The sequence below is a fragment of the Tenrec ecaudatus genome, chromosome 2, assembly GCF_050624435.1.
Source record: "Tenrec ecaudatus isolate mTenEca1 chromosome 2, mTenEca1.hap1, whole genome shotgun sequence".
Taxonomy (NCBI): Eukaryota; Metazoa; Chordata; class Mammalia; order Afrosoricida; family Tenrecidae; genus Tenrec; species Tenrec ecaudatus.
In genome coordinates this window covers 226,134,823-226,206,911 of record NC_134531.1, presented here as the reverse complement: position 1 = coordinate 226,206,911, position 72,089 = coordinate 226,134,823, and the positions used below count along the sequence as shown (strand labels likewise).

General features: G+C 38.7%; 2 protein-coding genes and 1 non-coding gene across 3 annotated transcripts; 1 reads left to right on the top strand and 2 right to left on the bottom strand.

The window, feature by feature from the left end:
* Positions 1 to 14,874: 14,874 nt before the first annotated feature.
* Positions 14,875 to 15,621, bottom strand: KRTAP24-1 (keratin associated protein 24-1). Its single transcript, XM_075542930.1, has one exon. It carries the CDS (start codon positions 15,619 to 15,621, stop codon positions 14,875 to 14,877), a length of 747 nt encoding a protein of 248 aa, XP_075399045.1.
* Positions 15,622 to 38,073: 22,452 nt separating this feature from the next.
* On the top strand, positions 38,074 to 38,180 carry LOC142441961 (U6 spliceosomal RNA). Its single transcript, XR_012783237.1, has one exon. It is a non-coding gene; the product is annotated as a U6 spliceosomal RNA (small nuclear RNA).
* Positions 38,181 to 63,741: 25,561 nt separating this feature from the next.
* Positions 63,742 to 64,404, bottom strand: KRTAP26-1 (keratin associated protein 26-1). The gene has a single exon (XM_075542929.1). It carries the CDS (start codon positions 64,402 to 64,404, stop codon positions 63,742 to 63,744), a length of 663 nt encoding a protein of 220 aa, XP_075399044.1.
* Positions 64,405 to 72,089: the final 7,685 nt, after the last annotated feature.

The window sequence follows — 72,089 nt, the reverse complement described above, 5'->3', positions numbered from 1 at the left end:
AGAGCTCCTCCAGCTCCAGGGCTCTAGCTGCCATCAGTGTGGTTCCCTGTTGCTTATAAAGAGGAATGTAAAGCAGAAAGAGAATGTGGCCTTCCTCCAGGGAGAAAGAGAATCCTCATGGTCTCGCCCACAAGGAGGCATCAGTCTGTGACGTGATTGGCAGGTTAGACACCACCCCTTCACTTGTAATATCCTCAAGGTAAAATGAGATTATATAATTGCCCCATTGGTTGATAGACTGGTGGAACCATTGAAACTCTTCAAGATTGTAACTAAACACAGCCTTCTGAGGAAAAAGAAAAAGGAAAAAAAAATCTATAAGGGAACACTAATGAGTTATGCAGTGCTTAGAATAATCAACCATTTGAGGTAAAAAAAAGGGCAGCATTTTCCGAGAGTTGGGTTTCAGAAATGAGGAAGAGGAAGGAAGAATTGGGAGCAAGAAACACAAGTGTGGTAGTTATATAATCTGTTGTCAATTTGAGAAGATTATGAATGGAGGGGTGGAGTTTAGCCTATCAATCAGGTGGCAACTTGATAACCCCAACTGGAGGATCTAAGGAGAGAAATTACTCCTTAGAGGCTCACTCCCTGCAAGACATACCTGTGGAGAAGACATGTGAAATTACACTAGTGCCTTGACCTGGAGAAGCCATGTGGAGACTTCTGCTAACTCTGAGAAGCATACAACACCACTGAATGCACAAGACTTCCCACCCACTAGCCTGTGATCTTCCTGAATTCAGAATCATTGAATGTGTTTCCTGAGTCTGAAGATGAATGTATAGATTGGTATCAGACATATGAGCTAATATCGTAATTATGGACTTGATCTGGACTGAGCTGGGAGGTTTCTCAATATTCAATTGTTCTTGTATATAAACCTCTTTTCTTATACACATATAGGTGTCTATGAATTTGTTTCTCTAGCCTACCCAGACTAACACAACAAGTGTGAGATAGGATGTGCTGTTGGGTTATGGGGAGTGCAGTCTGTGAAGTGAGCCAGGGTGTGTGAGAGTGTTTTCGTGCAGGATTGGTTTGTTCTGTAGACTTTCACCCAATTCACAGTGAAGGGTTGGAAAGAGAGAAAGAATAGTAGTTTAGATTTAAAATATTTCACGTAATTATATTTTATGTTGTTTTATTAGGTGTTGACCAGTTGATTCCAAGTCATAGTGTCTCCAAGTGACAGAGCAGAACTACCCTGTATGGTTTCCAAGGCTGTGATCTTTATGGAAGCAGATTGTCAGAGATTTCTCTCTCAGAGGCAGGGGGGAAATTCCAAATGCTCATCTTTTAGTTAGCAGTCAAGTGCCTAACCGTTGTGTCACAAGGACTCCTTTTTATGTTAGATAGTAGAATTTTAAATGAAACTTCACACTTCATATGGTTCCAATTTGTAAAATAAAAGTAAGATAACCCTTTTCAGGTTTTGAATAATAATTCTCTTTAAATACATGATTCCGTCTGAGAGAGAAGTCAATAGGAGCATCACTAGTTTTCTGCCCTCCAGACTGCGAGGCACAGAAAACGACGGCAAGTACTGGGCTTCTGTTCTCTTTTGTTCAGTCAGTGACATCACAGCAAACACACAGCCCAGCGATTTCTGAGTGCCTAATGTTAATGAGATTAAAATAATAGACATCAAGAACAAGCACAGGGAGTAGTTGACGGCAGTTCTGAGGAAAGGTTCAGGCAGATTGGATTAAAAAAATATTACTTCACTTCAGATTCACTTGATCCTTAAAAGTAAATCCCATTGCTACTGCGTTGCCTCTGAGACACGGTAACCCATGTGCATTAGTGTTCCCTAGGGTTTTCTATGTCTGGCTTTTTTTGTTGTTTTTTTTTTTCAGAAATAGACTACCAGGTTACCCCTTTCTCCCACCACCCCCAAGGTGTTTCTAGCTGGACACAAAGCATCACAATTTTAGTAAACATATTAACTATTTGTTTTACTTTGCAATTAGGAAGCATGTTTTCTGTAGATGCTAGAATTGGTGGTTATGAATAAATGTAGACCAACACCATTTAATATTTGCTCACAATATTGGAAGTAACAATATGGCTAATTACTAGCTGAATTATCAGGTAAGATCACTGCTCTCATGGTAGGTGGGATGCATTTTCCTCTTTTGATTTATGTATTAGGGAACTAATGTGAAGTTGAGAAATTTGATAGACCTCAAAATACATGATACAATTAAGAAACTGGATATGACAAAAAGTTTAAAAGGTGATTAAAATTTAAACTGGGTTTATATATTCTGTAGATTTAATATCTCAAAAACCAAACTCACTGCCATTGAGTCAACTGTGTCTCATAGCAACCCTATAGGTAGGGTAGATCTGCTCCTATGGGCTTCCAAGATAATAAGTCTTTACAAAAGTAGAACACCTCTTCTTTCTTCCAAGGAGTACATGGAGGTTTGTAACCACTGATCTTGCTGCCAGCAGCCACACATGTAAGCCATTATACCACACAGGATTCTAGATTTCATATAGCAATTGGAGAATACAATTAATAGTAAAGTTTCATGATACCACACAGAAACAAACATGAAAATTGTGCAGTATATTAAGGCCTTTGATAACATGCCAAATTTAGTGGCCTTGTCAACTCTTTGAATTTTACTGTTAAGTAAATTTTCAGTCACCTACATATACACTATCAAGTAGTAAGTTAAAAGACTTTAATTTCTCTTAAATAGAAAGAGAACTATAAACATTCCAGAGTAGAGTTCTGCTCTATTTATAGCATTTAGGACAGTAGATGTGTATATGGATTCATTGTTCTGTTTCTGTCTGCTGTATATATAAAAAAGGAGAGCAAAACATATGAAAGCCTTGGATTTTTTCTTTAGATTTTTTTTACAGCTATAGAACATATATTGCCAACTACATGTCTGGCAATTCATAACCATCAGCATCTTCTTGGAAAAAAATATGTGGGTGCCTACTCCCATTACGATTTATGGTCTCAATAAACTAAGGCAACTCAGCACACCCAATGGGGGGAACCACTGTCCATCCTTGGTGACCCTACACACGACTGGGGAAATCCTGCCCTCCCTTTACTGTGCTTTTTTGCCTGGGGGATCCCTTGCATCTCTTTCACAGCCCTGCACATGACTGAGAGAACGTCTTCCCACCTGCTGCAGTGCTGCCTAAGGCACAAGGCAGGTACACCAGGCATCTCCAGTGCTCCACACTTCTGCAAGAACCTCTGTCTGACCTTTGTTGTAATCTTGCCTATGAGGATAGTTCTGCCCAGGATTCGTGGGACTCTACACCAAAAGGGCACACCCACCCACCACATTGGGAGAGGGTTTAAACCCTTCCAGTCCCATGGTCAGGAGATCAGGACTCAGCTGTCGCCTTACTTTTATTTTTCTCTCTCCCTTCTCTACCACCACATTCAGTCTCAGGGAACCCAGGTGTATTTTCTTGTTTTTCTTTTTCTTTCTTTCTTTCTTTCATGCCACTGATGACTTACAGGCCACTATCCTCCACCTAGGGCACCTCTGCCCACCCAGTGGGAGGAGCTCCAGCCTTCCCTCTGTGGCAGTGTTGCACATGGCACAAGGCAGCTATGCCAGCCCTCTCCAATGCTCCACACTGCTGCAGAAACCTCCGCCTGGCCTCTCCATTGATCTTGCTGCCTAGTGAAATTCCAACCAGTATCCACGGGCTCATTACCAAAGTAGGCACACCCACCCTGACACCTGTAAGCAGGATTTAAACCCCTCCAAACCCACAGTCAGTCGACTGGGGTTCTTATTTCTTTTAAAAATTTTATCTTCTTTTTTTGATTTTCTTCTTTTTAAAATTCTATCTCTTCCCTCTCTCCTGCCACAGTATCAGTGGGCTCAGAGTTTCTTTCTTTTTGTGATTTTTTGTCATTGTATTTTGCTTGCTTGTTTGTGCCTTTTACACCCTTTCTCTCTTTCTCTTCTCTTCCCCCTCTCCTTCCTTTCACATGCCACTGATGGCCACCGGACGACTCTCCTCCATCCAGGGCAACTCTGCCTAGACAGTTGGGGGAGCTCCCATCCATACTCAGTGGCCTTACAAATGCCTTGGAAAATCCTGCCTCCACGACACCCCAAACTTCTGGGGAATCTCCCCTTTTAACAGCTGGGAGAACTCCCACCTACTCCCCAAGACCCTACAAGAAGCTGGGGGAAGTCCTGCCAGCCCTATGTGGTATGCCATGGGGCTACGGGAACATCCACCAAATCTTTGCAGTGATATCCCTTACTAGGGTAATTCTGTCTTCCATCCACAGTGTCCTTCACCAAGGCAGGTATACCCACCAGCCCTACACGGCACTCACATTTCAGCAGACACCACCACATACCAGCCGAGGTGCTCCAAGCATCTGTGGGCTACACCACCATGGCTTCCTGGGAAATCAACCAGTGAAGTGACATCCTCGCTGTCACTCAAAAACCCACCCAGCGTTGGATGGAGAGGTCCATCCAACTCACCCTCCAAATAATGAAATATTGGTTGGCTAGGGTAAAGTGAAACCATGGGAAGAAAAAGGGTAGCTCGACACCCCCAGTGCAGTTAGCTGCAGGTAGTTCATAGAAGCCCTTCTATAAGACACCCAGAGAGAAGTCCAGTGCTCTTTGACTCTCTGGACTATGGCACCAGGCTCCTCTAAAACAACACGTAAATAGCAACCAGCCCCAACAGCTTCAACTAAAAAGCAGGAGAAACAAAAGACAATGCCAGAAGAAGTCATGAACCTAACAACATTCATAGAAGCAGACATTGACCTGCCACAGAGAGAAATCATCAGAGTATTGTTTGAGTCATACAGGATATGAAGGATGCAATACAGAAAAAAGTATAAAATGATAGAGGAATTAAAGGCCACTCACCAAAGAGAAATACAAGACCTAAGGGATGACATAACAAAATCCGGGAGCAAATTAACAGATTTCACCAACAGACTTGAGGAGGCAGAGAATTTCACTAGTGACCTAGAGGATAACCAGGCAGACTTCAACAAATGAGAAAAGCAGGGAAATTAAATAATCAGAGAACCTGAAGGAAACCTGAGCCATATCTGATGCTGTGAAAAGAAACAATATTAATATAATTGGATTGCCAGAACAAGACACAACGAAGAAGTCAATGGCAAAAAGTAGTGAGAGAATTGTTAGATGGAAAACTTCCCCAGCTGTATAAATGAAAATCAGGCAACCTTTAAGGAGTTTTAAAGAATGCTAGTTAGACTAAATCCCAAGAAGAAGTCACCAAGACCCATAATAGTTAAATTATCCAACTTTCAGGAAAAGCAGAAACTCATAGGAGCAGCTAGGCGAAAGTAAGCCGTCACTTATAAAGGTACCCAAATAAGACTATGTTCACACTCCTCAGTGAACACAGTGATGAAGAGAAGGGAGTGGAGTAAGCTAGTCCAAAAACTGAAGGAAAATAACTCAAACCCAAGAATACTGTAACCAACAAAATTATCCATTAAGATTAATGGAGAAATAAGAGTCTTCCCAGACAATAAAAAACCTCAAAGAATACATAAAAAGAATCCCAGTCCTTCAAAAGATCCTTGAGAGCCTAGTATGGGCAGAAAACTAACACTTACTGAGCACAAATACGAGACTATCACATAGAACTACTCCACCAAGAAGGCAACAAAGAGAAAATGGCCTCCAAGATATCATTAGTTCAATGGTGGAAAGAAGGTAAGAATGAACCACACATGAAAACATAGCTCATCGATCTGCTGCCCACAGGAAAATCATCTCACGATTACAGAAAAATACACACAAACAAAAAACAGGCTGAGAATTATAGGCTTGAGAAAAATATACCAAGCAAATGGCAATTCACAAAAAGCAGGTGTTGTAGTCCTAAACTTGAACAAAACTGATCTCAAGGTGCAAGCCATAAGAGACAAGGGGGTGCACTATATAACGCTCAATGGAACAGTAGACCCAGAACCAGTCAGCATTATAAATATATATGCACCCAATAAGAGACCCACGAAATTCATAAATCTAACACCCTAAAAGGTGACAAAAAAAATCACAGGCTCAACAATTATAGTAGATGATTTAATACACCACTGTGTGAAAAAGACAGATCTCAGGGAAAGAAACTTAACAAGGAGGCTATAGAAATAAACAATACAATTGGATGACTTAACCTGATAGATATTTTTAGAGCTCTCCACCCCAATGTGGAAAAATTCGCATTATTTCCAAGCTCTCCATAGCACATACTCAATGATAGATCACATCCTGGGTCGGACACAAGTCGAATCTGTGTAAATTCAAGCCCATAAAGATCATACAGACTTCTCTCTCAGATTATGCCTTTGGGCTGGAAATCAACAAAAGAACAATTAAGAAAACAAGGGCAAACAATTGAAGATGAATAATTCTCTATCGCAAAAGGAGTGGGTATTGGTCTAGATCAGAGATGAAATCAGGAAGTTTCTAGAAACAAACAAGAAAGAAAATACAATGTACCAAAACCTTTGGGACACAGCAAAGGCATTTATCAGAGAAAGTTGGATAGCAACACATGCACACATGAAAAAGGAAGAGAGACTTAGTCAATCACAAAAGGACATTTACTGTATGAGCCCACCACTATAAGGATAAAAACCAAGACAAAGACAGGCTTTGGTTCCCAAGCATATAGTCATCTAATCTGGTCCCCCTAGTAATGAGGTAATAATGCCTACCTAGTTCTCATAAACTATATATTACCCCCTCATTAGAACATCTTAAAAACCACCTCCAATAGTATCACTTTCCTATGTTCTGGGGCTAAAGAGACATTTGAAAGATAATACCAAGCAAGCTGACCAGAAAGATCACATATGTACCTATTCTAAAGAAGCATGATTTAATAGAATCAGTATGTTATCAAACAATCTTATTAATACCACAAGCAAAAAAAAATGATTAAGATAATTCAAAATGGTTCCAGCAGCACATCAACTGCTGCAGGGAACTGCCAAAATTTCAAGTCAGATTCAGAAGAAGACAGAATAAGAGATATCATTGATGATGTCACAGTGGTCTTGGCTGAAAACAAAGAACACTAAAAAAATGTTTACTTGTATTTTGTTGACTATGCAAAGGCACGTGTGGAAATAATAATAAATTGCAATGGCATTACAATGAATGAGAATTCCACAACATGCAATGTGTTCATGTAGAACCTGTACATAGACCCAGAGGGTGTCCTTCAAACAGAGCAAAGGATATCATATGGTTTGAAATCAGGGTTGCATCCTTTCACTATTTTCATTCAGCCTATGTTATCAGTAAATTAGTCAAGAAGCTGATCTATATTAAAATATGCAACATAAAGGCTGGAAGAGGGTTTATTAGCAATGTGTGATATGCAAATAAAACAATTTATCTGCTAAAAGTCAATAAGGCATCATTAACATTCTGATGAACATCAAAGCCTACTGTCTTTAGATTTTGGGACAATCAAATTGTGTATGAAGAGGATCTGGTTTCTCAGAGTAGACTTGACCTTGGTTACTTGAGTCCAGTAAAGCCAGTTGGAGTGGAACCTTCAGGCTCTTCATTTGCTGATGGGGGCACCACTCAATGTAAAGAGAAAAAGCTACAAAACTGCTAATGTTTGGAACTTGGAATGCATATATCATTGGACTGGACAAAATATGACTCTAGGAAACTTGGAAATCATCCAAAATGAAATGGAATGCATAAAGATAAATATGGTGGGCATTAGTGAGCTGAAACAGACTGGTATTTCGAATTTTGAATCAGAAAATCAGATGATTTACTGTGCCTGAAATAATATAATTAAGAAGGATAGCGTTGCATTCACCCTCAGAAAGGATCTTGTTAAATCCATTATGAAGTACAATTCTGCCTGTGATAAGATTATATCTATCTACCTTTAAGGAAACATAATCAATACAACTATTATTCACATCATTATGCACTAACCACAAAAGCTTGGGATGAAGATTAGAAAATGCTATTAATGATTTAGTCAGAAATTGATTAAACATAAAATCAAGATGCATTGATAGTTATTGGTGATTGGAATGCAAAAGTTGGAAACCATGAGGAATCAATCATAGTTGGAAAATATGGACTTGGTGAGAAAAATTAAGCTGGAGGTTCCATGACAGAATTTTGAAAAACCAACGACTTGTTAGTAGCAAATACCTTTTTTGTCAGCAACACAAAAGGAGACTATCCTAATGGACTTTCCCACATGGAATAAATAGAAATCAAATTGACCAAGTATGTAGGATGACACAATGGAAAAGCTCAATATCCTTATCTAAAACCAGACTAAGGACTGGTTGTGGAACAGATCATCAAATGTTCACATGTAATTTCAGGAAAAAGTTGAAGAAAAAATTTTAAAATCCTTAAGAGCTAAAAGATGACCTTGAGTATATTGTACTTGAATTTTGAGAGCATTTGAAGAACAGATTTGAAGCATTCAGCACTAATGATGGAAGACCTGATCTGATGTCGGAGGACATCTCATGAAGAAAGCAAAAGGTCATTAAAAAGACAGGGAAGAAAGAAAAGACAAAAGTGGATGTCAGAAGAGACTCTGAAATTGCTCTTAATCATAGAATGTGTAAAGCAAATGGGAGAAATGAAAATTCAAGAATCTGAAGAGAAAATCTCAAAGAGCAGCTTGAGCAAACAAAGCGAAATATTACAATGAAATGAGCAAGGACCTGGAATTAGAAAATAAATAGGAGCGAACATGCTCAACATATGAGGGATACCCAAGAAACACAGGAGTTTTTACGAAACAACCTTATCGCCTTCCAAGTACTCTTCCTGACACTTAATACCTTTGTCAAATCTGTGATTCCATTCTTGGAAACATTTTTCAGCTCATCTCTTTGGATGGCTGACATTTTTCAAACTCATCCCTTTGGATGGATCCCTCGTTTTTTTTCCTCACATCTTCTATGTGGTTCAATCGCTGTCCTTTCGTGTCCCTCTTCATTCACAGAAACAAAAAGAAGTCACACCAAGTGAGGCCAGGTGAGTAAGGTGCATGGGGCAAGAGAGACATTTTTTGCCAAAAACGGGTGCACTGACCTGGCTGCGTGAGCGGGTGCTTTATTATGGTGGCAAAACAAGTCCCTCATTCAGCACAAATCAGGCCTTTTTAGTCACACACTGTTATGCCATCTTTTCAGAACCTTTAAGTAGAAAATTTGATTAGCAGTGCGGCCTGAACAAACTTAAAATGCCCTATTCCCCTCACATCAAAAATACCCCAAGCAATTGAGCATTGTTTTGATCTTTGATTTCACTTGAAGACCTTTTTGGGGGGGGCAGGGCGACGATGGCATCTTTCCCTGGATTGATTGATGTTTACTTTCAGAGTTGTATGAATATCACCATGTCTTGTTGCCAGTAATGGCCTCAGGGAAAATGTCTTGGTCATTTCGGAATTGCTTTTGAAAGCACTGCATGCTTCCACTAGCCACTCTTTTTCCTGGTCAGTGAGAGCCGGAGACACACACTTTGCAACACCCTTCTTGCTTAGGAATTGTCATCTTCCGTTAATAATCACTGAGCCAAGCTCCAGATACGAGTCCAGGCAACTTTCCCATTTCTTCAATGGCCCGTTGTCACTCTTTGAGCACAAGTGCACACCTTTTGTTGACATTTTCATCTGTTCTGGAAATTGACAAACATCCAGAATAAGAGTTGTCATCAATCGACATTTCACCTCTTTTGAAATGAGAAAACCACTTGTATACTTGAGTGTTTCCCACAGTGCTGTCCTTATAAGCCGTGTTCGACATCACAACAGCTTCTGAAGCATTTTTTTTTCTAAGCGGGAATCAAAATTTCCCAGCTGCATACTGTTCTCTTAAATCAGCCATCACAAAAAATGAGGTTTGAGAAAAAATTATTTTATGAAAAATTCACTGTGATCAGAACCTTACCAGATGACACCACTGGATGCTCTAACTCAGAGTGAGTTGTTCTATGCTTGCCTATAGGGAAACCGTGTACAACAAACTCTACCCAGCAGAGCTTTGTCCATTTTGGGTGGGGGGCAGGTACCTCTTCATGTCTGAAATTGAGAGACCTGAAGAAAAAAATCAAGTCTCACGTTGCAAGCTTGAATGATTTTATAGGCAAAATATTGACTGATGGAGGACCCATCAAGGGAATACAAGAATACACAGAATCCCTGTACCAGAAAGAATTAATCAACTTTCACTGATTTCAGGACATGAACAAGAAGCAATGCTGCTGAAGGGAGAACTTCATACTGCATTGAATGCATTAGATAAAAATAAAGTTCCAGGAATTGATGGAATTCTCATAGAAATGTTTCAGCAAACTTAAGAAACACTGGGAGCACTCACTCATCTATGCCTAGAGATTTGGAGGGCAGTTAGTTGGCCAGCTGACTGGGAGGAATCATATTTGTGCCAATTCCAAGGAAAGATGACTCAACATAATGGTCACACTGTAGAATAACTTTGATACTGCATGCAAGTACAATTTTCTTGAAGATGATCCAACAATGATTGTGGCAGTGCCTTAACAGGGAATAACCAGTTGAGGCCACATTTGGAAGAGGGCAGCAAACAAGAGGTAGAATTGCTAAGATCAGTTGGATCTTAGTTGAAAGCAGAGGATACCAGAAAGATGCTCACTTATGTTTTCTTGACTATGCAAAGGCATTGGAATGTGTGGACCATAATGAGAAATATGGGAATTCCATAGCACACTGAGGCACTTGTACATGGATTCAGAGGCAGTATGAGAACAGAAGAAGGGAATACTGCATGGCTTAAAATCAGGAAAGGTGTGTGGCAAGGTTGTATCCTCTCATCATACGTGTTAAATCTGTATACCGAGCCTTATTAGTAACCTTGGATATGCAGATAACACAACCTTGTTTGCTGAAAGTAAGGAGGATTTGAAGCATATACTAATGAAGATCCAGGATTACAGAATTTAGTATGGATTAGGACTCAATACAAAAAAGATTAAAATCCTCAAAAGTGAACCAATAGGTAACATCATGATAAAGGAAGAAAAAGTTTAAGTTGAGAAGGATTTTTGTCTTGCGTGGCTCCACAATCAATATTCATGGAAGCAGCCATCCAGAGTGCAAATGATGCACTGTTTAAGGTATATCTAAAGACCTGTTTAGGGTATTTAAAAGCAAGGATGTTACTTTGAGGACTAATGTGCCCCTGATCCAAGCTGCGATACGTTAATTTGCTTCATATGAATGTTAATTTGGATATCAAATAAGGAAGACCGAAGAATATTTGATGTATTTGAATTATGGTTCTGATGAAGAATTTTGAAAGTACCATAGACAAATAGAAGGACAAACTGATCTGTCTGGGAAGATATATGACCAGAGTGCTCTATAGAGGCAAAGATGGCAAGACATGAAAAGAGGAAGGCCCTCAATGAGGTCGATGAACCTCTGGTTTGCAACAATGGGGTCAGGCATCTGAATAATGGGGAGGATGATGCAGGATGGTGCAGTGCTTGTCTCTGCTGTGCTTTGGATCAGAGCATACTCAATAGCACTGAACAACAACAAGCATTGACTCATGTGAAGTACAGTGTTTGTGAAGGATATTGAATCTAGTATGGACTTCCAGAAGAATAAGCAAGCCTGTGTTTGAAGAAGTACAACCAAAATGCTATGAGGTAAGGCTGGCCAGATGTTGTCACACACACTTTGGTCATGTTATTAGCAGTCGCAGGAGCAGGCCACTATTCTTGGTAAACTAGAAGGTTTGCGTAAAGGATGAAAACCCTTCATGACATGCATTGATGGAGGTTAAAACAATGAGTTGAAACAAAGCAACGTTTATGAGGATGGCACACTTTTTTTAATGAGGTTGTTATGTATTGGGACTGATTCAATCGCACTTAACAACAACAAAAAGAAAAACAACAAATTACTGATTAGAAAAGCTTTTCAGGTGTACTGAGAACTTGTATATCTCTTTTGCTTAATTGCCTACACAAATTCATCTTTCTACTGACTCCTTTTTGTCTTCTTGTTTCTTTTAATTAGTAGCCATTCTCATAATGCCAGCTATAATTTTGTCAAACATGTTACAAACGTTTTCTGTACGTCTTTTTTGTTTTTAAGTTCTTCTCAAGATGTATACAATTATCAGAATCTTTTAAATGTAAAATTATATTCATAAATCTTTTACTTTGTAGCTGTTGCTTTTTTGTACATTTCTTATTTAAAAAGTTCCCCTACTCTAGATTTTTAATATATTGTCCTATATGCTTTGCAACATTTTTTTTCACTGCAGATTTTGTGTTAACTTTTGCTTGTTTTACTTTATATCGGTCAGAAGCCCTCATGGCATAGTTTGTTACATGTTGGACTGCTCACTACCAGGTTCACAGTTCAAACTGGTCAGTAACTCCACTGGAGAAACACAAGGTTTTCTACTCCCATGAAGATTTACAATCTCAGAAATCTGCATGGGAAGAGATTTGATGGCAACTTGTGGTATTGGTAGAGTAGTGGTGGTGGTGGTAATAGAAATAGTAATAGCAGTTATTGAGGTCAAACTGAAAACTATACTTCTTTTTAAATTACTTATCATCCCTGTTCCTATTCCCATCTTAGCATATTCATCCTCAAGTTCTCTTGTCATTCAGAATCACTCAAATGCTATTTTTTCCACCAAGCATTTTCTTATTCTTCTGGTTAGAAATAATCTTATTTCCTCCCTTTGAATTACCTATATTATGCTTAAAATGGATGAGAAAATATGTTTGAGTATGTGTCTCATCTGTATAATTATTGAGAAAAGGTCTATAAATCTTTATATCCCAAAGGGTCTTAATCAATGTCTCAAAAAATGGGTTTTCCATTAATGTTTATCAAGTGAGAGAATGCCAGGTTATTTTACTGTAATTATTTGAAAACGCTTAAACATTTGTCCTATATTCGAGGTTTTAACCTGATGCTATATAACCAATGAATGATCATTAAAGACAATTATATATTCAGGCAGTCTCTAGCTGACAAACATTTAACTTAGGCACAACTTGTATTTTACCCTCACTTTGACAAAATTGTTGCACCACATGTTCTCAGCCACGGTCACCTTCACTTGTTTCGTGCACACTTTTACAATGACTGAAAAGGATTTGAACTTTCTTCTTGCACTAATATAAGATGGAGGAGAATGGTATGCACCTGCCTTAACTTATCTACAAATTTGATTGAAAGACACAATTAGGGAAGAAGTTTGATTCTAACTGTGGAACTGTCTGTATATGAAAAACTTGTTTTTCAACAAATACAACTCTCTGACATTTCAGTGGAGTGACTTGGTTGTCCCCAGCCAAGATAAAAAAGGATCACTGAATTTTATTTCTTTACGTTACATTCATTTACAAAATAGGATTACTGAACAAAAAAATAAAATGCTATCCACATTCTATGTTCCAAAAGTATTTTTACGCATTGTCTATTGATATTAAACATTTATTTCCACCTTGTTAACTTCTCCTTAAACCTATCTATGGAGGCCATTTCATTTTATTAAAAAAATATTTATACGCAGTTTCTATAACAGTTTGGATAAATGTTATCCCTACCACAAAGATAGTTTTAGGGTCTCAGATCAGACCTTTATAAAGGTTAAATCACTCTCTTGCTGACTATTAAGTGACTTTAAAGTTGAATCTTTGTGTATAAATCCAATCAGTGAACACACTGTATAAGAAAATATACTTATGTTTAATATTTATATTCTTTTTATTTTGTTGACTTTAAAAATATTTTCCTGAAATATCCCTATATAAATATCAACCACATGTCCTCAAAGAAAGATATCTTTCAATGTGTTAAAAGAAGAACATAACAAATAAAGCTCTCAGAATATTATGTTCTGTATTCTTTACATTTTAAAATTATACTAGAAACTAAACATCAATAAACTTACCTTTTGACAATACTTCCCATATGGCCATGACACTGATAATTTTTTAGATCCATGAAATAACACTTAATGAAAACCATAAATTTCAGATAAAATCTGTTTATTAATTATGAACTGGAAGGTTTTTCAGAAAGCAATAATTCATCAGGAAAAAGTTTTGAAAAGACCCAGAACAAAAATATTTCTAATCATAGAGTACATAAAAACATTTTTGATTCTTCCAACAAATAATTTATCTGCTCCTGCTACTTCCCATCCATACTCCTAAATACTAACAGTCAATTGTATAGTTTGAGGTGTCTTTGGAAGAGAAGGTTTGCTGAAGGTCTTCTGCTTTGAAATAGTCAGTCATTGATGGTTGCATGATAATCAGTCACCAGGGCAAGGAGGGAATGGCTCCACTCAGTATATTTAAATAAAGTTACTTCTTAGTTCTTCAGCTAGATGCGAGTAAGGTGATCCACAAATGTATCCCAAAGCCATGTGAAAGATCATGCTGGAATCAAGAGTTGAAAAAAGGAGGTCCCAGTTCATCAAGGAAAGACAGGTTATACTTGTGCTGGTAGACAAAAGACAATGACTGCTACATTAAAAAGATGGCGATCCTTGTGTTTGGTAGGGAATCCTTTCAGTGCATCCATTTTAGACAATTTCAGAAACAACCATTATTATCTTCGGAATTGACCTTGAACATAAATTAACAGAGCAACAAAAGAAAGGAAAAACAAAACAAAGTCCCAGCGGGCCATAGCAGTTGTAGTGAATAAACCCTGGAATTGTGTTTGAAGTTAATCTAGCAGTGGTCTTAAGGAATATAAAGTATTTCTACCGAAGGTTAAGGAAGGTAACTAGCACAGTCTGCCTCTTTGGGCAGTTTGAAGCTTGAATAAATGTTTAGGTGATCAATAATAATTCCAAGGTCTGATACTACTGCACAAATACCTCAAAGGTGGAAAGGTACTGGGTATGCCCCTTAGAGATCTGTACATTCTAGGAAAATATCTTAGAGGTCTGCAGCTCATAGACCTGGAACTCAGATATTGGCAATTTCTTGTTAAATAAGTTTGAGGCTGGCAGCTGCTGGCAATATAACAAGATGGTGAGAAGCCACTGGGGCGTAAGCCAAGGCTTTGGAAGCTTCTGTACCCAAAGCTGCCTGGGCTGCAGTAGCTTATGGATCGGTAGCTCTTGGATACGTTGTTAAATTGAACAACGCACTTGGAATCATTGCGAAGGGTCTGGCAGGTTTTCAAGGCATGCTGGGTGGGTGTGTAGTAATTGGATACATACCCCACTGTCTGAGGGCATGGGCTGCAGCTGGGGCTGGAGCTGATGTTGGTAGTTTCACAGACACTTCGTGCTTTTCCCAGGGATGGAGAGTTGCATGGCACACAGATGACTGATGGTTCACAACTCGATGTGCAGGTCTGCGGCTCACAGCTCAGAGACTCACAGCTGAGGACGTCCCCGTAGGACTCTTGGCAGTTATCCAGGAGCCAGAGATTTCCTTGGTAGTGACTGGGTAAGCAGAGTCCACAGGTGGGATTTTCATCTTTCGAGCAAACAGCCACAGAAGGAGTCACAGGGATGTAACAGTGAGTTCTGCAAGGTGTGACATCACACACCCCAGAATAGCCCAGAACAGACATGAATCCTTAGTGTATACTACTTGGTACTCAATGGTGTCATGAAGACATAAGACTGAGGACTTTATATATCTTCACTGGTGGGTGTCAAAGTCGTCTCTAGACTCTCTTCCTTCTCATTTCCCGGAACAATACTGGTTCAACAGCTCATTAGTGTGTTACTTAGCCACAGCTCCTGATGACTCCATACTCATAGAAATAAGTTTGTTTTGTTTCTTCAAAGTATCTATTATCGCCGCTTTGACCAGTACTCACCATTCATCAGCTGTAGAGCACAACATCAGTGAATAGTGATTTTAGGGTTAATAGGCAAACTCTCCCCTGCCAATCAACGATTAGCAAGAATGTAGGTGTCGACGGGCTTCTGCAGTGTGCTTATTAAAGGGTTAACAAGGATTCAAGGGAAGCTTACAACCTGTACTTTTCTGTTCTTCAAACCCAAACAAAGCAGTTGCCATAGAGCCAATATTTTGCACAGGACTTTGAGGACTGTAATCTTCTGGTAGTAGATGTACTTTGGCCTTTCATCTAAGGTACTTGGAGGTGGACTTGAACTGTGGAAGCATCACTGAACTAACTCTAGACTCTCTCTATTCTTTTTTATTTTTAATTAATCATTTTTGGGGGTGACTCACAAATCTTATGACAACCCATCATTCCATTATTTTAAGTACACTTGTACATATGTTGCCATCAACATTTCCAAAACATTTTCTTTCTATTTGAGTCCTTGGTATCAGCTCCTCATTTTTCCCCATGCTCCCACCCTCATGAATTCTTAATCAAAGATATATGGTTGTTGTTATGTCCTGTCTTACACTCTCCACTGTCTCCCTTTACCCATACTTCTGTCTTTTAGACTTCTGAAAAGCACTACAGGACTTGATCATGTTTAAGAAGTCTGCGAATCACAACATATGATGAACTACACTTTAGGACCATAGTTTTTTACTTTTTATCTTTAGTAAGTATTATATACAAATAAATGTTAAAATATGTGTTTAGGTTTGTGTGTAGTATTCTTCAACCCCAAAGAAGATCAGATTTCTTAAAATATTGATAATGAAAGGCAATAACGATGAAAAGTAAAAGCAAAGTATTTGACTTACAATTTACATCAAAATCTGTTACAATGGAATAATCAGAATAGAACTCCATTGCAAATAAGAAATGATCTGTATATTGAAATAAGCTAAGTGACTTGGCTATCTTAACATTATTGTTCAATAATCTAAGGCATTAGATTATTAAAAAATGATTTTGTTCCCAGTGATGGATTTTATGTGACCTATACTTGCTTATGAAAAGTTCTCATATGGCCTGTTTGGACATTCTTACTGGAAAACTCATAGAAATCTGGTGAGACTTGGTGACCTGCAGAGCTAAAGATAAAGTTGTCTCCGTGGGCCCGTTCTTGTTAAGGAACTAAGACTTCTCTGGAACCTAATCTGTAGAATTTCTGCAATGTGTATTATCAAAGTAGGCATGCTTTTAAGGATAATATGCTAGTATGGGTGGACTAGAGAAATAAATTCATAGACATGTGTATAAGAAAGAGCTTTATATATAAGAACAATTGAATATTAAGAAAACATCCCAGCCCAGTCCAGATTAAGTCCATGCATCTGATATTAGCAAATATATCCAATACCAATCTATAAAGTCCTCTTCAGACTCACAAAACACATGCAGTGATGTTGAATGCAGGAAGATCACAGGCCAGTGGGTGGGAAGTCTTGGGGATCCAGTGGCAGTGTAAGCATCAGCTTTCAGGGGTCTTCAGGGTCTCCACGTGGCTCCTTCAGCTCGAGGGGCTCTAATGTAGTTCCAAGTGTCTTGTCTACAGGAATATCTCCCAAGCAGTGCGTTGGTGTCCTACTTTCAATGAGCTAGTTATCTCCTTAGCACCTCCAAATGAGGTCATCAAGCTGCAACCTGATTGACAAGCTAAACTCCCACCCTTCACTCTTAAATCACAAATTGACAATAGATCATGTAACTAACATGATAATACATACTTTTCTAATTGAATACTATTACACATTCTATTGCCTTGCTGAAAATTCCATTTGCTGTCAAATCTGTAATTTTTCCCCTCTTTCTCCCCAAAGAAGTATTATTTAGTCTTGATTTACTTTCTTTTGTGCATAGATTTTATTTCAATGATGTATTAAAGGACATAGTTATTTTTGCTTTATGCTCATAAAAAGTTTATCATGTTTAAAATATATTTGAATAGTCTATAGTTGCTATAGGTTCAGTCTGTATTTAATATCATATTTCAATTTTTAATGATGAAAACTGAGGAGATTCTTTAAAGATATTTTAATTTAAATCGAAGAATTAACATTTGTTCTTAAAATTTTTAAGTGTAATCTTTCTTACAGCATTATGGATTTGGAAATAGCCATTGAATGGAAATTGCCATGCACTTAGTAACAGAGATCAGATCAGATAGGACAGAGTTGCTCAAATTAGCTCCTGGGATAGTTTATTAAAGTCACTTCTCGCACAGAAGACAAATAGGATTTTCTCACTCTACATCTGTGAAAAATGCACTCTGATTTAAGGCTATAATCACCAAACATTTCCTTATCTGAGTTTTTTTTTTACAAACTTCCCAGTAATTATTCTATAAACATCACAACAAACAACTCTTTATTCAACACATTTTGGTACTTTGCGTGTTTTTTTTTTGCTGGGGTGGAAGGGTCAGGATCAGGGAAACATATCTCTAGGAAACAGGTTGGCCACATTAACTCCTGCGATGTTGCACAGAAAGTCAACTTTGAAGTCACCAAGAGAGGGAGAATCCATAAGGCGGATGACGGCCAACTTTTCAGCAACGTGCATGGTCCTCATTATCTACAGAAAACTCTAGTCCAAAGAGGCGTCCTTTCTGCATCCATCATCAACTCTTAACTTCTAGTGCTTACATCTTAGGCTTCATCGCAGTGCACTCGAGAGAGGGAGAAAACACAGTAAAACAATCAGCTGTGAAGTCCTCTATTTCCTTCTCACTCAGCATTAAATAGGGGGTATTTTAAATCAATGTCATTCACACGAGTGTAGATGCTGTTACGTGGGGCTAAGTTTATTTTTTACTCATTGTGATCCCAGATGACAGAGTGGAACTGCCCCACAGGGCTTTCTTGGCTTAAATCTTTATGGGAACAGATTACAGGTCTTTCTGCCAACAGTCATGTAGGTGCATTCAAACTGTCAACCTTTCAGTTAGCAGCCAAGCTTTTAAAGAGTTGTGCAAGGGCTCCTAGTTTATATCCAACAAAATAAACATAGAACATCATATAAACTAAGTAATGTTGAAATCATGAGAATTTATAACATGCATACTCAGAAGGCATTTTGGTTTGATAAGATTCTGAACAATTAGATTCAGATTTGCAAAGACTGTGTGAACTCATTTGATCTTATTTGTATTTATGTTTTACCTTCTCACCCAGTCAGATGCAACTGTTATTCAGTTATTTTATGTAAATGATACAGAAGAAGTGTTCTATTTCAGTCTTTATCCTGGCAGGACACAGAGCAGGCAGAACTTGTAGCAAAGTATTAGATTCACAATGATGCTCCAAGCTTAAAGGGAACATAGGCAGGTGTCAGGTGTATGCCATTGTCTTCTGGGGCTTACTCTATTTCCATGTGATGATAGAATAATTAGTTCTCCTGTTTTTGTATTTTCTGTATGTGCTAGGCTGAATAGTGGTCACCATGAATTAGAATCAACTCCCTGACCAGGAATGGGTTTTTTGAGTTTTGTTTGTAATATATTACCTAGGCCCTATTAGCATGTTTAGGTATGCATGTTTAACTGTTGATTGCAAGGCCAGTGGGCCCAGCTACTAACCTCTCACCTGGAGAAAGATAAGGTTACCTGCTCCTATGAATTAGATGAAATTTCAAACACTTAGACTCAGTACCAGTGGGTTAATATTTTACCTTATATAGGACTTTACAGATAGTATTAAGATGAGGATCATGAATTAAATTAGCTCATGAATTTCTCTACCCATAAGCAATTGAGTTGATTTTGATCTATAATAACCCTACAGGGCAGAGCAGAGGGATCCCTGCTGGCATAGTGGGTTACATATTGGTCTCCAAAACCCTGTCAGTAGTCCAAACAAACCAGCCACTCTATGGAAGAAACATGAGATTTCATGCTCTCAAAAGTATTTACAACTCTCGAAACCCTAGAGGAAAATTCTATGCTGTCCTATGGGGTACTTATGAGTTGAGATGGAATGTATGAGAGCGGAGTTTGGTTTTATAAAAGGGAAGGAATCTTGGTGGAGTGGTGAGGTAGACATTGAGGTACTCACCACAGAGTTAGAGATTAAAATCCACTATTCGGTCTTGGATGAAAAGATGAGGCTGAGTACTCTCTTAAAGACGTACCAGGACAGTAACGGTACCAACAGTTTCTTGGAGGCATTGCAGGGGACGTGGGAGAGAAATTAGGAGTTCACGACATGAGTTCACGAAAAAAGAAAAGGGTCTTTGTGGGAGGAAAACTTGGGAGAGAGATCTTTGTGTGAGCCCGAGCAGTCTCTGCCAGGCCGCGTGGTCAAAGGAATCCTATGGGTGCCGCGTAAAACCTGAAGCTTCTTTAACTCTCATTAAATTCACTTGGATCATGATAAAGAAAAAATTCTAAAATTAGTTGTGGTTATGATTGCACAACTCTTCTTGATGTGCACTATATATAAATAAAACTATATATATATGATTTACAGTATCAGAACCCAAAGGTGCAGTTTTATTTTGACCCTGGGTGGCAAGAGATCAGAAAGATAGGAGAGAATTCAATGTGGCACCAGAAGCATAGCTTGGAGTGATGTAATTATAGGCTTTAAAATGCTAGCTGCCCCTAGGAACTGTGCATAATTCCCTGCCATTGAGTTGATATCAACTCATAGAGACCTTATAGGACAGAGTAGAACTGTCCCTGTGGGTTTCCAAGGCTGTCACTCTTTGTGGGAATAGAAGGGCCTGTCTTTCTTCCACTGAACAGCTGGTTTTTGGATTGCTGATCTTTCTGTCAGCAGTCCAACACATAAACACTACGCTGTGAGGCCTCATGAACTATATATGACAGGCAGGGGGGTGGGGGCTCTCCCCTAGATCCTCCAAGAGGAGTTAAATCTGGCTTGTTGTGGACTCGTGGCCTCTAGAACTGTAAGAGAAATGTGCGTTGTTTTAAGGTCCAAGTTTGTGGCAATTTGTTACAACAACCAGAAAAAAAGAATAATCTATGTCAGAAAGAAACAGTAACTATAATAGATAGTCTTTACATAGTTTGAACTATTTGAACTCTGTAAAAGACCAAGTATAAGAACCAAGTAATGACCTTTGTGGCTGTGAGATAATTTAGAGATGTCCTTAAGCTTTTCAAAAATAAGTAAAAACCATCCTTTGTCTAATGCTAGGACATTCCTGTAACTCATTAAAAAAGAGTTATGGAACTGTTTCCCAATTTTATTCAAAGGTTAAAAATCCTTTTGGGTAAACACAGAAGATCAAAGAAAGCTAAATTTTCCAGTAAATGGCCCTTAAATAAAATAATGGGGGTGACCTTCTAGCCTTTTAGGTCTTGATGAAGTTTTTATCTTTCCTTTTGCCACTGTCTATATATTTATGTTCTAATTCTGCTTGACAGAGTATTCTTAAATGATGCAAAAGTGGTCCCAGGATTGAAAAAGCAAAATACATGTAAATTCTTACTTATATAGTAATTGAATTTTGAAGATTGAATTTTAAAAGTATCTAATTTACCAATGAAAATGTAAAATAATGGCACCCTGGCTGCATTTACGTTGCTGGCATAACAGATCTTTATTAGTTTGAGTAGCAGAAGGAAAATGAGCAAAATAAACATTGGGGGCAGCCAATGTAGAGGAAAACAAGGTACTTAAAACATGATGCCACACTGACTGTAAAGGTAGGGAAATGAGTTTGGTTAGTGCTCACCTTGTCAGGAATGCTCCCTCAGGAAGACAATGGGAGGCTGCTGGAGCAAGATGTCACCGTTTTGAGGCGAGTAGAGACTGTGCCTTAATAAGGTATGAATCACCCTCTCATGGAGCACCATGGAAAATATTTATTAGCATGTAACCTTGGGAAATTGCTGCCTTTCAGGACTTCTGTGTGCTGTTCTTCAAAACCAGAGCTCACATCACCTAGTTGGCAGCACTGGTAGGAGCATGAAATGAGGTAATAATGGTGACCGGATATAGGAAAGGGCATGCCAAATAGTAGATGCTAATTCAATGCTGCTTTCCTTTCTGATTTTCCGATTTCAGAATTTCCAGCCACCAGTTAGGTCAAAGAAAAGCTGTATTGTTTATAGCTTCCTTTCATGTTGCAAACACAGTCCTGCAATGACTATCCTTCCTCTAAAAGACCCTGCTAAACATTAACAGCTCCATTGACACAAGTTATACACACACACCAATGATCCATCATAGGAGAAAGTCTGACAACAGGCTTTTGTAAAGATTCCAAGCAGCCAAACCACCTGCCACTGAGTCCATTCCCATGCATAGCAACCCTACTGCGCAGAGTAGAACGCCACTTTTCCCCACTGTAAACCTTTTAAAAAGCCATTTGCTTCATCTTTTTATTGCAGAGCAAGTGTGTTAGACAGGGTACTAACACAGTAACAGATAGATTCAAACTGTTGACCAGTGTTGCCGTCACCATGCCACTAGGGCGCTTCCTGTCAAGATGAAGTCAATAAGACTCTACGAAGTTTTCCTTCATCATACAGCATCTCTATGAGTTGGAATCACCTAGAGACAGGCAACAAACATTTTATACAGTTAAAAAAAAGCCTTGTTCAAGTGGGTCATGTGTCATCAACTAGTTCCTGAGAGGCCATGCATATATCAGTTAAGAATAAGGACTGAATATTCAAATTTCCTTGATTTTAATCCTATTTTCTGATGCTTGATTGAAGTGTCAGTTAAATATTGCTATAACTTAGTTTTCTCATCTCTCAAATGAAATTAATACAGATAGTATTTTATCCACAGATGTCTAAGTTTGTGAAGCACAGGGTAGACAACTCATAGAGCCAATATTACCATTTATTATTGTCACCATCCTATGCTATTTGTTATTACTATCATTTTCATTATAGGAGCTCATCTAGGATTGACTGCATTTTATTTTAAAAGAAAACCAATATACCAGAACACTGGTGTCTAATTTTCTATTATTTGTATAATTTGTGGAGTCCCTGGGTGGTGCACATGGTCAATGTGCTTGGCTGATAATTTAAAGCTTGGCCATTTGAGTCCACCCTCCCAAAGAAGACCTATGTATAAATAGAATTAAAACCATAATCCCAGAGAGAAAGGTGATCTAGGATCAAGACAAAGGGGAAGTAGCTTAATTTTCAGTTTAGAATCAAAAGTTCCTAGAGTTGACAACATCTTGGTGGCACAGTGGTTCAAGCTATCCACTGGTAACTGAAAGGTTGACCATTCAAGCCCATGACCCAATGCTCTGGAGGAAGACATGGCAGCCTGCTTGTATAAAGGTATAAAGCCATGAAAATCATACGAGGACAGTCCTATTCTGTCCTATAAGGGTGAGATAAATTATATTGATTCTATGGTAATGAATTTGGAATTAATTTGGTTTAGAGTCAAAGATTAGAGTCATCAAGTTAATGTCACTTTCTAAGTGGCTTCCAGGTTAGGTATAACCTTGATAAATAAAACTACAAGAGAGTAGAGGACAGAAGTCATTGGCGTCCAATGTAATCCCTAGGAATTTTTAACCATTTTTATGCTTTCTTATCTGTAAAAATTAGGGTAATGCATTTTTATAAGTGTATTTGGAGATTATTAATTACCAGACTGGGTGCCTGGTGTATATATATAGAAGATGATCAATATGATAACCATATGTGTTAGTCTAGGTACTTTAGAGAAACAAATCCACAGAAACTCATGTATAAGAGAGCGTTTTATATAACGGTTAAGTGCACATCAAGAAAAAATCCCAACCCAGTACTGGCCAAACCCAAAAGTCCAATATTAACCCATTAAACATATGTCCAACACCAATCCACAAAGTCCTCCTCCATCTCACAAAGCAGACGCAATGACGCCGACTGCAGGAGGAAAGCCAAGTCAGTGAATGTGTAAGCATCTCAGCGTTGGCAGGGGTCTACACACGGCTGCTCCAGCACCCAGGGCTGCATCGGGGTAGGTCCGTGTGACTTTTCCTCAGGGATGTTTGCAGGAAGTCAGCCTTGCCAGCTGAAGCAGGAAACTGCTAAGGCAGCTGCACCCTGGTGTAACCATCACAAAGCAAGAAACCAGAGAACTAGAAAGGTGAGGCTCACTGAGCCATTTATCCCTCTGCACTTCAATTAACCCCATTTGTGTTTATCAGCCAGGTTGGCATAATAAACTAACTAACTCACCATAATTAAAAGGGATGTGATAAGTATGAAAAGTTGCTTGTAGAAAGAATTGGCTTCATTGAGTACATGAAATAATTGAACTAAATGAACATATATGAAGGTATTATGCTCCAACTAACAGTGTTGTTCTCTTTCTAAGGATCCATGAGAGAAGGAGCTCATTTTTTAAAAGTTTAATTAAGAGGAGAAATACTGTTGTATTTTTATTGTTCTAAAATTTAAATTTATATAACCCTTTGTAGTTAATTTCAAAAGGCATTGCATCTACTAGTACTTGGGTAAAACTCCATTATCTTTCAGTTTTCCCACAAGTGTTCTGAAGGCAGCTGATTGTGGAAGATATTAAACTGGCCAGTGGCTCTTCATTCTCTCCTTCCTCTACCTCTACTGGAAATGCTACAGAGATGAAGATGGTCTTGCACTTGGGTCCCAGAATAAACCTGATTTTATAGCTGGAATAATGAATGTGTAGTACAAATAACAAATACACCATGACATATTTAAACTTTTGGAATAAAGGAGTTATTTGTTAGTGTAACACAATCTAGCTTACTATGATGAAAGCACATCCATGCTTTTCTTTTTAAAACAATAAAAAACACAAGTGTACATGTTTGAGGCTCAAATAATACATAGCATTTAATCAGAACCAACATATGATCTATATTCTTACTTTTCTCAGCTACTTAAAATACACAGAAATTGTATTGACTGCATATATGTGAAGACACAATGGAAAATCTCAATATCAACAGCTAAAACCAAAATAGGGGTGACTGATGAAGAGATCAATTACTCATATTTAACATCAAGATAATTTTTTTTTAAAATTAAAAGAAGTTGACAAGAGTAAAAATATGACCTTAATTCTATCTTACTTGAAGTTTAAGAACATTTCAAGAACAGATTTGAATCATTCAACACTGATGACAGAAGACTTGATGAGATGTGGGAAGACATCAAGACCATCATTCATGATGAAAGCAGAAGCTCATTCAAAAGATAAGAAAGAAAGAGACGATCAAATGGAACATCAGAAGAGACTCTGAACTTGCTCTTAATCATGGAGTATTTAAAGCAAATGAAAAAAAAAGATGAATTCAATCATCTGAAGAGAAAATCTCAAAGGGCAGCTTGAGCAGACACAGTCAAGTATAATGAAATGTGCAAGGACCTAGAATCAGAAAACAAAAAGAGAAGAATATATTTGAAACTGAAAGAAATGAAGAAAAACTCAAGCTTCGAGTGCAATCTTGAAAGTTTCTATAGGCAAAATATTGACTGATGCAGGAATCATCAAGGAAAGATGACAAGAATATAGTCACTGTGCCAAAAAGAACTAGTCTCCATTCCACCATTTCAGGAGTGAGCATTCGAACAAGCATCAAAGGTGCTGAATGAAGAAGTTTAAACTGTATTGAATGCCTTACCCCCAAACAAAGTTCCATGAATTGATGGAATTCCCATAGAAATGTTTCAGCAAACTGAAGAAGCACTGGGAACATTCACTCATCTATGCCTAGAGACTTGGAGGGCAGTTACTTGGCCAGCTGACTGGGAGGGATCCATATCTGTGACAATTCCAAGGAAAGATGACTCAACATAATCGTCAAACTGTAGAATAACTTTGATACTGCATGCAAGTAAAGCTTTGCTTTAGATCATCCAACAAGTGTTGTATCAATACATTGTCAAAGAACTGCCAGAGGTTCAGGCTGGATTCAGAAGAGGACATGGAACCAGGGAGATCATTGCTGATGTCAGATGGATCTTGGTTCAAAGCAGAGAATACCAGAAAGAGGTTTACTTGTGTTTTATTGACCATGCAATGGAAATTGACTGTGTGGACCATAAAAAGTGATGGATAACCTTGAGAAGGTGAATTCCAGAACACTTCATTATGTTCATTCAGAACTTGTGCACGTGTCAAGAGGCAGTGTATGAACAGAACAAGGGAATACTACATGGTTTAAAATCAGGAAAAGTTTGCATAAAAATTGTATCCTCTCACCAGACTTATTCATTCAGCATGCTTAGCAATCATAAGAGAAGCTGGATTATGTGATGAATAATGTGGTAGCAGGCTTGGAGGAGACTCATTGCCAACTTCTGATATACAGATAGAATTGAAGCAGTTCCTAATGAAGATCTTGAATTGTAGTCTTCATTATGTATTACAACTCAATATAAGTAAGACCAAAATTCTCACAACTGGACCGATAGGCAATACCCTGGGGAAAAGGTGAAGTTGTTGAGGATTTTCTTTCTTTCTTTCTTTCCTTCTTTCTTTCTTTCATTTTATTGGGGGTTCATACAGCTCTTGTCATAATACATACATACATTCATTGTGTCAAGCACATTTGTACATTTGTGGCCATCATCATTTTCAAAACATTTTCTTTCTACTTGAGCTCTTGGTATCAGCTCCTCATTTTCCCTCTCCCTCCCCTGTCCTCCCTCCTTCATGAATCCTAGATAATTAATAAATTATTACTTTTTCATGTCTTACAATGGACGAATGCTTCCCTTCACTCACCCTGGGAGGGGGTTAAGAGGAGGAGAGGTGGGAAAGGAAGTCAGTGATCTAAAATAGGTGATGAGGAGGGCATAGGATGCCCAGTAGGGCTTGATCAAGAGCAATGTAACTGAGAGGAATTACTGAAGCCCAAATGAAGGCTGAGCATGATAGTGGGACAAGAGGAAAGTAAAAGGAAATAGAGTAAAAACTAGGAGGCAAAGGGCATTTATAGAGGCCTAAATACAGGCATGCACATATGTAAATATATTTATATATAATGATAGGGAAATAGATCTGTGTGCATATTTTTATATGTTAAATATCAAGGTAGCAGATAGTCATTGGGCCTCTACTCACTGGAAAAATATGTTTTTTGTAACAACCTGGCATTCCACGATGCTCACCTTCCAGACACAATTGGTGAAGACAAAATGGATGCACAGCAAATGTGGTGAAGAAAGATGATGGTGTCCAGCTATCAAAAGATATTGCATCTGGGGTCTTAAAGCCTTGAAGATAAACAAGTGGCCATCTAGCTGAGAAGCAACAAAGTCCACATGGTAGAATCTCACCAGCCTGTGTGATTATGAGGTGTCCATGGGATCATGTATCAGGCATCAAAGACCCAGAATAAAAAATCATATCAATGCAAATGAGGGGGAGTGCAGCGTGAAGACCCAAAGTCCATCTGTAGACATTCCCTTACAGAAGGGTCACAAGGAAGAGAAGGGCCAGTCAGGGTGCACTATAGCACAGTTGAAACATACAACTGTCCTCTAGCCCCTTAATGCTTCTTCCCCACCACTATCGTGGCCCCAATGCTACCTTACAAATCCAGCTAGACCAGAGCATGTACATGAGTACAGATAAGTGCTGGACACACAGGGAACACAGGAAAGATAAAACCCTGAGGACCAATAATGAGAGTGGCTCTACCAGGAGGGGAAGAGGAAGGTGGGGGAATAAAGGGGTATTTTTTTTTCTTGCTTGAATCCTCAATCAATGCTTATGGAAACAGTAATAAAGATATCAAAAGACATATTGCATTGGGTAAATCCACAAAACCTCTTTAGAATATTGAAAAACAAGGATGTTACTTCAAGGACTAAGGTGTGCCTGACCCAGGCTATGATATTCTTCATTGCATCATATAAATGTGAAAGTTGGACCGTAAGGGAGTCTGAAGAGGAATTGTTGCATCTGAATTGTAGTGCTGCAGAGTATTGAAAGTATCAAAAATTGTAAAAGATAAACAGATTTTTATAAAAAGACATCTGACCAGTGCTCCTTAGAGGCAAGGATGGCAAAACTTTGTCTTAGATACTCTGGATATATTGTCAGGAGAGATCAGACACTGGAGAAGTACATCATTTTTGGTAAAGTGGGAGGGAAGGAGAATAAAAGAAATCTCTCAGGACATGAATCCGCACAGCTGCTCTATCTCTGGGTTCAGGCATAGGAACAATTGTGAAAATGGCACAGGACAGTGCAGGGTTTTGTTCTCTTTCTTAGGATCTCTGTCTCAGAGCTGACTTCTTGGCACCTAACAAGAACAAAAGAAAAACAAGATAACCAGAATCTGCTATACATGTAGGGAAAGGGTTGTAAATTACTAAATGCATAGTTGGGGGCTTTGAAGACTGAAAGATATAGGAGAGACAACTCAAAGATTAGCAGGAGCTGGACACAAAATCTAGTGATCAGTGATGATAAGAAATAACAGTCAATAAATGATAGCCATAGGAGATATGTTTCTGGGGTGAACAACTAGTAAACAGATAGCACTGAGGTCTGTTATATATTGATGGTTGGCAGGAACAACTTTAGCATTAAAATTGCATTATCCTGCAATTATCATTGTCTCCTCTTAAAATCAGTGGCAAAATTTAACAACAGTTTTACTAGCCTGTGTTAGACAGGGTTCTCCAGAGGGAAACAAAAGGACACATAATTATTTAGATAGATAGATAAATAGATAGATATGGACATATATGGACACATCTATGTATCTATATAGATAGCTATATATGATATGGATAGATATATATACAACACAAATAAATAAACAGCTAATTAGTCCACAAAGCAGTACAGAGGGCTCAGTTCAACTCACTTCCATGAGACAGTAAATATACTGGCAGTCCTTCCACTCATGAGGGTTGCTGGGTGCAAGTTAAGGAAGCAGAGAGCTCAGTCCTCAGTAGAGCAATAGAGGCAGTCCTGCCACAAGCAGCAAACAGTACGGGAGGTCACCAACAGTCAGCCAGATGATCTATCATACAACTTAAGCTAGGTAAGCATTCAGTTTCTAATTAAAAGGTTGGCATATGGAATCGGATGGTCAGAGACTAAGAATTGAAAGGCAAGTAGAAGGGCAGCAGGGAGTTACACAGATGATAGGAATACAACTGATGGTTGGCATCTGGAAGGTTCATCATATGTCCCTGGGCAGTAGCGTAAAAGTGAAGTGCGGCATTGGCTTCCACTAGGGATGAAAAGAGCCTAAGCACCATTTACTCCAATAGAGTAGTGCATTGTAGGAGAAACAGGGACATGGCAGCAGCTCCCCATAGAGAAAGAACTGTGGTTTCCAGAGTAGAGAATGATGGATGAAATGGTGCAGTTGGAAGTCAGGGCTTGGATTGGCTCTAACTAAATGACACTTGATCAAATTATTTATTTACCCTGTTGGCTACACACATGCACTCACACCCACCCCTCATTTAGATAATTTTGCAGCAGAACATCTTATTAGCATATTGCTTTGAAAATATGAAGATGACATCCCACGCATGCATAAAATAAATCTAGCTTGCATCTTCTACATATCAAGGATCCCAGGCCTTCTACCTATTCATCAGGCTTGATCACGTGTGATATCATCACCTTGTGTTTTATCTGCTTTGCTGCCATTGCTGCTTCTCAATTATATTTAATTAAAGTGAGTCCATTTCAGTGAATGTTTATTCTAGTCATTATCTACAGTAATAATGGAGTTAAGAAGACACAATCCTCTTATAGAAGAGCCTTGGTGTTGCAGTGCTTGAAGGAGGTATTAACATGCTGAAATATCTCCTAGATATAAAAATATATTGGATTTGCCATATAGTAAATTCCTTACTCTACTTAGTTTTTGCATTTTGACTGAAGCTATAACTGTGTAGGATTGCTTCTTGCACATATCTTCTGGAAACTAGTCAATTATATATACAAATCTTGGAGTATATTTTTAACAGAAGTACCTTGACAGCTTAAAATTATTCATATTTAAAAGTTAACTTTGATTTTTAAGGAGTTTAGTCCATACATGCATTTAAAAAATCATTTTATTAGGGGCTCATACAACTCCTATCACAATCCATACACACATCAATTGTGTAAAGCACATTTGTACATTCGTTGCCATCATCATTCTTCAAACATTTGCTCTCCACCCATGCCCCTGGCATCAGGTCCTCACTTTTTCCCCTCCCTCCCCAATTTCCCTTCCCTCATGAACCCTTGATAATTTATAAGTTATTATTTTGTCATATCTTGCTCTGTCCCATGTCTGCCTTCACCCACTTTTCTGTTGTATGTCCCCCAGGGAGGAGGTCACACATACATGCAATTTTTAACAGGGTAACACGGGCGACGAGCTTGCTGAGAGTTGTGAAATTTTCATCTATTTACACTGGTGGCCTTTTTTGCAAGGACTAAACATGATGCCAATAGCCATCCACGTAAGCTCTTCAACTAAATGGATGTCTTCACTGAGACAATTCCCTGAAGTACCTTGGCATTTATGCAATTCAACTGAGCAAGCATCGAGCGCATTTTCATTTCAGATGAAGAAAGCTATCTGAAGAATGCTCACATTTTCATGAAGGAACAATCTTACTTTGCATGCTTACTCAAAAGTACAAGTATGCATTAATCTTTACAGATATTGATTTCCTGACATTGGTAACCTGTTAAATCTAGACAGATCTGTACTATGCCTGATAAATCTAGAAAAATCCCTTCAAAAAATTTAAAGATGTCACCACTGGGCTAAGTTTAGTCAAGTAAAAGATTGCAAGCAACTAGTTGACATGTTAGAACACCACCAGTGCTGCTTTGGGTGGATTATTTTCTATTATTCAATTGTCCTGGTTACTTTGGAAGCATGGTTTTAGTAACATCAGCTGTCATGAGTTCATTCTCCCTGAGCAGAGGCTGGATTCTGGCCATGTAGCTCTGCATTGGTCATTGGAGAGTGAGGTATACTGATGTAATTTTTCTCAGAAAACATAATGAAAAGTGTATGCAACATTTTTCAGAAAAAATGGGGATATTTATAAACTCTTAAAAACATGCAGATAGAAATATTGAGAGAGAAGAAGAAGAAGAGGTAATGGAAAAGATTGATTAAGAGAGAGAAAGAGGGTCAGTTGTATCATATATACATTTTTATTATATATGTATTTTGTAATATATATATATATAATTTGATAAAATGGAGTGCAGGCCATTTATCCGAATTCCACCTTTTTAAAGAATTGTTTTGCTTCAGACTATGGAAGAAATCTATTTGACATTTCATGTTGTGACTTTTCAATGTCAATGTATCACTTTCTTTCTCAAAGTTAGTCTCAGATTACTTCTCTGTAGCTTCTGTTATGGATAGAAAAATAAAGGAGGAATTTAGAGCCATTGAGGATTGAAATAGATTTCAATCCAACTCCTCTAAGAAGGTGAAATTCTCCAACTAGAGATCTTTCCAATCATTACATGCTTCCAGAAGACATGCCTAGGCTCGCTTTGATAAAACCCAATTTAAATGGTATTATTAGGTGTGGTTGTGTTGCTGTTGTTAATGGTTTGTTGGTTGATTTGTTAACTCACCTAAATTTTTCATGATGTAATTTCTTTTTTTCATCCTTCTTTATAAATCTGAAAACAAGAGATAGCTAACTATTTTGTAAAATTTCTTTTTCAACATCTAGGTTGTTTTTTTTTTTTTTCATTTGTGGAGCTTCAAAAAGAAAACTAAGATGTTTCTGTTTAGACTATAGGTTTGGTCTCTATAGAACTTCTATTGACATGTTTCTGATAATTAGGGCACAAGGGGTTAAGTTTGGGAAACCAAATGTCTTCCAATTATTAATCCGCAGTGACTACAGTGTGAGCTAGATTAAGGACATTTAACCGAGAGAGAAGCTTGATCTCATTAGTCATTCTATCACAGATTGATGACAAATGCAGAAGATGCCCAACACACAAACTTGTTTGCCATGTGGTCGAATCTATTATGTTTAATTGCATCTGTAATGCCTCCCCTAATCTATAACTACCAATGACTCTGTAAATTTGACAGGAATCCATATAGTTTCCTGCTTTAATAAACTGAGATCAAAAAGCCACTGAGAAGCTGTATCCCTTACCAGAGATGGTTGATTAAGGGTATAATAAAATTAACATAAAATAACAAAAATCACATCTGAGAGTTGCTGATGTTTCCATTCTCACATAGTTCGTTAACATGCTAAATTTCATTTCTGAACACGTGAGTCTACAATGTCTTTTATATTACCATTAGTGTTCTTTGAAAGCTCAGTTTATAGTTACTTTTCATAATTTTCTATTGTCTATAGAATAATGTCCACTTTCTTCAATATCTGACAAAATGCATTATAAGACTCACTCCATTACTCTGCCCGATGATCTATATCTCAAATTCCATTTAAATATTTAACACTTCTTAGAAGTGTCTCTGCTCTTTCAGTATTAGCGATTTTACACAGCTACCTCCCTTCTGGAATGCCCTTGCTTAGTGTGCATCCTCTCTACCACAGGATTCTGGACAAGTCAAAACTCACTTTCTCTGAAATGATTTTGACACCCCTTTACTCATTTCTACGTGTGATTCCTCATGTGTGAAGTTTGAAAATAGGATTTTACAGAGTAACTACAAATAATTAACCTAGCTATCTTAGGTGTGGACATTGAACAAGTGTTTCGAAGGTGGAAAGTTTCAAAAAACCAAGAGCAAAGGAATCGAGGATTGGCAAAAGAAAGGTGACATAGGATTTTTTTTTAATCAAGGATGAAATTTTCCTTGTGGCAGATGTTTGTTGTTATTAGGTGCCACTGAGTCAGTTATGACTCATAGTGACCTACAGACAACAGAAGGAAACACTGCCCTTGACCTATGCACCACAGAAGGAACACTGCCCTTGACCTATGCACCACAGAAGGGAACACTGCCCTTGACCTATGCACCACAGAAGGAACACTGCCCTTGACCTATGCACCACAGAAGGAACACTGCCCATGACCTATGCACCACAGAAGGAACACTGCCCTTGACCTATGCACCACAGAAGGGAACACTGCCCTTGACCTATGCACCATAGAAGGGGACACTGTCCATGACCTATGCACCATAGAAGGGAACACTGCCCATGACCTATGCACCACAGAAGCAGACACTGTCCATGACCTATACACCATAGAAGGGGACACTGCCCATGACCTATGTACCACAGAAGGGGACACTGTCCATGACCTATGCATCATAGAAGGGGACACTGTCCATGACCTATGCACCACAGAAGGGGACACTGTCCATGACCTATGCATCATAGAAGGGGACACTGTCCATGACCTATGCACCACAGAAGGGGACACTGTCTATGACCTGTTCACCACAGAAGGGGACACAGTCCATGACCTGTTCACCACAGAAGGGGACACTGCCCATGACCTATGCACCATAGAAGGAACACTGCCCATGACCTATGCACCACAGAAGGGAACACTGTCCATGACCTGTGCACCACAGAAGGGAACACTGTCCATGACCTATGCACCATAGAAGGGGACCTGCCCATGACCTATGCACCATAGAAGGGGACATTGTCCATGACCTGTTCACCACAGAAGGGGACACTGTCCATGACCTGTTCACCACAGAAGGGGACACTGTCCATGACCTATGCACCATAGAAGGAACACTGCCCATGACCTATGCACCACAGAAGGGGACACTGTCCATGACCTGTGCACCATAGAAGGAACACTGCCCATGACCTATGCACCACAGAAGGGAACACTGTCCATGACCTGTGCACCACAGAAGGGAACACTGTCCATGACCTATGCACCATAGAAGGGGACCTGCCCATGACCTATGCACCATAGAAGGGGACATTGTCCATGACCTGTTCACCACAGAAGGGGACACTGTCCATGACCTGTTCACCACAGAAGGGGACACTGTCCATGACCTATGCACCATAGAAGGAACACTGCCCATGACCTATGCACCACAGAAGGGGACACTGTCCATGACCTGTGCACCACAGAAGGGAACATTGTCCATGACCTGTTCACCACAGAAGGGGACACTGTCCATGACCTATGCTCTACAGAAGGGGACACTGTCCATGACCTGTGCACCACAGAAGGGAACATTGTCCATGACCTGTTCACCACAGAAGGGGACACTGTCCATGACCTATGCACCACAGAAGGGGATACTGTCCATGACCTGTTCACCACAGAAGGGGACACAGTCCATGACCTGTTCACCACAGAAGGGGACACTGCCCATGACCTATGCACCATAGAAGGAACACTGCCCATGACCTATGCACCACAGAAGGGAACACTGTCCATGACCTGTGCACCACAGAAGGGGACACTGCCCATGACCTATGCACCATAGAAGGAACACTGCCCATGACCTATGCACCACAGAAGGGAACACTGTCCATGACCTGTGCACCACAGAAGGGAACACTGTCCATGACCTATGCACCATAGAAGGGGACACTGCCCATGACCTGTTCACCACAGAAGGGAACACTGTCCATGACCTATGCAACACAGAAGGGGACACTCTCCATGACCTGTTCACCACAGAAGGGGACACTCTCCATGACCTATGCACCACAGAAGGGGACACTGTCCATGACCTGTGCACCACAGAAGGGAACATTGTCCATGACCTGTTCACCACAGAAGGGGACACTGTCCATGACCTATGCACCACAGAAGGGGACACTGTCCATGACCTGTTCACCACAGAAGGGGACACTGTCCATGACCTATGCACCACAGAAGGGGATACTGTCCATGACCTGTTCACCACAGAAGGGGACACAGTCCATGACCTGTTCACCACAGAAGGGGAAACTGCCCATGACCTATGCACCATAGAAGGAACACTGCCCATGACCTATGCACCACAGAAGGGAACACGGTCCATGACCTGTGCACCACAGAAGGGAACACTGTCCATGACCTATGCACCATAGAAGGGGACACTGCCCATGACCTATGCACCATAGAAGGGGACACTGTCCATGACCTGTTCACCACAGAAGGGAACACTGTCCATGACCTATGCACCATAGAAGGGGACACTGCCCATGACCTATGCACCATAGAAGGGGACACTGTCCATGACCTGTTCACCACAGAAGGGGACACTGTCCATGACCTGTGCACCACAGAGGGGACACTGCCCAGTCCTGCACCATCCTCACAGTTATTGTCATGTGTGAGGTCATTGTGAGCCACCCATTAATACAGCTTGTTGAAGGTCATCCTGTGTTTCACTGCCCTCCTACTCTTTCACACAGATGTCCCATTCCAGAGATTGGGCTCCCCTAATCAAAGCTCCAAAGTAGAGGATAAAGCATTTCATTTTCAAAATAGTTTTTTATTTCTAGGTTTTACAAGTTAAAATGTGGTCTTTACATTCATTATGTAATCACATGGTCCTCTGTTAGCTTATATTTAAACTTGTGAATGTAAGATAGCTTTCCAAATTGGATGATAAAGTGAGTACCATAAATATAAACCGGCCCAAGGATCAGCCGAGGCACCTATTATACCATAAAATCTGCATAAAAATGTGCTGAGAAATTCGCCTTATACATAAGTATATACGGTATATGTTCTGTGATGACATACCAAGCTTATTATTTTTATAGATTGTAAGCATTTCATGTTAATTTTAATTCTCAAATTTGAATATTTTCCTTTGTTGTTTTGTTTAGGAATAAGCAGAAGAATAAAAAATTCTTTGGCATACAAAACATTGTCAATAGATTAATTTTAGCATTCAGATAAAAAAAGAAAGAAAGAATATTGTTTTATATCTAAATTTAGACCCTATCACTTGGTTACAGAGATTTTGAACAAGCTACCTCATTAGTAAAATGGAGGAAATCTTGATCACCTCAAACAGTAAGAAAGATTAGAATATATACCTATGAAATGTCTGGGATAGGAAATGTGGGAGGAATGGCATTTTCTTGGTATTAATTTATTTGAGGATGTTTAGATAGGAAATATGATCTATTTGAAAACTAAGTATGTGGCTTTCAAACAGAACATTAGTTAGAGAACAAGCAAATGTAGCCTTGAATTTTAACTGTGCTCTGAAACACACATATATACATATGGTCTTGGACACAGCTTAGAAATCTCATATGATTTTCTAACCCAACGTCTTCCTCCCTTTAAAAGCATAATGATGTTTTGGGCACGAGATAATGGTGATGAAGATTAACTGTGGCAATTTAAATAAGGAGCTGACACAAAAATAGTTGTTTTCAATGTCCCCCATTTAATCAATAGCAAATAGTTATATTAGCATCGATCTTTTGATTAAGCCAAATGACAGTTTATGGACATCAAATTGAATGGGCAAAGTGTTGTATTGAAGTCACAACAGTAGCTAGGTTCAGATAAGCAACTGAGAAATTGAAATGTGAAAAAAGTAGCAATTTTGAGAAATAGAAACTGCAGTTACAGTACAAATTGAAGAAAAAAATTACGCTTAAATTGAGGTTTGCTAAATCACAGGCAAGAACATCAAATATCTTTTACTCGACATATATTGAGTTATACTGTTCACAGTTGTAAGTAGTTCTTTAGATATGATGTAGAAATAGGGTAGAATTTTCCTTGTCTTCATGGTTTGGGCTCAGATTAGTTCCTGTTCCGGAGATTCTTAGCTGTTTACTCAACACCACCCCACTTTTTTCCCCCAGGTACACAATTTAACTATGTGCATCAGCCTCCTGTATGGTATTTAAAGCCAAAAGACTGAGGTCCATACTTAACTGTAATGGAATGACATCCTCAAGGCCATTCTGCTGTCAACGTTCTAAAGAATCAGGTGTGTTATCTAATCTCAGGAAGATGGCCTGGTAGACAGCTGCCACGTGGACCTTTTTTTGCTCAGCTTTGCAATTGTACATTTGAGAGTTCGTTTCTCAGGGCACTTTTCCCACTCGAACTACGAGTGTCCTTTCGTCAAAATATAGACATCCACAAACAGCAGAGATATTCTGATAGTCAAAATGTCTTATTGCTGTATGTTTCGAAATGCATTTAGAAGTCAATCTCTCTCTAACTTCTTTTATTTATTGTGAATTTTGAAAAAGTTTCCAGACCAAATCATAGGTCCACATTCAATCATGTTGCACATGCTAATTTAGCTTACCCCCCTCAATGTATCAGCACTCATTCCCACTTCCACCTTGTGTTTCATGTTACTATCCTTTCCTAACCCTCTGAACTTTATCTTTGTATAAATGTGCCCTTTTGCTTACAAATGGAAACCTATTCTCTTTTATGACTTTGAGTTTTGCTCCACATTTTCCCTCCATTCTATCAAAACCAAACCAGACTCACTGCCATTGAGTCAATGCTGACTCATAGCAACTCCATCTGGGTCTCCTAGACTGTAACTTTCATGGGAGTAGAAATTCCAGCTTTCCTCCCTTGGAGCTGCTGCTGGCTTCCAACTGCCAACCATGCAGATTGCAGCTGAACATGTAATCCCTACTCCACCCGGTTCTTTCACTCTACCCAGGGCCTTCTAAGGTAAACTTCCCACAGCAGTCGGTAATGGTAGCCTGGGACCATATGCTTCTGGTGCCAGGCTGGTGGTGACCGATGTTTGTGTGTCCAGTGGACTAATTGTTCCCCTGTGTCTTTAGATTGCCATCCCTTTGTTTCTGATGGATAGGGCAGACCAACGGTTGCATCTTGGATTTCTACCCCGGAGCTTTCCAGACCCCACTGACTATACACCAAAGTCACATGGTCTTTGTAAATTAAGTAATGCTCATGGTTCCCTGAGACTCTCCTGATACCCAAGGCCCAGCAATTTATTTTCTCAAGGTGTTTGGTTGTGTCTAAGAAATTTTCATAATGCTTTCCCCTGTGTGCTCCACTACATTTGTGCATATATTTGTAGCAAAAGTACATATGCTTATACCAATGTCCTCTGAATATTTGCAATAACCTCCATAATTAATTCAGAGACCAAGAAAGATCAATGTTGCAAAGAACAGTTGCCATAAATAAATAGATATAAAATAAGTTATATATAAAGTAGATATAAAACATATGAATGATAACACACAAACAACATGATTTGTATGCTAATATGTGATTTTATGAGGAGGAAAACCAGAAATAAGAATTTCATCCAGTGCTCGCTTCAGCAGCACATATACTAAAATTGGAATGATACAGAGAAGATTTGCATGGCTCCTGTGCAAGGATGACACGCAAATTCGTGAAGCGTTCCATATTAAAAAAGAAGAAGAAGAATTTAATTCAGGTTGAAAAACTTCAAACATTTGTTTTTATAGAAGTAAGTGATAGGAACCCCTAACAGCAAAAGAGAAGTCTTGTGAGGGAGACAAGATAATCCACATGGAATAAGAAGAGCTGCTGGTGTGATGCCGAATGATCTCTCAAAAGTGAAAATCGGGTTGTTTCCAGCTGTTCGTGATGATCTTCCTTAATAAGGGCACTGTCAGCCACTCGGGAAAAAGAACATGGTTGAAAACGACTGGGTGTGTATTCACAGGTCTGTAGCAGTCAGACTTGTAGCTAAGAGGGTGATATCCATAGGACAGGTAGTTCATGGGTGGATGATCATAAGACAGGCATCTCAGAGGTTGATTATCATAAGACAGGTAGTTAAGGAGCTGATGGCCATAAGTAAGGTGACTGAGGGGGTAACCACCATGGGATTGGTAACTTGGAAAGTGACAGCTCAGCGGTTGTCTTCTGGATGCTGGATGGTAGGCTCTGGAGCCTTGGACTGTGGCAGGAAGACAGGCAGTTCCTTAATGTGGTCTGGGTACAACTGAAGAAATGGGAACATTGAGAGGTGCTGCAAGGACCATCTGCACACCTAGCTGTTGGCAGCTGACCGGCTCACAGAAGGGCTCAGGGAAGTCATCTCGGGGTGTGTTGCTGAGCAGACTGCTTGTAGGGGAGCAGAGGGCACTCCCACAGATCACCTCAGTGGAGCAGAGTGTGCTGGGCGAGGTGACAAGAACATGGCCAGAATTCCCAAGGGAGTGAGAACTGTAGCTTCCGGAGCAGCAGTTGTAGGACATGGTGAGGAGGGAATCCAGGTGTTCAATAAATTGCAAAGAGTAGGTGGCTGAAGCGTGATTGTCACTTGCTGGATCTACCTTTTACGTATTGTAACTGTTGGGTGATGGCTCCCAATATAACCGATCCTCTTTTTCATGGATGGAATGATTTTATGCTATTTCATTAGAGTGCTATTTAATTGCTTATCAAGCAGTCCTCCACCATATCCTATACAATTTATATGATCATTATCACATCTTTCAAATAACTGTCATTTCAAAGTCAGTCTCTTCTTTCCCACTCAATGACTCTCACATTGTCAGTCAACTGCCCAATTAAGAATCATACCACCAATCATTTTTATTCCACACTTCCTTAAAACTGTTAAGAATCCACAAATGTATCTACAGCAATGGCAGGAGAAGTTTTGATTCATGGCCATCTTTCCCCCCAATAAAAACAAAACATTTTCCCCCCAATAAAAACAAAAATAAAACATTTAACATGTGATAAATATTTAACATGTCCAGCTTGGGAGCTAAAACTTACTGTGCATTCTCTGGAGACACGATCTAACTCTGAAACTGCTGTTGGGTTTCCAAGCAATGTGACTGAGCTACTGTTGACACCTGCCATTTCCCCAGTGAAGAATGGTGACCTGAACGCTTTCTTCACACCCACACGAAGTGTTTGCTTTTGTTAGCATTAAGCTGAAGATGTAAGCACACATATTTTGTTGGAGGCTTTATTAAAAAATATAGAAGTTACTTCTCTTTGGATGATTAAGTGAATCTCAACTGGAATATTACATAGATAAAGAAGACATTTATAGCTCATTTCCATATTACCCTTTTTTTCTTTTTAAAATCATTTTATTGGTGGCTCTTACAACTCTTATTACAATCCATACATACATGCATTGTGTCAAGCACATTTGTACATTTGTTGCCATCATCATTCTCAAAACATTTTCTTTCTACTTGAGCCCTTTGTATCAGCTCCTCATTTTACCTCTCCCTCCTTGCCCCCCCTTCACAAACCCTTGATAATTGTAAATTGGTATCATTTTATCATGTCTTAAACTGTCTGACATCTTCCTTCACCCATGTTTCTGTTGTCCATTCCCCATAGAGGGGGTTATATGTAGATCTTTGTGATTGGTTCCCCCTTTCTACCCTACCTTCTCATCTCCCTCCTGGTATGACTACTCTCATTATTGGTCCTGAAGAGTTTATCTCTCCTGGATTTCCTGTGATTCCAGTTCTTATCTATACCAGTGTACAATGTCTTGTCTAGCTGGATTTGTAAGGTAGATTTGGGATCATGATAGGGAGGTAGGGTGGGAGGGAAGCATTAAAGAACTAGAGGAAAGTTGTATGTTTCATCGGTGCTACACTGAACCCTCACAGGTTGGTCTCTTCCTTGGGACCCTTTTATAAGGGGATGTCCAGTTGCCTACAGATGGGCTTTGGGCCTCTACTCTTCACTGCCTCTCACAATTATATTATTTTTTGTTCTTTGATATCTGATCCCATAGATACCTCATAATCACACAGGCTTGTGTGCTTCTACCATGTGAGCTTTGTAGCTTCTCAGCTAGATGGCTGCTTGTTTATCTTCAAGCCTTTAAGACCCCAGATGCTATATCTTTTGATAGCTGGGCATTATCAACTTTCTTCTCTACCTTTGCTTATGCATCAATTTGTCTTCAGTTATCATTTAGGGAAAGAGAGTTATCATTAGGGAAAGAGAGTTATCATTTAGGGAAAGAGGAATGGCAGTGTAATAGAACAAAGTGTTCTTGCATTGATGGAGTTCTTGAATAGAGGTCCAATGTACATCTGCTCCCTTAACACTAAACCTATAAATATATGCATATAGACCTATTTCCCTATCATCATATATAAATATATCTACATGTGAGCATGCCTTTATTTAGACCTCTATAAATGTCCTTTGCCTCCCAGTACTTTGCTCTGTTTCCTTTTACTTTCCTCTTGTCCCACTATCATTCTCAGCCTTCATTTGGGTTTCAGTAATTCCTCTCGGTTACATTGCCCTTGATCACATCCTACCAGACCTCCCACACCCTCCTTGCCATGTTGATGTTGATGTTGTTGTTTTGTTTTATTTTGTTGCTTTGTTTTGCTCAGTCTTGTTTTTTGTGCATATTTTTATCTCTGCAGGTCTATCTAGATAAGATAAGCACCATTAAAATCTGGAGGAGAAAACAAGGGGACCACCGGATCCAGGGAAACATGGCGGAGGGGGAGGTGGGGTAATGAAGTGGGTGTTAACAAACCCAGGGACAAGGGAACAACAAGTGATGCATAGTACTCTTTTCAATGAGCTACTTCCCTGATGTAAAATCATTTGAAATAATTTACATTTACCCAATTATTTAAATAGTAAAACCATATATGAATGAAAAACTTAATATGTGATAGATTAATTTTCCAAAATGTTTACTTGTCTTTTGATCATTTGAAATGTATAATGTGTTTACTCACAGAAGTGAAGTGGAAATTTCCATAGTAGCATGCATGCACACACAAAATTATTTTAGCTTCACTCACAATATGACAAATTCTAGAACACAATCTCAGTACATTATTTGGACTTTTTTGTCATACATGCGTAGACTCATATAGGGAGAAAAACTATGTTACTATAGTGGCAGGAGCCATGCTTTTGTTGATTGATATAGAGAACAAAAAATAGATATTCTATAGAATAGTGTTCTTGTCCTCATATCTCAGAGGGGAAAATGTTTCTAAATGATAAAAAGGCAATGTATAGCATTTGTTGCCTTAATCTATGAGTTGGCTGCAAGATAGCTATGATGCTGTCATATTTACACTTATATCTTTGCAAAATAGGTTCATTAAAAGTGATTTCAGTGGAATTGTCAGGACCTACTGGAAAAAAATAACATATGCAAAAGGCGCTGGCCACTTTCCAGGTGGTCTACCCTTAATGAAGTGTAATGAATTCCCCCTATTTGAGCCACTTAGAACTCAGAGTTCATTGTCATTGAGTTAATTCTGACTTCTCGTGACCCTAAAGGCCAAAGTAGAACTGCTCCTATGGATTTTCAAGACTGAAATTCCTTATGTGAATAGAAAGTAGTAATTTCCCCCACAGCCACAAAAATCATGGATGAGCTAGGTGGGTTTGACAAAACTGATTTTAAAGATGGGCGTTCTTAAGCTGTGGCTTCTGAGAAAAGCCAAATCTTCCCTCTCTAAAAGAAATATTTTTCTTATAAGGTATACAAAGAGCTAAACTTTCTTGCTAGGAACTTTAACAATCTCTCATGGCTTATGTGTATGGATTTAGAAGGTAGATGTCTTCTACTATGAGGCATTGAAATTGGATGCACATTTCTTCCTGTACATAGATATTCAAAAGTATTTTATAGGAAATTTAAAAACTATTGGTAGTACAATAAAACATTTTGTGATCTTTGCTTAAACTGAAAGTGAGGTGAGTCAAATGGGCAATTTGATTTGTTGGGTAGGGGAGTGTCTGTTTTAATAGCTGGACACACTGTGTCCTCTTTATGGTAAAGTTTAGTGACTATGCTTTGTGACAGTAGAGAGAACTGGCAATTTATTCTACAAGTTGGTACCATGGGGGTTTAAAGAATAGATTTGATACATTAAACACTAATGAACAATAATAGAACAGACAAGTACAATTTTGCTGATAATCGTTAAAAATATTGCAAATTGATAGGGACTGTCAGAAATTCAGGCCAGATTCAGAATAGGGTGTGGGATGAGGGCTATCATTGCTGATGTCAGATCTGTAGCGAACACATCTTGTTTGCTGAAGTAGAGGATGAATGGAAGTACTTAGTGAGAAAGATGAAAGACTTAAGCCTTCAATACACTTCATCATAAAGAAAACAAAAAATATACTCACACTGGATCCATAAGCAATGTCATGATAAATGGAGAAAATGTTCCAATGGTCAAAGAGTTGATTTTACATGGTCCCAAATAAATGACCATGGAAGAAGTAGTATTTAGCAAACCTGCTGTAAAATATGTCTTTAAAGAGCATTAAAAAGTAAATACACCACTTTGAGGACTACCATAAGTTGTTTCTGAGTTAAGCCAATGTGTTTTCAATAGCATCATTGCATGTTAAAGTTGGCAATGCATAAGGAAGTCATCACAGAAGAATTAATGCATTTGAACCATGGTGCTTGGGAAAATATTTAAATTATCATGGACTCAGATAAGCAAATCTATCTTGGAAGAAGTGCAGTCAGAATATTCCTCAGAATTCCTTCACCCCATTGCCTTTGAACAAATCATAAGTTGCGATGGTTCTTGGAAAAGTTTGATAAATGAGAGGGTCAAGTCCAAAGAGCTAGACAGTTAATGACATAGATTAACACAATTACTGAAATGATAGGTTCAAGTCTAACAACAAATGTGAGGATGACACAGGACCAGACATGTCTGTGTCCCCTTATACATAGGGTCTCTGTGATTCAGAACAGACTCCCTGGCAACTCGCTCCAACAATAGGCAACACATCTCTTTTTGATTTTGGAAGATAATGCTCATGAATGACAAGTGATGGTCATCAGGTCAAGTGTGATTCCCATACACGTGCAAGAGTTTAATGTCCCCATGATTCCTACTTCAGGGTGAATTTATCCTGCAACTGTATCAACGGCAAACAACAGAACTGTGTTATTACGTACTGGACTGAGGATACTGTGGATATTAATCCCACAGTTAGATCTCCATCACCTGATGAGTGCAGCATAACTACGGTTCTTTTTTACACAAATACCATGTGCTATTTTCCCCCAAACTTTTCTGTGTCCTTGCATGTGAGTTTGCTCTAAACACTATACATATGATAGGCATAGATGTATTCTTACATAAGCTAGTTATGCACCCAAAAATATGGTGATGGGTCACATGCTAAGTAAAAGATTGTTTTCTCTTATGTTATTCGGTACTTAAACTAGTCTACTTAATGCAGGAAATAATGGGAAAGGTGAATTTATTTATAAAAACAGGCTGCAAAACAATAACAACAAAACCAAAATAGGACAAAACAACAATCCCATAAAATGCAAAAAAAGAGAAAGGAAAAGTTAATGAAGTATATAAAAATTTTAAAAATACATTCTGAAGAGTAAAACAATAGCTTTGTAAATCTTTGCCATAATATATGCACAGACAATTTAAAATATAGTTAAATATAAATATTTCATCTCTATATAATGAAATAATAAATTATTTAAATTGGCATATCTGTAAGTCCAATGCAGTATATCAAATCATTAGCTACTTTTTCTTTCATGTAAACTAGAGAGAAAACACAAGTTTAAATTTATAAGTGTTACTCTCTAGTTATTTTTTCAGCTATATTCTTGTCCTGTTTCAAGTTAATTCTTAACTAGGGATATATATTTGATATATATATCATATATATATGCTATACAGCTTAGCAGATGACTATATTAATAGAAATAAGATTAGAACATATCATTGGTCACCTTGGATTTAATGAGCATGTGTGAACAAAATAAAATTCAGTATTATGGCTTGTTGATTTCTTTTAAATTTAAGTTTTATCTAATACTGTATTTCTTTGTGGTGCTTTTTCTAATAGATAACCCAATGCTTATGGATACAATTATATTGTAACTAATACAAACGGAAAGAATGTATATCATTTGTTGCTAATTGGAATGCAAAGTTACCCTGTGGGAGATAATTTGGCAACTTCTCATGAATCTAAAAATAGTTTTATAATAGATCCACATTTACACTATTAAGCATTTAACAACTGATTTGAAAACTGTGTGCACATATGGTCCTGCATGTAAAAGTCACCAGAAAATTTAATCATTATTATCCCAAACTAGAAGCAGTTACAGTGACTTCAAGTGGTAAATGCATACATTCATATAATAGAATGTGATCAAATGACAAAAATAGATGGATAATTGATCATACAAATATGTGGATTTACTATAAGTGTATATTTATGTTAATGATCCCAATCTGGAAAGGCCATACAATATATGATTCCACTTGTATGATATTTTTTATAAATTAAAACTATAGATATCATCAAAACAAAAACATAAACAGTGCTATCCATAATATGGGGTGGGAAATAATTGAAGATATAAAGCAAAGGAGATTTATTGAGGTGGTAAAGCTAATCTGCATAAAGCAGGAATGATGAACACAAGACTTTATTCATTTTTGAAAACTCATCACTTTGAGGATAAGAAGTAATTTTAGTATTTATAAATTAGAAGAAAATATCAGAAAGGATGTCAGAAAATTACCAGATTTACTTTAGACTGTGATGTAAAATAAGGGGTTGAGCTAAATCATTTTGGAAATGGCTCAAGTTTGGATGGCATTCTAGCTGATAAAGCACATTCCAACAAGGGGACGGGGTAATCCTTCTGAAGCCACCATTGCCTTACACTGGAATGCATGGGTACTGGTGAAGTGGGAGACAGCAAGTGGATGAGGAGAGTAGACTGAAAGAGCCAAGTGGTCATGGAATTATATTTGGAAAGATTAGTAAGCATTAACCCATGTTTAGCTTACTAGAAGTATTTGTTTACACATAGGACTAGTTATAGACATGGATTAATACTGTTGTTATTCGACATTGAATGGATTCCTTGCTGTGTCTGCTGAGAGGCCTTGAAGCAATGTCACTCCAGTAGCAACAAGCAAATTGAGTGTCTATAGAATAGCTTCTAATAAATCCCTTAACTGGGATACAGAGTTCCTAGATCCTGGAGTTGAGGGAAAGAATAAACAAGATGAGCTTTGAGCATCTTCTCATGCCAGAAACCAAGGACGTTGTGAAAAACAAGCACATATAACTAAACAAATGCAAAATGATAGATCTATGGCAAAGGGACGCAGGTGTCAACTGAAAGTGCTGGAAATACCCAATTCTGGGCTCAGTTTTAAAAACAAAATAAATAATATAATTTTGGGCTATCACCCAAATATATTAGTACTTATCAAAGGAAATGATTACATAAGTAAACGAATGGGGAAAGTAGAAAGGCATATCCATGTCTCCCCCCTCCCCACCCCATCCCCATACACAGTACCCCTACAAAACCCTACTGCTCATGAGTTGAACGGAGTGACGTCCTTCCAAAGAATACAGCAGCAACAACAAAAAAAGGTGTGGGTGTGGCGAACTTACAATGGAGAATCCTGACAAACACCAGCTCAGCCAGCAGATCAAGGCTAACATCATTACTTAATAACCTGCATTTTGTTATCATTAAGACTATTTACAAAGCACCTGCTCATATTTAGCCTCCTAAATTTGCTTTGTGGCATCTCTATGAGGCACGAAGATAGGCTTGTTTTCCCAATGAGAAAATACGTTTAAATATTTGCTCAACTTACGCATGGCATAGAATGATCAAAGAGCAGGCTAGCTCTATGAGCCTGCCCAGTCCAACATTTTAGTCTCTAGCAGTCCGCATCCTTGGCGTTCCTGCTTAAGCAAAACCATTTGATTGTTAGAAATGAAAACATCTTTTCCTTGGGCTCTAGCCAGAGAGCAAAATGTGTTCCCATCCATTTCTGAATGCTAAACAGCATTACTGCAGCCTGAAAAACAGTGACAGTCATATAACTTCTTAAGTGGGCTCTCCATATATCACTCACCTCTCCCTCTGGTAATAAGAACTCGGTAATTGATTATATCATTCTCTATACTTTATTTCTTGGGAAATGAAGTAAAGCCAATGGCCTCCATGGTGAGAAACCTAGTTATTAAGCTGTCAGTTCACCACCAGGCAGTAACCAAGTGAAGAAGAATTTAGCATCTGTAATGATTCAGAAGCTCTATTTGTGATGAATGTAGAGTAGATGTAAATGCGTTAGTGGTAGGTGTATTTTCAATGCTTCCACACATTTTAAAGCTATTGCTTAAAAATAAATATGTAATTTCCTGGTTTGTAATATATTATAGGAAAATAATTCATGTCTAGAAAATCTAAGTGGGACTCTTGTGACTTCACTGTGAATAATGCATGTCACTAATTTACCAGGACTACTGACAAATGCTCAGAAAACTGCAGCCAACTCTTCAGATTATAAGGAGCGTTGGTGATACAGTGGGTTATCCTTGAGCTACTAACTGCAAGGTCAGCAATTTAAACTCACTAGCCATTCTGAGAGTGAAGGATGAAGTTTTCTGGCCCTGAAAAGAGTTAAAGCCCCAGAAATCCAAAAGGGCAGTTCTGCTCTGACCTATAGGGGGACTATAAGACAAAACTGACTTCAAAGCTATGAATACAGATCCTCTACATCACTGTTAAATTGCTATACTATTTAAGTTACAGTAAACTATACTTGAATAAATTATACAATTAATTTATTTTAAAATATCAATTTTCAAATAATGAGCATACCTTTCTCAGTGGCAAAAGGGTTAATGGGATTCCCACAGACACTGATTTATTTTGTAGGATTTATACATACATTTTGCTCAACAATTCCTGATATCTCTTTCAAACATAAATCCCATGTTCTCTCAGCAATTTAATGCCCATTGCCACATGGAGATTCATCAACAGAGCTTCACAATTCTGATGACCTGCTTTCAATTTAGAGTCAAGGAAATGTGGAACAAGCCCAAAGTTATGTTTAGTAACACGCAGAGTCAAAATGAGTCAGAATGAACTAAATGGCAATGTTTGGGATTTCGGAGATATCTGTCTTCCTAACTAGGATGCTGTGAACTACCGTAGGATAAGATTTAGTCTCCTCTAGCACAATGTTTAATATCCTTGGTGGTGGAACCTTTTGGTTGGGCTGCAAACCAAGAAGTTAGCAGTTCAAAACCACCGGTTGTTATCAGGGGGAGAGATGAGGCTTTCTACATCTGTAAAGAATTAGAGTCTTTGGAATCCACTGGGGAAGTTCTAGCCTGTCTTACAGTGTCACCATGAGTCAGAATTGATTCTGGCAGTGAATTTGGTTTTGGTCACCCGATGTCAATGAGAGTTTCAGAATTGTGGCTTAAAAACTTTAATCTGAATAATTTTTAAAAGATGATAACACATGCAGACCATCCATCTCCAGGAAAACCTAAAGAATATGATATAAAAATACCTTTCAAAATTTGAGAAATTAATAAATACTTGCTGAGTGATTAAAAGAAATCAATGGGTTGTGCATGTTAACACCCAACATCCATTTGAAACTTCATCAACCCAACAGAATTCTTCCAAGTAATTAAAACACTTCATAGGAGCACTGGAATAAGAAAAGCAATGCCGACAGAAGCCATATTTGTAGTAACTAATAAAATGCAACTTTTAGGATACAGAACAAGCCTTTTCTCACATTCTGGAATTTGAAAATTGATGAGGCAGAGACTAAGTTTTTAGAAAAATCTGGAAATGACCAGTGCAAAAGGAAAACATATATATGCATTTTGAAATAATTTTATAAGAAGAGATAAATAGTAAGATATTTTTAGTCAGAAATCCTAGTCCTATCACTGATTCATTTTAACCAAGTGTATTTGAAAATGAGTTCTAAACCTTCGAGAGAACAAAAACTAGAAGCTACCAGGTACAAAGGTCAGAAATCTAAAGCTATTACACAACAAATTGGTTTTTGGCCACTGCTATGCACATAGTCAATGTGGAGGTATTGACAAAGGAAAGCAGCTGCCTGACGCCATGGACAAGGTGACTCAGGAAGTGACAGCTGTTAATTGGAAACTTCAGAGGACTGAAGACCAAAGGTGCAGACACAGGAAGTATTAGGAACAAAGCTGTCTTCAGTTGGCGCTAGACAACTGATAATCAGCAGAAGCGCAGTAAGAAATGTCTCTGCTCCGGATAGGGCAAGATATGACAAAATAACGAGGTATAAATTACCAAGGGCACATGAGGGAGGGGGGAAAGGGGAGGGAGGGGGAAAAAAAGAGGACCTGATGCAAGGGGTTTAAATGGAGAGCAAATGCTTTGAGAATGATTGGGGCAGGGAATGTATGGATGTGCTTTATACAATTGATGTATGTATATGTATGGATGGTGATAAGAGTTGTATGGGTCCCTAATAAAATGTAAAAAAAGAAAAGAGGAGAAAAAAAATGATTAGGGCAAAGACTGTACAGATGTGCTCTATACAATTGATGTATGTATATGTATGAACTGTGATAAGAATTGTATGAGCCCCTAATAAATTGTTAAAATTAAAAAAACAAACAAAAAAAAACCAAAGGGCTCAAGCAGAAAGCAAATGTTTGAGAATGACGATGACAACAAATGTACAAATGTGCTTGACACAATGGATAGATGGATGGATTGTGATAAGAGTTGTATGAGCCCCTAATAAAATGTTTTTAAATAATTAAAAAAAAAAAAAAGAAATGTCTCTGTGACTGGCCTGTAGTCTGGTTGGCAGCTTGTGCGATGACCCCCGTCCCTTGGCTGGATCCTGGAGTCAGGGACTGCCTTGACAACTACTAAGCAAACAGAGGATCTTCCCACAGTTCATTCTTTTCAAAACAGAGAGCCGTAGATGACGAGAAAAGAAGATAACAACCGCCCTCACGCTGCCAAACAGAAGCTTATCATCTCGAGTTACAGCTTCTTCGAAAAGCCACAAAGTGAGCAGAATGAACTTCACAAGAGTCATAAACAACGCTGTTTTCAAGTTGCATTGTGTCTCCTTTGGGCCAATTTTCCTGTCTGTTCTCACTGCTTCCTCATCAGCCCTCTGCCCTCTTCCAAAAAATCCAAACTCACTGCTAATGAATGAGCCCATACCGACTCACGGTGACTTTGCAGGAGAGGGTAAAACTGTCTCGTGTTTCTGAGACTAGAACTGCTTAGCAAGAACAGGAGGTCCCATCTATCTCCCGGGGAACCGCTGGTGGTTCCAAACAGCTGAGCTTCCGGATAGCAACCCAACTTGAAGCCCCTCTGCAACAATCCCAGAAAATCTGGAAGTCGATTTTGTTGAAGATGTTTTACCATGTGACATCCAGGAACAGGGATCCACATGCCGATGAACACACTCTCCACACTTCTTAGGACGTTTTTTTTTCAAGCACTCTTGTTATGGGCAAGTTAGGTGCATTCTGGTTACATCCAACAACCAGCCAGGATCATACTCATGGATTTGGATAAATTATCTTCCAAATAGAAGGCAATTGCGATCTGTAGAGGGTGAGAGCAACCTATGAAGAATGGCCGGCCCCGAATCTAGCCAACCCACTCCGTTTCAGCTGATTCTGACTCATAGGCCATTGTCGAACTGCTTTTGGTTAAGGCCACTAATCTTCCTAATTTATTTCTGATTAGTTCTTCACTTCATTTTTTTTTTGGGGGGGGGAAAGATCATAATGTTTCAAACGACAAGCTATACTTTAAGGCTTTCGCATGTTGCCAAATTCCTATTTCCAACATAATCTGTAAGTATCTAGCTAACCAAATCCTCAGTACCACTGAGTATTACTACCAGTGCTTTTTACCAACTTGATAAGAAAAATGATCTTTTATAATTGGTTTATTGTGAATTTATTTTATGACCCATGGGGATTTATATGTTTGTATATTTTTAACTAATATTTTAATTTTCTTAATATGAATCTTGATTGGTAATTTAAAATATATATTCTAGCAGATTATATCTTTTACTTCTTAGACTCCAGAATAAAATGAGCATTAAGAAAAAAGAGCTTAAATATATTCTTTGTACTTAGCTATACTTGGACTACTAAGAGGTTTTGAAGAAATAAAAACAAGCCATTTTTGCTAGACCAGTTAGGTGGCAGTTCAAACTCAGGGTATTGGCATTAGATCCAATGACCTGCTGTACTTTCTGGATATCTCCTCAGAGCCTGGTTTGGGGTCCAGTGAAGATGAACATCTCCAACACATTCACCACTTCTCAAGCTGTCTTACTATTTACACTTAAATAAGGTAAAAGCCTACATGTTGCTTTCCAGAATATCTTAAGAGAGAAATGCTTTTTAGTTGAAATTCACTGGTGAAATCTCTGGGGATTCTTTTTCTTTTTTGCAAATATATTCCTTTCTACAAAATGCTACCTTCCCTAAGATATCAAATTGCTTTGATACTTGGTGGAGAGGTTTGAGAGAAACACTGTGCATGGAAGATTCAGTGGAGTCTTTATCTGACAAGATGCTAAACTATTAACAGTTGTGCTTGCAAGCTAGCAAATTAGAGATGCAGATGATTTGTGGGATGGGCATCTATCAACAACTGTTTGTGGTCAACACCTAGAAGCTTATAAGAGGAATACACAAATATTTGCTGATAGAGCATGTTGACTAAATGTATTTGCAGAGACATTTTTAACAATGATATTAAATCATCGTTTTGCCAATGAAATTGTTTTAGTTGAAGCGCTTCTTTAATTTTTCTTTTCATTTTTTCTACTCTTTCCTCATATTATTAAAAAAGAAATTGGAGCGTGGTGCGTTACTGCATTATTTTATCTGAATAATAGCGAGAGTCATGGAGACGTGATTTCTCTATAGGAAACAGGATGTAAATGTGTTCTAAAAGATAGCAGCCTTTTCCCCCTGCAGTAGAGGAAGCTTTGCAATCAATTCACACATTTGTATTACAGATATATCTGCAGGCCTTCATCACTTTCAAAGATGCAGCTCCTGCTGACTTGACAATACCAGATATTTATCAACCGATATGAACTTCATAAAATAATGGGAAATACTTTTCTATTTTAATGGTGAATGAAGGATCATCCATACAGCTGCCATTAGAGCAAACAGGAACAGGCAATGCATCGTGAGTGGATGGCATTACATTCCCTGCTATATGCTTTCTTATCCATGGTGCATTTAGATCGCACAATGTTGTATTTGTATTGGGAGTCAGAAGTGTATGGAATAAAGTGAAATAGAAGAGTGGGAGATTCAGCAAAATGTTGACTTTTTTTCTTTTGACAATAAGGCCACTTCAAAATGTTTGCAGAAAGCTTCATTTGTTTTTAATTCCATGTTTTCTGGAATTTCTTGAAAACCTTTGTATTTATCTCTCAAACCATTGACTTTAAGTGAATATTGTTCCCATTTTATTTATGTTTCAGGTGCCATCAACCAAGTTCCTATGAATATCTGAAAAAGAAACAAACAAAAACTCCTTGCCTTTGATTCAATGCCCTCTCGTAGGAGCTCTGTAGGACAAGGTAGAAATGCCCCATTCGGTTTCAAGGGCTATATAACTCATTACAGTAGAGATTGTATCTTTGCCTGATGAGGGGTTGGTGACTTTGACCTGCTGACTGTGGAGGTAGCAGCCCATCATGTAAGCATTACATCACCAGCCATCCTATGTACAATGGAATGAAGCACAGCCCAGGCCTGTGCCATCATCACAACTATTGCTAGTTGATCCAATTGTAGCAGCTGTGTTGATCATTGAGGGTCTTCTTTCACTGACCCTCTGTTAAGAATGATATCCTTCTCCAGAGACTGTGAGCTAAATTATCAACATCTCAATTATAAGGAGCATTCTGCTTACAATTCTCCCAAGACCAATTTGCTCATTCTTCTGGCACTCAAAGCACAGCAACATGCTGCTATCCATTCCATTCTGTTCACAGTGACCTACTGTTTTTGTTGTCGTGAGGTGCCTTTGAGTGGCTGCCCCTCATACTGACCATGTCTATGTAAAGCAGAATGAATCACCATCTAGTTCTGCTTCATCCTCAAAATTGTTTTGATGCTTGAGCTCATTGCTGCAGCCACCGTGTCAAGCCTTATCCTTGAGAGACTTCCTCTTTGCCGCTACCCTCCGCTTTACCAAGCCTGATGTTGTCTTCCAGGGACTGGGCTCCCCTAAACACATGCCTAAACATAAGAGAGAGTCTTGCCATCCTTGCTTCCAAGGAGCATTCTGGCTATACTTCTTCCGAGACTGTGGTAGTTATAAAAGTGTCAATTTAAGGATTATGAATATAGGGGTGGAGTCTAGCCTGTCAATCAGGTCACAGCCAATGAGGCTTCTCTGTGGGCATAGCCTTCTCCTAAGGATTCTGGGAATGCCGGTATTTCCTCCTTGGAGGTGGGAGACTGTCTGCTCACACCCGGAAAGACATAGCAGGTGACAAGACACAGCAGATGACAAGACACATGGATGCACCCTGATGCAAACCTGGGTGCTGGAGAAGCGATCAGAGACCCCTGACAGTGCTGAAATGTTTCCAATGCCACTGGATCCAAAGACTTTCTACCCTGGGCCTGTGACCTTCTACATTGCATTCGGTGTCATTGCATTGTTTCGTGAGCCTGAAGAGGACTTTATAGATTGGTATTGGACATATGGGCTAATATCTGACTTACGGACTTGATCAGGACTGGGCTGGGATTTTTTTCTCAATGTTCAATTGCTCTTGTATATAAATCCCTTTTTATACACATATGTGTGTCCATGGATTTGTTTCTCTAGTGTACTCAGACTAACACAAAGACAGATCTCTTTGTTCTTTTGGCAGTCCACAGTACTTTCAATATCGTTAGCCAGATACTTCAGTCTTTCTTCAGTCTTCCTTATTCAGTGCCCCACTTTCACAAGCATATGACGCCATTGAAAACACTATGGTTCAGGCAGGCACACCTTTGTCCTCCAAGTAACATCCTTGTTTTTCAACACTTTAAAGAGGTCTTGTGCAGCAGATGTACCTAATGCAATGTGTGGTTTCATCTCTTGACTGATACTCCCATTAGCATTGATTGGGGATCCAAGTGAGACAAAATCCTTGGCAACTTGAATCTTTTCTGTTTCTCATGATGTGACGTTCTGGTCCAGTTATGAGGATTTTGACCCCATAAAAGAGAGTAATACTATTCCTTAAGGTAAATCTTTATGTGAAGAGTCAGTCTCATCTTACTGCTAATTATCTGAAACATCAATATTGTGGTAAGCAGGCCAATGGTTAACCTGTTGTGCCACCATGATTCTTGTTTTTCTAGGATACATATATATGGATATATATATGGATGTATATGTACTTTTATTGTGAATTTGGTGGAGGTTTGCAGATTATATGTTTTCCATTTAGTAATTCGTACACATTTGTTTCTTATCATTGATTTTAATACTAACAATGTCACATAATTCATCCCATTTTCTTCTGTTTTCTGTTTCTTTGTTTTATACTTTTATTGGCATATAATTCTCACATCATATGATTCAATCATATTAAGAAGTGTTGCTTGATGATCAATTCATGTTTCTATGATTCATTTCTTCTACTTATAGACGTGACAATTGTTTGCCTAAAAGTGAGCCATGATGATCTGCTAATTTCCATACACTTAGAGTGTCTACGGGTCATAGTCTTGGAATTTCCATCAATCTCTGTTAGGTCAGTAAACAAGATCTTTTTTTGTTTATGATTTGAATTTTTCTCAAGTTCATTGTATATTTAGTATATTTCACCAACAATATTTCAAAATTACAAATTATTCTTCACTATTATATATCACTACTACTGTCTGTCAACTGTAGTGGCTTGTGTGTTGCTGTGATGCTGGAAGCTACATCACCGGCATTTCAAAGGCCAGCAGTGTCCCCCAAAGTGAACAGGTCTTGGTGGAACTTCCAGACCAAGACAAGATGATGAAGAAGGACTTGGCTCCCCACTTTGGGGGAAAGAGGTGCTGAAACCTTGTTCATAGCTTCAAAACATGTTCAGATACTGAAGGCTTAATGAATAGAAGCAAAACTTTGTAGTAGATAGTGCCAGAGGACAAGTATCTCAGGACCCTCAAAATGTAATTGAGTAGGAGCTGATTTCTCAGAGTAGTGTGCACCATGGCAATGCGTTCAGGGTAAAACCTGCAGTTGTAGAGACAGCATCTTCATTGGCTGATGTGGCATGACTCAAGGCAAGGAGAAACAGCTGCAAAATCTGCTAATGATCTGAACTTGGAATGTGGGAAGTATGAATCGAGGAGAATTAGAGTTCATCAAAAAATGAAATGAATGCATAAAGATCAATATCCTAGGCATTAATGAGCTGAAAGTGACTAGTGTTGCCCATTTTGAATCAGAAAATCATGTGATTTACTATGCTAGGAATAACACAATCAAAGGGAATGGCTTTTCATTCATTATTAAAAAGGATATTGCAAAATCAATCATGAAGAACAACATTGCCTATGATAGGATTATATATATATATATATATATATACATTTAAGGAAATGAAATTAATACAGCAATTGTCCAAATTTATGCACCAATCACAAAAGCTAGTGATGAATAAGTTAAAGAACTCTACCAACTTCAGTCAGATATTGATCAAACATGTTATAAAGATGCCTTGACAACTATTGGTAGTTGGAATGTAAAACTTGGAAAACAAGAAGGAACAGTAGTTGGAAAATATAGACGTGGTGATAGAAGTAAACCTGGAAATGGCATGATAGAATTTTCCAACACCAACGGGTTGTTCATAGCAAATAGTTTTTTCACCAATTCAAAATTATCTATATACATGGATTTTCGAGATGGAATAATTAGAAATCAAATTGACTACATCTGTGGGAATCCATGGTGGAGAAGCTCAATATCAGCAGCTACAACAGGCCAAGGGCTGTCAGTGAAACAGTCCATTAAGGGCTCATACGTAAGTTAAGGGTAAAGCTAAAGAAAATGAAAACAGTCGATGAGAGCAAAAAATGCAACCTTGATTCCATCTCATCTGAATATCAAAAGCATCTCAAGGACAGAACTGATGTCTTGAACAGTAAGGACTGAAGACCCAGTGAGCTGTGGGAGGACATACAGACCATCATTCATGTAGACAGCAAAATTTCATCATAAAGAGAAAAGAAAATATCAAAGTGGATATCAGAAGAAACTCTGAAACTGGTTCTAAATCACAGAGGAGCTAAAATAAGTGGAAGAAATGATGCAATCAAAGAGCTGAATAGAAAGTTTCTAAGGGCAGCTCTAGAAGACAAAGCCACGCATTACAATAAAAACTGTAAGGACCTAGAATTAGAAAGCCAAAAGGGAAGGACATGCTCAGCATATCTGAAACAGAAAGAACTGCAGAAAAAAATTCAAACCTACGTTTGCAATCTTGAACGATTTTATGAGAAAATATTGAATGATATAGGAAGTATCGAGAGAAGGTGGCAGGAATATTTAGAGTTATTGTAACAAAAAGAACTAACAGACATTCCAACATTTTAAGGTAGGTAGCAGAAGAACTCAGGGTCTAACTGCACTGCAAGCATTAACCCAAAACAAGGCATCATGAATTGATTGACTACCAATTGGGATGTTTAAATAAGTTGATGAAGCATTGGAAGCACTCATTTGTCTACTCCAGGGAATTTGGGGAAAAAAGCTACTTGACATTGGAAAAGATGCATATCTGTGCCTATTCCAAAGAAAGGTGACCGCACAGAATATTCCAACTATAGAACAGTATCTTTGATATTAAATTCAAGCAAAATTTTGCTGAAGATCATCCAGCAAAAGGTGGATGATCCGCATTGTATCTTCTCATCATACTTAATCCATATGCTGAGCTTATCATCAGGGAAGCTGGTTTATGTGAAGATTAATGTGGCATCAGGTTTGGAGAGTTGCATTAGGTTCATCTGCTGCAAAAGACCTCTTTAGAGTATTGAAAAACGGGATGTTACTTTGAGGATTAAGGTGTGCCTGACTCAAGTCCTGGCATTCTTTTTCCTCATATGCACGTGAAAGTTGGACATTGAGTAAGGAAGACCACCGAAGAACCGATGCATTTGAATCTTGGAAGTACCATAGACTGCAAAAAGGACAAACAAATCGACCTTAGAAGTATGAACAAAGTGCTTCTTAGAGGCAAGGAGTGTAATTCTTGAACCAGAGTGTCAGGAGAGATCAGTCACTGGGGAAGGACAGCATGTTAGGTGAAGTGGAGGGGAGGCCCAAAGCAGGAAAGCCCTTGAGAGATGAATTGGTCCAGTGGCTGGGCAATGCGCTGGGCTGTGGGGAGGATTGTGAGGATGGCGCAGTGCTATGATGGGTTTTGTTCTGCTTTGCATAGGGCGTTTAGGGGTCTGAACCGGATGTATGGCTCCTGACAACAACAACATGCCTTATTCACTGCCTTATTCCAGCTTTCACTTTCATATAAGAATATTAGAAAATACCATGGTTTGGACCAGGCGTACTTCGGTCCTAGAAGTCAATAAAACATTTTCTCTTGAACAGCTTAAAATTGTCTTTTGCAGCAGTTTTACCCAAAGTAGTAAGTCATTATTTCTTGACTGTCACTTCCATGGGCACTGATGTGGTTCTACATAAAATTAAATCCTAGACAACTTCATTTTTTCTCTTTAGCATTATGTTGCCTATTGGTGCCGCAGTAGAGAAATGTTGTTTTTTATCTTGAGGTATAATCCATATCAAAGACCGCAATCTTTGATATTTGTCAATAAATGACTCAAATGTTCTTTTAGCCAGCATTGTTCTATCACCTGCATTTTGCAGATTATCACTGTGTTCCCCCCTGAACTTGATGCCACACTCTTCTTCACATAGTATGACTTCTTAGATTATTTGCAAGTATACAGATTGAATATGTATGGTGAAAAGATACAACACCAAAGCACAACTTTCCTGATTTTAAACCGATTGCTGTATTCTTAGTATATTTGCATATTCCATATGATCATAATTAAGTGTTCTATACTTTGTATTCTTTGCAATGTTATCCATAATTTGATATTATCCACATAGTAAGTGCCTTTGCGTGGTAAATAAAAGATTTTATATTGTCTTGTTTCATTCAATATTTGTCTGAATCAGTCATGATACCTCCCGTTCTGTGTTCTCTTCTGAATCACACGAACTTCTGGCAGCTCCCTGTCTTTAGACTGCTTTTCTCCTCTTTAATTCCGGTATGCCAAAAGTTACCTTCATGTCATGTTAATGAGATTGTTCTAGAGTTCCTGTGTTCTATGGAATGATCTTTTGGCAATGAGCACAAATATAAATTTCTTCTAAAAAGGTGGCTTCCAGATTTCTTGGCATGTACCAGTGCTTCCAGTATTGTATCCAGGCCTTGATAAATCTTATTTGTATTCTGTCAATTCCTGAAACCTTGGTTTCACCTGTCACCTTTCATGCAGCTTGGGCTTCTTCCTTCGCTGCGGTTGGTTTGTGACCATGTTGGAGGTCAACTGATGCCTTTTGCTGCAGACTTTTCATTCCCCCTCTTCTGTTGCTGCTTCCTGCAGCCTTCGGTATCTCGCCCATAGAATCATTGAATCTTTCACCGATTGAGTCTTGAAATTTTCTTCAACTTTTCAGCCTGAGAAATGATACCAAGTGTGTATTTATCTTTGGCATTTCTAACCCCAGCTCATTAACAATAATTTTTCACTGTTACTACTTTACTTGTTCCTCTGATTGTCTTTTGGTATTTACCGTCTAGCTCTCTCTGTTTTAAGTCATTGTTTCTTCCAGGTGCTTTAGCTACCTGACATTCAAGGGAAAAATTTGGAATCTCTTTCTGACATCTATCTTGGGTTTTTCTTTAGCCAATTGAAAACAACAAAACCACTACCAAACTCATGGCCATCGAGTCAATTTGGACTCATGGGAACCGAACAGGACAGGGTAGAACTGCCCTAGTCAGTTTCAGAGACTGTTACTTTTCACCGAGTAGAGAGCCCTGTCTTGCTCTCATAGGGCGATTTGTGGTTAGCGATTCGTGGTTAGCGATTCGTGGTTAGCGATTCGTGGTTAGGAACTTGGGATCCTGCAGGTCACAGAACAACTCACAAACCTCTTCACCACTAGGGCTCCCTTCAGGCAATTTAAAGAACCTAAATTGTACCTCATAGGTGCCACATACAATTGTTTATTAATTAAACTTCATATTCTTAGGTCAAGGAAACAAATGACTTTAAAGCTGTAAAACAAACTCTAATATGGATTTATCAGAAAACCTAGTCTGTGTTTGATTCCGCATACTCAAAACTGTCCTATATTACAGTGCTTACAATCATTCCTTTATTTTTTATTTTCCATATGTTGGAATAATTATTAAAAACAAGTTGCTTCCTTTTATTTTTTCAGAGTAGTCATTCTGATGAGCACTCAATGAAAAAATAAAATGATGGTAGGAAAAAGACAAACCCAAGACACCTGTGATTTGGCACGCTCTGAATGAGGAAGCTACCGGTAATTAGCAGATTCAGCTGCCTGGAGTGAAGAAGATGAATTAGGAATGGTGGCGGTCACTACACAGAGTGCTTACGGTAGAGGATTATAGAAGATTAAAGGCATAAATCTGACCTGAACAGCTAAAACGTTGTCAGTTGATTCCCCCTAGGAATGCTCGATCCCCGCCCACCCCTGCCCTCTCCTCACCACCCCCCCCCCATGCATGCGAGACCTTATCTGGTTCACAAAATGTTGTGTATTTTTGGTTTGTATTGAGCTCTTTTGTTGTTGCTGTTGTCTTTCATAGTCGAGTGTATCTGAGAGGTCACTCTCTTGAAGCTGTGTTATATGATTTTCTGAGTTTCCATATATGAAACTCAGGATCTATGCACCTTCGGGACAACAAGTAGAGTGGGGAGCTCAGGGAGTACAGTGTTAGTGGTCAAGGAACCCTTGCAGAAAAAGAGTGGTTGAAACCGATTGTGGTAACAATTGTACAAATCTACTTGATGGAATTGAAGTAGGCGGTGATACGTTATATATGTTGAGTGAGTGATATTTGTGCATAAGGAAAATGTACTCGCCACAACTAAGTTTTCTATTGCTTTATGTTTTCACAGAAGCTCACTTGCTAGAGCCATTTGAATATAATAGTTACTGTTTTTAGACTATTTCAGGTAACATTTTGCTAAATAATTTGGCATACATTTCTGTGATGAAGATTGTCAACATAAATTTAATTTAGGAAGCATAGCATATGGCATTTTAATTTAAAATGCTTACTGCTTTGTTGTGTATTCTGCAATGTAGTATTAGGTGACGATGTGGTATTTATTATTTGTTTTATAAGGGATTAGGTGGCGGGTGGTTAAGAGTCTTACAGAGATGAGGTGACACAGCGGCTGTAACACTGAGCTCCAACCTAAGAGCTTTGTGAGGCTGGTTCAGGACCAGGCGGTGTTTCACTCTGCTGTACGTGGTGTCATTAAGAGCTGGATCCAACTTGAAGGCATCTCACGACAACAGCAGCACACTAAATTATAGCTTGTACAGCTTCAGCTCCAGATAAACAGATCTTGGCTGGGACTCTGGGTTTACCTATCTCTACAGATGTTGGTCTAGCTATTGACTTTCCAGCCTCAGTTTCCTGATGAATCCAAGAAAATTGTTCATTTTCAGGTTTTCAACTCTTTATTGCCGTAAAGATGGGGGACATCGTTCTTGATAAAAGGGGGAGGAGCAGTGAAACAAAGGACAGTCCTCAAAGAGATAGATTGACACAGCTCTCACAACAATGGGCTTAGACACAGGGATCCTTGTGAGGCTGGCCCGGGGCATGCTCATTGTTTCCCTCCATTGTGCATAGGACTTCAATGGGCCAAGAGCAACTAAATGGTGCGTAACATAACATCGTAGCAAACATGACTTAAAACATGCTGACCCAGTGACCTCAGTTTTTGATGAGACCAAGAAAAGTCACTCATTTTTAGGTTTTCAGCTCTTAGTTGCTGCAAAGAGGAGAATGGCAAGTTTTAAGACCTTTGCATGTCTTTTCTCAAACCAGAAATCAATTCATCCCTGAAGAGACATGCCCAATGACTTCATCTTCTCCATTCAGATTCAGGTTTCTTCAGCAAAATGAATGCATTCATGGAAACTGAGGAAACTACTGTGTATATTAAGAAAGAACTAATATGAGCTATCGTTTGAAAGAAAAACAAAACAAAAAAACCCCTGAGCTGGTTTCTAGGATCAAGATATGTAGGCACTCTGTTAGTCTATCCCTGTGTTGCTTTCTTGTGTATGACTGACTTAAAACTAAATCTAATCATTATTCAGAATGGAATGTTATGGGTGTTTTTCTCAGTATTTTTCAGATATAATAAGCAGGATGATTCCTTGTTTCTCCTCACATATTTTGTACGTGGAGTCTGATTTTAAAGTTCAGATATAATAGTGATGCTTCAGAAATGATGATTATAGAAACCTGAGATGCTTTCCTGATTACAGTTTATTTAGGAAGGAAATGTATCATCTTAGCTCACTGCTTGGCAAAAGGAAGCCTGTTCTTTTGACATCTAGTTTCAAGTGGACTGTATCCAAAGGGTTAATCATAGGGAATACATATTTGCAATTGGATAGTTTTAAAACTTTATATTTTATTTATCCAGAAGAAATCATCCACTAATTTAGCCATAGAAAAGATACTTATGAAGCCAGAGGTATTATATGTCATCCAATCCATTAATTAATGCTAATTGTCTTAAAATATTCATATAGAAGAGATGATGTTGTTTAATAGAGAAAACAGAGACTTGAGCAAAAGTGGATGCATTTCCCAAATTGGTCATTTATAATCTGTATGACCTTGACTAGATAAGGAGCAATCTTAATTTCCTTATCAGGCATTAAAGTGATTAAACAAAAACCTGACAACATGTTTGCCAAAATAAAATGATCACCTGTGGAAAGCCCAGAAGCATTATAGGCCCTGTCTAGTCATGTCATAGACTATTGGGTACAGCATGTCTCTAATCTCCCACTATCAGAATACTGAACTATGGAGAGATGACACTGACAAACCTATTTCAATTAAGTCCAAAGAATGCCTATCCCCAAATCTACAGCCACGGAGTTGATTGTGGCTCAGAGCAAGCCTCTACAGGGTTTCCAAAGCTGGAGCTCTTTGTAGGAACAGACAGTCTCATTTTTCTTCCCCGGTGCAGCTTGGAGGTTTGGACCTTGAGGTTGGCAATCCAAACATACCCCGAAGCTCTATTACGACACAGATTAAAATTCTAAAGGTGTGTGGTAGAGAGAAGGGATAGCTCCTATAAATTCTGAGTTATCCTTACATTTTTACATATGAATATTTGTACTAAAATATCATCAGAATTATTTATTTATTTATTTCTGAAACCAAATATACTTTTAAAATAGACAGTCTGACAAGACCAGCAATGTCAGTGTGACTGATATAAAAGGCGAAGTTGGGTCATGATGATTTCCTCACTAGGAGAGAGGCACGTGGAAGGCATGGGAAAGGTTTCACAAAAGAAGTGCTGATTTTAGAACCAGATTATCCAAGAGACCAAGACAGACACATCAAGCAAAAGAAGGATGTGGACTGGGTTTAACATCAGTAGTGTGGACATCCTGGTAACGGGCACCTGGCATTCTGCTTCAGTGTCAAGAAATGCACACGGAAAGATGCGGGCGGGGAGAACGGCAAGCGTCTGTCCTTTTCCAAGTGGAACCGCTGCAACAAGCTTTGCCATGCACTGTCTGTTGGAAAGCAAGCACTGTTTTCCTAGATGTTTCCTGGGCGGTCTAGACACCTTTCAACATTTCTATTTCTCACAAGCTGAGAAGTTGCGTTTGTACACCTTATTTCATTTTAATTTGTAAAATCGGTACTCACACACATTTTCATGTTGAGTAAAGAAAAATGTATCTTTAATCAAGATATGTTCATAGACTTAAGAATGTGAAGTGTCTGGTAAACGCTGAGGGTTCAGATCTATCTGGTTCCCCTCTGTAGCCTATGCTTTCTGGCACATGGTAGGCTGCTATTTAATAAGCAGGAAATTATTTAGTTTAAACATTGAGTTAGGAGTGAATAAATCTGGGCTGTGTTTTTTCTATTAATATATGAGTAAGAGTTATGAAGACAGAAAAAGTTAAAGCACGGCCTGGTCATCTTAAGAAAAGGGCAGAGCATTGTGAACTTCAGCATGTTTGGGAAAGTGTAAGTTAAGTACTAAGAGGTTTTCATCTTTGCAATGATTAACTAACTAGGCTTATAACGTAAAGGCTGAAAGTTCATGTCACCTCACAGGCACCTCAGAAGACAAGCCTGGAAAACGATTTCCAAGAAAATAACCATTTCAAGCCTGTGGGCGTACAGTTCTCCTCTGACACACACAGGGTCAGCACGAGTCCGAATGGATGAAGCTTCAACTGGTAATATTTGCCATGGAAGGCTCCAGGAGAGAACCCAAAGGCCTAGGAGGAAGGAAGGCAGTGAAGAAACCAGCCCTCATGCCTCGACATTTTTAGCTTATGAGCCATGGAAGATTGAAGTAGAGAGGACACATGATTCAGTTTGGACTTAGAAAGGCCCTGTTTCCTGGAACAGAGAGGACTTCGAGGGAGGATTCCTAATATTTAGAAGTCCAGAAAGCAGTTTGTGGATGTGCCATCAAGCGAAGAACACATCGTTGTATATTGCCTGGCCTGCTAATCTTTTACTTGGAAGCACTTGAGGTTGGTAAGTTCTAGTTAAGACAAAGTAATCACAGACACAATGATGAACAAGAATCATATTGTAATTTAACCTAATTTATTACATATGAACCAAATAGTTTCCACACTTGAGTGGCATTGAATAGTACACAATCCAGTTATTTTATAGCAAAGAGAGAGGAGAAGAATAAATGAACAAGTTGGCATTTTCTCAGAGAACTATAACTAAAGAGAAATAACTATCACAGCTAAAAATTAAGTACAAAGACTCCAGAGTGTGAATTATTGTCTGGAATAAGCAGACTACCAGTTTCCCAGTGCAGAGCCAGATGGACGACAAGTATTAAAAACGTGGGTCAAAGGTTGGCAACAACTGGAGAGAGGTCGAGCAGGCCTGAGGCTATTGGGCACAACACCAAGAGCTTGAGGCCTGCAGGTCAAACCTCCAAAGGGTTGGTAACCGTAATTGAGAAGGTTCACAGGTCCACAAGTGTTGGGCAAATAGTTCAGTGGTCCATAGCCCATGGGTACACAGCCAAAGGAATGGCTGTCGTAGATCTGGGAACTTAGGGGACGGTAACTGCTGGACACATAACTCAGAGGTCTGCAGGACACTGGGAGGCAAGAACCAGAGAGAACGGAAGGTACAGGAAGAAAGCTGGTTCCTTGGTAGGGTCTGGACACACAGTAAGCAGTGGGAGGACAGCAAGAGGCTTCACGGGTTCTGCGCTCACAGCTGGCTGGCTGACAGATGGCTGGTTCACCACAGTTGTCTTTGGTTGGTTCACTGTAGGTCTCATGGCAGTTGTCCAGGATCCAGGGATTGCCTTGACAGCTACTGGGTAGGCAGATGGCATCTCCATAGTTCACACTGTTAGTGCAGAAGGCAATGGAAGAAGACACCGGAGTATGGCAGGGATTTCTGAGGGATCTGGAGCTTCCAGAGCAGTAGTTGCGGGAAGACATATTGCGCTTTTGAGATCAGGCTGTGGTTGAGTGGAAAGGATCAAGTGCCTTGAGAGTGACTGAACCCTGTACTAGGCTTGGCCCTTATATACCTTGAGAAGGGCTGGCTCTGGATACACACTCTCTTCCTCCTTGTTGTAGCAGGTGGCGTCAGCACTCTTTATAGCCCAGGAAGTGGTACTCCTACCTCCCATAAAACTGGACGTTTCGTGCAAAGCTTTCCATGGATAAAGGGTCACTATAAACTGGTATTGCTAAAAGTTTAATAGGATCGCATCTTCCTAAATCATCCAACCCAAACAGACATTGAGAAGGCCATATACTTATTCCAATTATAGCAACCATATACAAACACTCTTAAAATTACTCTCAGCGTTGTCTTTAAACCTTGTAGCACACTGTATTTTTTACTGAAAAGATGTCGATTTGTTTCTCCTCGGGGGACATTTGTTTTTATTTTGGAAATTGTCCAAAGTTAGTGGGAACAAGTGTATTGAAAGAGAAAATGAGTAATTCAATCATCTTTAATATTTGGGGAAAATAGCGTTTAAAAGTGCTATAACATGGAAAAGTTCAATGCACTCAATTTTGTATTGTTTATTTCAGAATTCTAGAAGAAAGCAACATTCCATAGAAACATCTTTATTTAAAAATATTTTATCCATTTCATTCATTTTATTCATTTCAATAAAGAATTATGCTAAGTCAAGTTGTCAGCTTGATTTTTTTGTTTGAAGCATTTTGTTTAATATATATAATAATTGGGCTAAATTAAAATTAGTCACCTATTTTTGAACAAAATTAAAAAAGCAGAATTCCTAACAGAAAATTGGGTAACATTTTTCGGTGTGAATTTTTAAGGTTATTTATTTCGTGGTCTATTATGTTCCACAATACCAATAAGCAAGTCAAGCACAGACTTACATGTGCTAATTTACTAATCTACAGTGAACAATTTCATAATTTTTACCACCTCAAAAAATCTACTTTAAAGTATGGTTGGTTTTTAATTTGTAATCCCACAAAATCTTCTTACAAAATCAAAGACTTTTTGTTTTGTTTTCAAGTTATCAATCCTGACAGGGAAGTAGTATCCAATGAGCAAGATAAGCACATATTTCCTTGTGCTTACTTATTAATCTATAGTGAACAATTTCACGTGGTTTGCTACATATAGTTCGCTACTTAGAGTAAATAAACACAAATAAACCCGTGCTTATTTTGCCTCTTAGATAATCCATTCTTGGTTCCAACTGCAAAGTATCGGTGATATAAAGGGGGAAAATGTGTCATAATGAAGGAGTGGCTTGTTTTTGACACTTGCATTGGCTGTGCCATTTGTTTCCCAAGAGATTTTCCCAACTACATTACATAATGATAGGTCCAAAGACAATGGCATCAGATCAAATGCATGTCGCTGTCATCATGAAGTGCCTTTGAGTTGGTTTCAGTTCAAAGCGATGTGTGCACAACAGAACCGCATACTATCTGGTCCTGTGCTGTCCTCACAAATGCCTGAGCCTGATGTTGCAGGCCCAGCATCGTTCCATCTTATCCAGGGCCTTTCCCGTCTTGCTGCCCTGCCCCTTTGCCAAGTGTGATGTCCTTTTCCAGGGACTGGTCTCTCCTGATGGCGTGCCCAGTGGGCATGTTTTGATGTGTCTGGAAAGCTATTATGGAATATATTTTATGGTAAAAAGCTTAAGGATATAAAATTTTGTTTCTTTTTCACATACTGGCCTATTCGGTGACTACAATATTTATTTGAGTGTGAACTTAAACAATCTGATGACTCCAAGTTCCAATTCTCTTTGGCTAAAAGTTCGGTTTATGCTACAAAACCGTAGTCTACTTTATTGTTCAATGGTCACACCTAGGCTTATCATTTCTCTGTCCAGGAGGAGTGGAATCTATGTATTGAAGACAGGTCTTTGAGGCAAAGCGGGACTACTTGGCTGCCAGAGGTATTACGATGAAGAGTAAATGAGAGACGGTAGCCTCTGAGGAGCCGTCTGAACATGGGGAGATTATCTCAGTATTTCAGGATAGTGACTATTACCTTTTCATGATGTGCTCTTAATGTGTTTTCAGAGCCCCGGGCCTTCCACGCCTCCCTGACAACGTATGCAGCTGTTTGAGTGTCTTCTTGTTAAATCTGGTTACGGCAGCGGAATGGCATTAGAAATAGGAAAACCATCTTTACTGAATGCCCTATCAAAATAATGTGAGGTTGCATAAAAAAAACACACACACACAAAATCAAGCCAAAATACAAACAGTCCAACAATGACAGAATGAAACAAAGAAAATCCCAATCTAAGACAAAGAGGAAAATATTAAAAACTGGAGCAAACTATTAAAAATTGGCTCAAGAGGGAGATCAATGTCAAGCTATCACATTTTTACCTGGCTACACTTGCAGTTATCCACCTTCTGAGTGGATTCTGTCTGACTACAAGACCCTTTCCATCGCTGGTCAGTTGTCAGAGAGGATTCACCAGCATGTATAAAACTAACTGTGTTCACAGACTGAAGGGGACATGACAGGGTGCGGCTGGCAGGCAATGGCAAGCTCCTGACAAGGAGCACAAGGCAGAACTGTCCTGGCATTGATTGTGGTGCTGGCTGCACACCTCTCTTGAGTGTGGTTGAAGTATTGAAACGTGCAATCCATGAATTCATTGAAACCATTACATATAAACAAACTAATTTTAAAAATGATACGTGGGTGTTTTATGCCTACTAAGTTCTAATATAAGCGAGAGCTGAATGCCTACATCATTTGTACACACATATACGTGTGTCTTGTTAGGTTATATATACAGTTAGGTTATTGGTAGGTTATATATACATTATATATACAGTGCAGTGGACCTGCTATCAAAGATCCTAAAGGTGTCCAGGAACGGGCTATAATTTGCTGCATTATACTTGTCCACCGTAGCCATGAGACAAAGCGTGCTCAATGGCGACAAACCACGAGAGATATGCGTGGAGCCCCTGGGTGGTACGCGTGGTTAACATCCTCAGTGAGTAAGCTGAATGCTGCAGCTCCACCGCCAGGGACAGTGGTGGTGGGGGTGGTGGTGGTGGTGGGGGCGTTGTGCTCCAGAAGAAACTGCTTGTGATAGATTCGCCAAAAGACTCAGCCAAGGAAACCCTGTGCAACACTTTCCTTGGTAGTCAGGGATCGGGGTCGACGGGAAGCTACGGGTATTTGTGTCTCTATGAATGTTGTGCATGTAGCGAAAGACTTTGGTAAAGGAAACAAGCACATACTGGGTGCTTGTTTTGTGATAGGCATTCCTACATGTGTAGTGTCACGTTATACCCACCCATTTACATAGTGAATTTATACTTTCAAGTATTCCTAGGATAAAATTTAAGAATACGTAGTAATTTATCAGAAGCTGTTCTCATGACTTAGTGGTTAAGAGTTGGCTGAGATTGGAAAGCTTAGCAGTTCAAAACCACCAGCTGCTCCCTGGGAGAAAGATGGGGCTTTCTACTCTGGTAAAGGGTTACTGTCATGGAAACCCACAGAGGATAGCGATGAGTTAGCATCCACTCGATGACAGAGAGTTTTTGGGATGTTTTGGGTAGTAATTTATAATTATTACATGCAATCATCTCATATGTATGTAAATAGTTGGAATTGAATAAGGGAGACCCCAGAAAAATTGATGTATTTGAACAATGGTGTTGGTAAAGATTATTGACAGGATCATAGACCGTCAGAAAAACAAACGAATCTGTTTTGAAGGAACTATAATATAATCAGAAGGTTCCTTTTAGAAATGAGGATGAGGAGATTTTTTCTCACATATTATGGATGTGAAAGAAACGTTTTTCCCCTTTTGTTATTCCATATAGCAGTATGCTGAGCATATCAGTGCCAGTATTTACTAGCTGTGTGACCCTGAAAATCTCTGCAGTCTCTCCGAACCCCAGTCACAACCATTATTATTTCTGTGAAGAAAGGGAATCCTAGTCATATTTGCATTCAATTACATTTTAGGATGATTGACATTGAGGTATAATAAAAATGTAAGTTGCAAACCTTATAGGTATTTTGATGTTGTTATTTTGATGTGGTGTGTTTCCCACTTCCCAAAGAATACCACCCTGGTGTTTACTATCTATAGAGTATTACCATGAGAATTGATTATTTTTCTTGTTATTGATACGTAACATTGAGAAAGAACCCATGTAATGTCAGAAAATGAAGTGCCCAAATATATAGTTTCTTAAAATAATATATGTTGCATTGATGTTATTCAAGAGACTAATTCACAGAAATAGTAGAATGTACTTGGGCATAGCAAAAGGTCCCGATACATAGGGCTTGGGCTATAAACCACATGTTTACTCCCTTCATTGCTTTTTCTACAGTAAGTCAAAGTCATGTCCTATCTTCTTCTATAGTTATAAACCCAAATCTCCTATGGATACAAAGAATACGCAGAGGATTACACACATTAAGGGTACAGCAATATAGGACAGGCATATCATTAATTTAACAAATATTTATTGATCATCAAGTATATGCAAAAGATGATGAAGGATGCTGAGGAGGATACTAAAATATGCTCCCCAGACACATTCAACCTTGCATGTGTGATACTACAGGAAGATAATCTATGGCAATGCTTACTAAGTTATATAACAGAGACATGGATGAGATCCAACATAATTCATTGATTTTACCCAGAAGTTTGTATTTGAAATTAATTTTGAAAAATTGGACAAAATGGCATGTTGTTGAATGAAGGAGATAACCACCTTGATTTTCAGATAATCACCTCCTAATTTCAATCAACTTAAAACTATTTTCTGTGATGAAAAATAAGAGAGATAGAGATTAAGGCATTGATTTGTTTTGTTATTGACTTTGGTTCTGACCTTAACTATGGAACAATCTTTTAGTGGAGGACATGGGACGGGGAATTGTAGTAGCTACAGACTAACAGACCTTCAACCCCTGCAAGTAGCTGAGATTTTGTTCTGCTGGTATCGTGATCCAGTGTCTGATTTTAAGAACAGAGCGATATGATTAAACAGTACACGATGGAATTCAATTGTGTGCCAAATTTCAGAATAGATTTGAAAAGAAGAAAATCTATTATACTATTTCTCTCCCTTTGCCTGATGCAAAATTAATTATGCCCTTTCATCTGTTTTCTATATCTCATCTGCTATCTTTCAAGTTCAGTGTTTTGTTCTAATTTGCTGAAGACATGCACTTCTTACTGGCATATCTGATTTATATTCCAGTTGTATCATACTTAGTCTGAACATTGTGCTTAGATTGGTACTCCTAAAAATAAAATTTATCCTATGACTCTCTTACATTAAAAACGTCAATGGCCTCCTTTTGTCCACAGAGAACAGTCTTGCTTCATTTACTGTTTGTTACCCAATAGACATGTCCAGCTGCATTTTTTACTTATTTACTCTTGACTCTTTAAATTAGTCCATGTTTTCCCTTATTTCACATCTTCTTTTCATTCATTCTTTCTCTCACTTGGAAGAGTCCACTATTCCACATCATTCATACTAGTCTGATAAATTACCCCTTACCCTTTCTTCATAAATAATTTCAAACCATTTTTCCCTACCTAAATCTTTCCAGCCGTCAAAATTTTAACTATTATTTGAAAATGTGCCGTCCCTTCTCTCTTTTAATGACACCTCCCCCTTGGCCTTATAAGCAAATAATTCTTACTGCATTTTACTATAGCTTATAGGTGACTAATTGCTTAGAACTTCGTATATACCCGATACTATTCTATGTGTTTATAAATATTATTCGATGTAATGCTGAAAGAATCCCTGCTAGATCAGGTGTTACCATTGTTCTTAGTAGTTTCTTAATAGATGCTAGTAAATATTAATAGATCTTGGTAGATTCTTTTTTTATCTTAATAGATTTTTAATGGGTACCTATTGACTACAATGGTGGCATTCACACATGCAATTTAGGTTTTCTGGATCAAATGAAAATTAACCTTTATCTAATCAATCAATAACCTCTTTGATGTCTTTGTTTCTTCATCTATCCATTTTAACCAGCAAAAGCCAACTTTCAGGAAATGTAAAAGGGCACAAGGATGAAAGCAGGTTTGGGAGGACTTGTCAAGTTTTTCTCTTGCCCATTTTAGTATCTTGATTAATAGTCAAGTGAGCGTGGCTCGAAACAGACTACTAATTACCTGGAGTCAATCTTTGGAAGCCTCCAAAGTGTAACGCAGAGTAGCTAAGTGACCTAATTCAGCACCCCCTGGTGGGTGCTATGTGTAAATTGTTGACCAATCCACTTGGAAGAACTGAGTAAATCCAGACCAGCAATGTGGATTTCTGGGGAAATAATCAGTATGTTATCTACTTTCAGATGAGCCCTGGTGCATTATTCGTTTCGTGTTGGCCTGTGAACAGCCCGGTTAGCCATTCGAATCCCTCAGACATTGCAAAGGAGAAAGGTGAGGCTTTCTGGTCCCATGACGAGTTACAGTCGGGGAAGCCCACAGGCACAGTTCTACCTCATCTTTAAAGGTCACTGTGAGTCGAAAAAGATGCAGTGGCAGTGAGTTCGTGCTTTTTGGAGATTTATAACCTTCTTAACAGTGACAACTCTGGCTCATATATGATGAGCAAAATTTGCTCTCCTCGCCACTTTCTGCACCCCTGGTGATACTTCGCACATAGCATTAGAAAATTGTCTTGTGATAATTATCCCAATCTTTCATACCTATAGGGAGTCCTGGGGGCAAAATCCTGTAAATTTTGCATTGCTAAACTCAACATCTTCGACTCAAATCCACCAGCCACTCTATGGGAGAGAAAGAGGGAGAGAGAGAGAGAGAGAGAGAGAGAGAGAGAGAGAGAGAGAGAGAGAGAGAGAGAGAGAGGAGGTTGTCTTCTCCCATGAAGATATACAAGGCCTCAGAAATCCTATGAAAGGTCTATATGAGCTGGACTTGACCTCATGGCAGTGGCTGTTTGTTTCTTTGTTTCATACCTGTGTGTACACGACACGCTGAGAGAAGCTGTCCCTGCACTATCATAGAAATGCCTTGAACTATGCCCTTTTTACCTTTGGAAGAACCTTTTGCAGTTGATCTCTTTGCCTATGTCTTCAACAACTTATTGTGGTATAATTATAGATAACAGACGAAACACACATAAAGTGTGCAATTTGACAGGTTTTGACATGTATTTACCATAAATCAAGATAATAATTACAATTTCCTCATGGTCTGTTATAGGACTATTATATATAACCTCCCCCCCCTTTCTACCTGTCTCTCACCAACCTTTACCCTCCTCTCTAGGCAACCACTGCTCTACTTTCTGTCACTTTGAATTAGGGTGCATTTTGGAATCATATGATATGCACTCCTTTCTTTGTTTAGATTTTTCTCATTCATAATACTTAAATTGAAATTCATCCTGGTTGGAGCATGTATCAGTATTTTAATCTTTTTACTGACATAAGCATGCCAGTGGAAAGCTATCACATGATTGGGTTGCTGAAAGTATTATGAATTAAATTGTCTCCCTCCAAAATTAGGTCTTGTAAGTCTTACTATCTATAGTTTGACTCTCATTTAGGAATAGGTTTTCTTTGACAGGTTAATGTGACACTATAGTGTAAGAGGTGTCTTAAATTAATCTCTTTGGATTAG

Coding starts and splice junctions, on each gene's coding strand:
- KRTAP24-1 (XM_075542930.1), bottom strand. CDS start 15,621: ATGTCTGTTCTGGGCTATTCTGGGGTGTGTGATGTCACACCTTGCAGA.
- KRTAP26-1 (XM_075542929.1), bottom strand. CDS start 64,404: ATGTCTTCCCGCAACTACTGCTCTGGAAGCTCCAGATCCCTCAGAAAT.